Consider the following 72,089-nt stretch of genomic DNA (forward strand, 5'->3'; position numbering starts at 1 on the left):
ATCCGAACCCGGAAGTGCGCACCTGCACACCCGCACCTGAGGAGAGACGCGCCAGGAGGTAAGAACCGAGGAGAATCTCCCGGGGCGTCTTACAGTGTGTACATAGATTCTCCTAAAGCCCTAAGCATGTGATTTCAAATTTTTCCAATGGAGACGCATTTTCTGGAGATTTGTCGCTCACAGTCGTGCATAAATAATTGCGGGTGACAAATCTCCCCGTCAGCCACTGCCCTCATGGTGAACCCCTAAACAGAAGTTGCAGGGGGTGCTCCAATGGCTTGTAAATTCACACCCACTTTTTAATGGCTGGCTCAGCTTCATAGAAAAGCAGAAGATTAATATTGGGTGTCTATCCCTTTAAATAGGGAATAAAAAAGATATCATATATTTCTAGAGAAGACTTATGAGTGTCCCTCAACCTGGCACTCTGTGAATCAGAAGTTAAATGTGACAGTGAAGTTGTTGTGTCACATGATCATGTCAGTTGGGGCTGAAGTTTCCATTCTTTGTTTTATGAGACCTACTCTGACTTTCCTTAGACGATGAGTGTTGTCCAGCTGAAGACTGGACGTTACCCCACAAAGTATTTTTAAAGGGCTATTGTCATAGGAAAACATGTTTTTTTCAAAACGCATCAGTTAATAGTGCTACTCCAGCAGAATTCTGCACTGAAATTCATTTCTCAAAAGAGCAAACAGATTTTTTTATATTCAATTTTGAAATCTGACATGGGTCTAGACATTTTGTCAATTTCCCAGCTGCCCCTGGTCATGTGACTTGTGCCTGCACTTTAGGAGAGAAATGCTTTCTGGAAGGCTGCTGTTTTTCCTTCTCAATGTAACTGAATGTGTCTCAGTGGGACATGGGTTTTTACTATTGAGTGTTGTTCTTAGATCTACCAGGCAGCTGTTATCTTGTGTTAGGGAGCTGCTATCTGGTTACCTTCCCATTGTTCTTTTGTTTGGCTGCTGGGGGGGAAAAGGGAGGGGGGTGATATCCAGAGCCGGGCCCAGCCAGCCGCCCAAGGCAACCTGGCTGCCCGCAGCGCCGAATTGGTGCGCGCATGCGTGAACTGACGTGTGCACGCGTGAACGGATGCAGGCATGCATGTGCAAATGGACGCTAGCGTGTATGCACTAACGGATGCTGTCGCGCAGCCGCAAATGGACGCGCAAGCCGACTCTGCTGAAGAGAGGGGACCGGATTAGGGGTAGGCTGGCAGCATGGAAGGTACGTGCCTGGCACCCCCCCAGCTTTGCGCCCTAGGCATGTGCCTACTCTGCCTACCCCTAGTTCCAGCCCTGGTAATATCACTCCAACTTGCAGTACAGCAGTAAAGAGTGATTGAAGTTTATCAGAGCACAAGTCACATGACTTGGGGCAGCTGGGAAATTGACAATATGTCTAGCCCCATGTCAGTTTTCAAAATTGAATATAAAAAAATCTGTTTGCTCTTTTGAGAAATGGATTTCAGTGCAGAATTCTACTGGAGCAGCACTATTAACTGGTTCATTTCCCATGACAGTATCCCTTTAAGGCCCCCTCCCTGCCAATGGGCTGCACAGACTGACATTATTGTATAGGTTAAACAGTGTTGGACTCATATAAGCCAATTGCCAGCAATAATTTACTTGAATCTCAGTACCAAGTGGGACCTTGAATGTATGATAAGAAAATATCTGCAATATAAGCCCTGAAAATCATTGTGTTTTTGAGCAAACCGCTGACTTTATTTTTTCTCGATGGGATGTGAGCTTAACCTCTACCCCTATAATAATTGCTATAAATGTACCTACAACCTGTCTTTGCTGTGAGTAGCAATATTTTAATTACTGTAAATGTTTTTCTCCACATTTCTTGTGAAATATAATTTGGTTGCATTGTTTGTCTATCAGAAACAAAGGCTTCATTTAATCCCCCGTTTGATACCAATTAAATTTTGATTTACTTCCAGCGTTGATTTAAGGGGTCTATTTTAGACCTGTGCTCTGAAAAGAGTTTTTACTGCTACAGGCGATTATTTTGAATCTGTTACCAATTAACATATACCATCTGGACTGTAATGCTTTTTCCAAGAAAAGAGCAGTTATTTTGTATTCATGCTGTATATATTAGCTGGGCTTGTTTATTGCTAGTGGGCCTGCCTTTCGCAGAATCTCTGATTTTGCACAAACATAGTGGGGCACAGTGTATTTTAACATGATATGCAGAAGCCAGATTTAACCCTAGCGCTAGTAGTAAAGGATTTAACTAAGCAATACAGCTCCAAAACTACTGTGCCTGTGTTTGATACAGTGTGTACATCTTTACAGGGTCCAAGTCATTGGCCCTGTGTGTGGTGGATCCTTACAGAACATTATTTACATTTGACCACATATTTGCCTTTTAAACTGCATAGAAATAACTTATAAGGGCATTTGGGATAGTAGCCTCTGGGAAGGGAGTGTGACTGTGGGATAGCAGGTATAGTAGGCAGAGATGGTGCCTATAGTAACAGTGGGGATAATAGTGCCTGGGAAGGGGCTGTGGGATAGCAGGTATAGTAGGGAGGGATGATGCCTATAGTAACAGTGGAATAATAGTCTCTGGGAAGGGAGTGTGGCTGTGGGATAGCAGGTATAGTAGGAGGGATGAGGCCTATAGTAACAGTGGGATAATAGTCTCTGGGAAGGGAGTGTGACTGTGGGATAGCAGGTATAGTAGGGAGAGATGGTGCCTATAGTAACAGTGGGATAATAGTCTCTGGGAAGGGAGTGTGACTGTGGGATAGCAGGTATAGTAGGGAGAGATGGTGTCTATAGTAACAGTGGGATAATAGTCTCTGGGAAGGGAGTGTGACTGTGGGATAGCAGGTATAGTAGGGAGAGATGGTGCCTAAAGTAACAGTGAGATAATAGTCTCTGGGAAGGGAGTGTGACTGTGGGATAGCAGGTATAGTAGGGAGAGATGGTGCCTATAGTAACAGTGGGGATAATAGTGCCTGGGAAGGGGCTGTGGGATAGCAGGTATAGTAGGGAGGGATGATGCCTATAGTAACAGTGGAATAATAGTCTCTGGGAAGGGAGTGTGGCTGTGGGAGAGCAGGTATAGTAGGGAGAGATGGTGCCTATAGTAACAGTGGGATAATAGTCTCTGGGAAGGGAGTGTGACTGTGGGATAGCAGGTATAGTAGGGAGAGATGGTGTCTATAGTAACAGTGGATAATAGTCTCTGGGAAGGGAGTGTGACTGTGGGATAGCAGGTATAGTAGGGAGAGATGGTGCCTATAGTAACAGTGGGATAATAGTCTATGGGAAGGGAGTGTGACTGTGGGATAGCAGGTATAGTAGGGAGAGATGGTGCCTATAGTAACAGTGGGGATAATAGTCTCTAGGAAGGGACTGTGAATGTAGGATAACAGGTACAGTAGGGAAAGATGGTGCCTATAATAACAGTGGGGATAATAGTCTCTGGGAAGGGAGTGTGACTGTGGGATAGCAGGTATAATAGTTAGAGATGGTGCCTATAGTAACAGTGGGGATAATAGTCTCTGGGAAGGGAGGGTGACTGTGGGATAGCAGGTATAGTAGGGAGAGATGGTGCCTATAGTAACAGTGGGATAATAGTCTCTGGGAAGGGAGTGTGACTGTGGGATAGCAGGTATAGTAGGGAGGGATGGTGCCTAAAGTAGCAGTGGGATAATAGTCTCTGGGAAGGGAGTGTGACTGTGGGATAGCAGGTATAGTAGGGAGAGATGGTGCCTATAGTAACAGTGGGATAATCGTCTCTGGGAAGGGACTGTGACTGTGGGATAGCAGGTATAGTAGGGAGAGATGGTGTCTATAGTAACAGTGGGGATAATAGTCTCTAGGAAGGGACTGTGAATGTGGGATAACAGGTACAGTAGGGAAAGATGGTGCCTATAGTAACAGTGGGGATAATAGTCTCTGGGAAGGGAGTGTGACTGTGGGATAGCAGGTATAATAGTTAGAGATGGTGCCTATAGTAACAGTGGGGATAATAGTCTCTGGGAAGGGAGGGTGACTGGGATAGCAGGTATAGTAGGGAGAGATGGTGCCTAAAGTAACAGTGGGATAATAGTCTCTGGGAAGGGAGTGTGACTGTGGGATAGCAGGTATAGTAGGGAGGGATGGTGCCTAAAGTAGCAGTGGGATAATAGTCTCTGGGAAGGGAGTGTGACTGTGGGATAGCAGGTATAGTAGGGAGAGATGGTGCCTATAGTAACAGTGGGATAATCGTCTCTGGGAAGGGACTGTGACTGTGGGATAGCAGGTATAGTAGGGAGAGATGGTGCCTATAGTAACAGTGGGGATAATAGTCTCTAGGAAGGGACTGTGAATGTGGGATAACAGGTACAGTAGGGAAAGATGGTGCCTATAGTAACAGTGGGATAATAGTCTCTGGGAAGGTGGTGTGACTGTGGGATAGCAGGTATAGTAGGGAGAGATGGTGTCTATAGTAGCAGTGGGGATAATAGTCTCTGGGAAGGGAGTGTGACTGTGGGATAGCAGGTAAAGTTGGGAGAGATGGTCCCTATAGTAACAGTGGGGATAATAGTCTCTGGGAAGGGACTGCGGCTGTGGGATAGCAGGTTTAGTACCTATAGTAACAGTGGGATTATAGTCTCTGGAAGGAGACTCATGTGCACTGGAAACAGCACTATGACTACATTTCAATCTGAAGGCTACCAAGGAGAACAGCTATGGGGAATCTTTATAAAATGTTTTCAGCGGTGTATTGCATGACCAAAAGTTTCCAGACATCTGGTTGTCTAATCTCATTTGCAAATCAAGGGTATTAATATAACTTCTCTGCCTCTACTCTTCTTGGATGTCTTTGAATGAGATATTGTTGGAACATTGTTGGAGGGATTTGGTTCCTTTGTCACATGACTGAAGGGGCTTATTTACTAAAACTTGAATTAATCACATTTTTTTTTATGAAAACAAATCCGTCCAAACTCAATTCAACAAATTTAACTAATTTATCAATAATTTTTCTCAACAAAAATCTGAGCGACAAAACATCAAGACAAAATCAAGTGTCAAAAACTAATTTTTAGCAAGTTTAAAACTAAACTAAACTTTTTTCCGAAACTTTTTTCAGATTATCCAGAGCAGATCACGATGTCAAGAAACAACCTCAGGGACATCTGCCATTAACATGACCTCGACGGGTTTAAGATGACATATTTTCGGATTTGGATTTTTAGCAGCTTTGGGGTAAAATAAATCTCTAAAAATGTGAGTCTTTATTTTTCCACAAAAAAAATTGTTTTAACCCTAAAAACCTCTACAGACAATAATAAAGTTTTTATAAATGGACCCCTAAATGTTGGGCATGAACTGCAATAGGCATTCAATACCCCAAACAGTTACCACAAAGCAGGAAGCATTGAATTAACCTTAAAGGGGAAATATACCCCCCTTTTGACAAACCGATTGAAAAGAATGCATTCTAGTCTGTCTACATGCTCCCTGTGAGCAGTTCCCTGTCCCTTAGGCTCACACTGTAATACTACCCTTCCTTACCTTGTTCCATTGAGAAGTGCTGGACTCTGGTATTTGAAGCCCCTCTTCTATCTACAAAACGTGTTCCACAGAGTCTCTGAAAAAAGAGAGACTTAGGGGGTTATTCAGTTAAGTCCGGATTTATCTTGATATTTTCTGCTACAAACTCCGATCAAATTCACTCAGGTTTTTTGCACTTATTTATTATTACATTTTCCCTGAAAATTTGCTTTGCGGGAAAAAAATCAGATTTTCAAGATTTTTTTCAGATTTCTCATCTGATTTTCACTATTTTTTTGGGATTTTTCACCCGAAAACTCAGATTTTTACCCGAAAACTTTGGGGTATTGCATGAAACCCAGCGCAAAATTATTGGGACTTTTCCCATTGACTTATATGCAACCTCATCAGGTCTGAGATGCCAGATTTTCTGATTCGGACTTTTCCATCCTCTGGGTTTAATTAATTCAGAATTTTTTTTTTTTTAAAAGTCCGATTTTATAAAAAAAAAAAAATCACAAATTTTTCATGATTTTTGCATTCAGAGTTTAGTAAATAACCCCCTTAAAGTCCCCAAAGTCATAACTTTACAATGGAATAAAGTGAGGATGGGGTTGCATTACACTATCAGCCAAAAGGATGCTGAGAAATGATTTGTTAGAGTTATATGGTTACTTTTCAATCTGGAATCATATATTGTTTCTTTTACTGTGTAAAAAGAAAAACACATACATTTTTGGAAGTGTGTTTATGCACCTTTTTACATAAACCCAACTGAATGAGCTTGTGTGAAAACAGAAAAAGTTTTTTTTGCCGCACACCACTTACTTTCTTGCTGGGTGCATCCGTATCCCTGGCTGCTTCCACGCCAATTGTTACAGCAAATGTATATCCAAAGTGGGAAGGAGCACACCAGAATAAGCAGGCAATGCCTTAGGTCATTTGCAGATTTATTGAGTACACAAGCTTTCGGGGACACAACCCCTTCCTCAGGTGCAATACAGAAACAATGAACATAGTGCAATTTAAACATTCAACCCCCAGACGGAAACGAGCAATTAATCCATCATGTGACTTATTAACCCTTTCAGTATTTATCCAAATCAAAAAGTCCCAAAAGATAGTGGTCAATCTGTGTGTAAATTATACGGATCAAATATCACAGTCTGTTTTCTTATCTGAAAAAGTATAACGTTACAAAACATATTAAAAACAATGTTACAGAAGTCATATACAATATATATAAAAAGATCTATAAAAAGCATCTAAGGCCAAAACTTTCATTAAGTCCCCTAGGGGAAAGCGAATCTATTTTGTTAATCCAAAAGGCCTCCCTCTGAAGTAGTTGTTTATTAACATTGCCCCCTCTTGGCAACTTGATCTGTTCTAATATAGTCCATCTTATTTGGGCAACAGTATGCTTAGCATAATAAAAATGTTTGGCCACGGATAACTCTGTTGCAAATTTACTTGAGTCTCCATTTTTTGATTTTTCTTTTTCGGGATTATAATTTCTTATATTGCTTTTGTGCTCATTCAGGCAAGTTTTTATACACCTTGACGTTTGCCCGACATAGGGAAGCCCACATGGGCATTTAATTAGGTATATTACATTAGAACTATTACAAGTGAAGTGGCCTTTAATCTTAATCGGGGTTCCTTTGGTGGGATGTGCTATACTATCACCCTTGATAATGCCCGTGCAATGTGCACATTTAATGCACTCAAAGGTGCCCATTCTCAAGGGTGCTAGCAGGCCAGTTGTTTTTGGTTTTTCTAAAAATTTTTTGGAGACAGTTTGGCCTATTGATTTCCCTCGCCTGTAGGAAAATTGTGGCGTATCTCTAAAGATTTTCCCTACTTCCTTGTCATTCCTCAAGATTTTCCAATTTTTTAGTATACTTCTCTTCACGTATGGGGTTAGAGTACCAAAACTCGTCACAAATGTCACTCTATTATTTGTGGGTTTTTTTGTTTGTTTTCCTTTTCTGGTAAGTAGATCTTCACGTTTGATTTTTTTAATTTCCTGACTGATTGTTTGTATGTTACCTCCACTATAGCCCCGTTGTACAAACTTTCTAACCATTTTTTCCGATTCCAGATCGTACAGCTTATCATTAGAGGTAATTCTTCTAACCCTCTTAAATTGACCATAGGGTAAACTTTTGAATACCCCTGGAGGGTGGCAACTGCTAGGCAGTAAAGTGGTATTACAATCAGTTGGTTTGTAATGCATAGTGGTGGTTAAACTGTTATCCACAATTGAAACATTGACATCTAAGAAGGCTAGCGTTTGTTCTGAATATTCAGATGTAAACTTAATTGTCTGATGTGCCTTGTTTAATTCTTTTGTCATTGTTTCAAATTGTTCCACATTACCATCCCACACTTAAAAGATGTCATCCACATAGCGCCAATAGTGCAGAATACGTTCTTTCCACTTTGGATTATTTAATATATGTTTAGTTTCAAATTCGTACATGAACGTATTCGCATATATTGGCGCCATGTTAGCCCCCATTGCACAGCCCATTCCTTGGACAAAGAATTGTTCTAGGAAAACAAAATAGTTTCGTGTTAAAACTAAATCCAAAGCATCACATGCAAAATTGATTTCATATGTCTTTAGGGGCAAAAGTGACAGAAATTTTCGTATGCATTCGATGCCTTCTGTGTGTGGGATGGTTGAGTAAAGGTCACATACATCCAGTGAACACAACAAGACCTTTCTGTTAGGTAATTGTATCTCTAATAATTTATTCAGAAAGTCGGTTGTGTCCAACAAACACGTATGTAACAATTCAAACAATGGCTGACAGATTACATCAAGATATATTGCCAGAGGCTGTAGTACAGAACCGCATCCAGACACAATCGGTCTGCCACGAATACGTTCATGTACGAATTTGAAACTAAACATATATTAAATAATCCAAAGTGGAAAGAACGTATTCTGCACTATTGGCGCTATGTGGATGACATCTTTTAAGTGTGGGATGGTAATGTGGAACAATTTGAAACAATGACAAAAGAATTAAACAAGGCACATCAGACAATTAAGTTTACATCTGAATATTCAGAACAAACGCTAGCCTTCTTAGATGTCAATGTTTCAATTGTGGATAACAGTTTAACCACCACTATGCATTACAAACCAACTGATTGTAATACCACTTTACTGCCTAGCAGTTGCCACCCTCCAGGGGTATTCAAAAGTTTACCCTATGGTCAATTTAAGAGGGTTAGAAGAAGAAGGCTATAGTGGAGGTAACATACAAACAATCAGTCAGGAAATTAAAAAAATCAAACGTGAAGATCTACTTACCAGAAAAGGAAAACAAACAAAAAAACCCACAAATAATAGAGTGACATTTGTGACGAGTTTTGGTACTCTAACCCCATACGTGAAGAGAAGTATACTAAAAAATTGGAAAATCTTGAGGAATGACAAGGAAGTAGGGAAAATCTTTAGAGATACGCCACAATTTTCCTACATGCGAGGGAAATCAATAGGCCAAACTGTCTCCAAAAAATTTTTAGAAAAACCAAAAACAACTGGCCTGCTAGCACCCTTGAGAATGGGCACCTTTGAGTGCATTAAATGTGCACATTGCACGGGCATTATCAAGGGTGATAGTATAGCACATCCCACCAAAGGAACCCCGATTAAGATTAAAGGCCACTTCACTTGTAATAGTTCTAATGTAATATACCTAATTAAATGCCCATGTGGGCTTCCCTATGTCGGGCAAACGTCAAGGTGTATAAAAACTCGCCTGAATGAGCACAAAAGCAATATAAAAAATTATAATCCCGAAAAAGAAAAATCAAAAAATGGAGACTCAAGTAAATTTGCAACAGAGTTATCCGTGGCCAAACATTTTTATTATGCTAAGCATACTGTTGCCCAAATAAGATTGACTATATTAGAACAGATCAAGTTGCCAAGAGGGGGCAATGTTAATAAACAACTACTTCAGAGGGAGGCCTTTTGGATTAACAAAATAGATTCGCTTTCCCCTAGGGGACTTAATGAAAGTTTTGGCCTTAGATGCTTTTTATAGATCTTTTTATATATATTGTATATGACTTCTGTAACATTGTTTTTAATATGTTTTGTAATGTTATACTTTTTCAGATAAGAAAACAGACTGTGATATTTGATCCGTATAATTTACACACAGATTGACCACTATCTTTTGGGACTTTTTGATTTGGATAAATACTGAAAGGGTTAATAAGTCACATGATGGATTAATTGCTCGTTTCCGTCTGGGGGTTGAATGTTTAAATTGCACTATGTTCATTGTTTCTGTATTGCACCTGAGGAAGGGGTTGTGTCCCCGAAAGCTTGTGTACTCAATAAATCTGCAAATGACCTAAGGCATTGCCTGCTTATTCTGGTGTGCTCCTTCCCACTTTGGATATACACTTGTGTGAAAACAGCAGGGGCCCTAGCCCAAACCATGAAAGAAAGCTCCATACCATTATTCTTTACTATTATGCATCCAGGCAGACAACTTGCTCCTATGATCTGCTAAACTCAGACTTTCCATCAGATTCCACATGGTGCAATGCCATTTAATGTTTCAGTTGCTCATGGTGCACATGGTGATGTGAGATTTGTTTGTCTCTGATCACCCATAAAAACCCAATGCTCCCCATGCTTAGTTTTTGTGCTGACATTGCACCCCAAGACAGATTGGAGCTCAGGACATGTCATTGTAGACAGAGCTTCCTTGCACTTTAGGCTAGAAATGTTTTTGCCCATGGAGTGTATAAGCAATATGAACCTGTATCCTGACTTATTGGTGTTATAGGTGTGCGTCTGGCAGCATCAGCCTCCTTAGCAACACTCAGTAAATATTATGCTTTATTGTAGGACATGCACAGGCTTTGTGGAAATCAAAGTTTATGAGTCACTGTTTTAATGCATAGAAATAAATGTACCACTCTGCTTAATTATCCGGAGATCCATTGAGTGTCATGTGATCTTTTACAGTTTATTATTGCAGTTTGTTAGAGTAAAGCGTTACTGAGTTCCGAGTGTTCTTAATGGTGACTTATCTGAATCCCACAGTAACTAATACATATTGGCCTTTGGCCACCGTTCCTTTGCTAGTTCTTTTTTCATGCGTGTCTCCTTTGGTGACCTCATTTCTGCACCTGCACAAACCAGTGATGTCACTCAGGAGAGCTGCAGTACATCGCATTTCAGGCTCCCTAGACAACATACATTACATAAACAAGCTTTTGAATTTGTTTCATATAGAGGAATGCTTCCTATATATCTTGCTGCTGGCTTTGTTAGAGTTTAAAGTAAGAATGTTCGAGTGTTCAGATTGGCCACAGGTGGATTCGAGCAGTGTCGGTATGGGGCGACGGGACGCCAGGAAAAAAACCCAGTGGACCCCCAGGTCAGACCCACTCCCAACTGGAAACTGCAGGCGCTCCCTCTGATCTCTCGCCAATTGAAATCCATAGGTGACAACTTTTTTTTCTCACTCCAAATGCATTAAAGTCAATGGGCGTTTTTACTTGCAGTGACTTTTTGTCTCGGCGACTGTTTTGTCTCAGCGACTGTTTTGTCTCTGCTACGTTTTTGTCTCGTCTACTTTTTGACCAAAAGTCAATGGGTGGTTTTTATTTGCGGCAAATTTTTTGTCTTGGCAACTTTTTTTGTTGTGGCAAATTTTTGCCACAGATTCACAAAACAATTCGCAGATGACTAAATGTGGAATTTCACTGCAAATCCATTCCTGGCGAAACAATTCACTTATCACTAATGATGATATTTGGTTTTTATTATTTGTGATTTTTGAGTCCGTTAGCTTTTTATTCAGCAGCTCTCCAGTTTACAATTTCAGCAGTCTGTTTGCGAGGGTCCAAATGACCTTAGCAACCAGGCATTGATTTGAATAAGAGTCTAGAGGACAGAATAGAAAGATGAGTACGGTAATAAAAAGTAGTAATAATAAATTTGTAGCTTTAAATGGCATTTGTTTTTTAGATGGAGTCAGTGACCCCCATGTGAAAGATGGAGAGAGTCAGAAGAAAAAGGCAAATAATTACAAAACGATTAAAAAAAGAAATAATGAAGACCGTTAGAAAAGTGGCTTAGAATTGGCCATTGTATAACATATTAAAGGGGAACTACCGCGAAAATGAAAATTTAATATAAGCTTCGTCATACTGAAATAAGAAACTTTCTAAATACAATCAATTAAATATTCTGTACAGTCTCTGAAATAATCAAGTTTATCTTCACTATTCCTCTCTCTGCATCTGTATCTCTTCATTCAGGCATTGGGTGTCAGAAGAAAGATCAGGACCGGAGCAATGGGTATTTGTGCACAGGAAATTAAAAAAATTATTGTATTTCCTGCACATCCCCAGTGTTTTTTAACCAATGTGGGTGTGATTGGTCAGCATGCCGCCCCCTGAAATCTTGCCACCCTAGGCCCGGGCCTTAGTGGCCTTTCCACAAATCTGGGCCTGCTCTTACCTAGAAGATGTATTAGATCTCTTTATTAAAATCATCAGAAAATCCCGTCTCTCTACATGCAGAATTTGTGCAGTTATTTTGTTAGATTTTGTTTGTACTCAAATCAGTTAATACATCTGCTAGGAAAGGAAGCCCCCTATGAGAAAAATTGGAGGATTCATCTGACACCCAACTGCTGCTGAAGACAGAATGAGGAGAATCAGATGCTGAGAGAGGAATAGTGAAGATAAACTTAATTATTTCAGAAACCATGCGGAATTTTTAATTGATTGTATTTAGAAAGTTTCTTACTTCGGTGTGAGGAAGCTTATATTACATTTCCATTTTCTCGATAGTTTCCCTTTAAATTTAATTTATAAGTAAACCACCCATTTAAGCCCATGCTCCTTACGGGGTTATTTAATAAAACTTGCATTCTTTATTAAAAAGGTTAGTTGATCTAACTCCCATCTTGAATTGAACTCATATATCAATAATTCTTCAAAAAAAAACAAAACAACACAACAAATTGGTGCATCAGTTTAACGATTGTATGATTGCTGCTCCGCAAACTCGGCTTTATTCAGTTGTCCCCGCAAAAACTCCTATTTATCGGATTATCCGACGAAAACTAGCTGGGATCACAATGTCAAGAAACATCTTCAGGGACATCTGCCCTTGACTTCTACATGACCTTGACAGGTTTGAGATGGACTATATTCGGATTTTTAGCAGCTTTAAAAATATTAAATCTCTAAAAATTTGAGTTCTTTTTTTTTCCTCTAAAAATTTGAGTTTTCCCCTTTAAAAACTCAACCAGAAAAATTTGTGGTTTAATAAATGAGCCCCATAAACTTGGACTGGCCGTGGCAGCTAGTTCAGCATAATCATACAGAGAGAATATTTGAGATATCTGGAGCAACTCTTTAAGGAAATGTTCACCCCTTTTTACTTTGTTATAGATAACCTTCCAGATGTTCCCATTGTGCCAGGGAACACGTATTGATCCTTTGCATGGAATGGATTTCTTTTCTAGCACAAGGAAGACATCCAGATAGGATTTTAAATAGTGACCTCACTTTCAAGAGCTCCCGGGTCTCAACTTGATTTCTTGTGTGTGACAAAGAGTCCTATTTAAAGCTACTTTTTGCACAATGGCTTTGTCACAAACTCACTGAGGTCTTAGCGATGACCTATACAAAATTATACCCCATCCGTTCTTTCAGACCCTATTCCCAGGTCCTATTTTTTTTGCACGCTGAAGTCTATAAAAAACACTTTGTATTGCCCATCAGTTTGCTAATCTCGTGTTGTTCTTGTGATGAATGTCATTTACATAAACCCTTCAATTTTAAATTCATTTTCTTTTTTTGCAGCAGGTGTCTGGAGAAGGGCACTTGTTATTCTTAAAACTATGTTAACAGTAAAGCGACAAAGCCACTAATTTGACTGAAAATGTACTGACTGACCTTTATTTGATCAGTGAAACCAAAGACTCACAAACCAACATTCAATGTTATTTGGATTCACAAAAAAAGAGGTTTAGACTTCCCTTAAGCCCAATCATAATTGGGGGTTCCAGGTATATTTTACTGGAATGTTTATTTTGTTCACATGATATATATATATATATATATATATATATATATATATACTTGGATTTGTTTTCTCTGTGATTTTTATATTGAGTGAAATATATTTAAATATTTTAAATATTAAGCCGCATGCATATCCTGTCTTAGGGCAGAGACATGCGCCAAGATTCGGGGAGAGAAAACTTTGGAAAACGAAGCGCTCTCTGTGCCATCCCGCCGGCGATTTAGATAGTAGCCGGCGGGAAGGCTTTTCGAGGAGATTAGTCCCGCGATGAAGAGGCGATTTGTCGCGACTAAATCTCCCCGAATCTTCGCATGTGTCTCTGCCCTTAGGGCTTTTTGTAAATAATGAATTCCAGTTAGTTATTATGGCCATCACTTACAGCATAAGGTTGTGCTTCTGACTGGTTTAGCAAGTGATAGCGGTTGCGCACCTTCCAAATACTTTTTTTTTTTCCGGTTGTTTCACCATTTTTCCAGAATTGAAGTTTAAAGTTTAGGGGGATATTTCCTAAAACTCGGTTTTTTCCCACTTCCAAGCCTGAATCCCCTTAATTTACCAATAATTCTTCTCAAAAAAAGTGCGAAAAAACGTTGCAACAAAATAGTGCGACTCACCGAAACGCATAGATGTGGGAGATTTTGTGAAATTTCAATAAATTCACTTATTGTTATATCCGTGAGTCCTCCTAATATCTTCTAATACCTACATTTAATGAGGAGCACCCAGGATCCGATTCAAAGTTTGGTGAGTGTTGGCAGGGCCACCATCAGGGGGGGGGACAGGGCGTACAAGTGTCCCAGGCCCGGGCCTGAAGGGGGGCCCGGCAGTGCTGCACTTTCGAAAGAGCCCTTGACAGTGCCGAAGATGTGTGGCCATTTCCAAAGTCCCGAACAGCCGAAGTGCCGAAGTCCCGAAGTGGCGAAAAGACATGAAGCCACGAAAGCAGACAATGTTTTTTTAAAAAAATATTCTCTTGGGCCCCAATTTTTTTTAACTTGTAAGTGGGGCCCTGGCGCCAATGTTTTTTTTTAAAAAAATATTCTTTGGGGCCCCAATATAAAATTCGCAAACGGTCTTTCACTGTCGGAAGTGGTCGCTAAACAGTTTCCGGGCTCGCAAAAAAGCTATACTAAATTCGCACAAAGCAAAATTTGTTTGCGCAAAGGCATAACTTTTCGCATTGCTAATAGTTTTTCCGTTAGCGATATTTATTACATTCCCCCGTACTTCCTTTAATGTACACTGGTGAGAAATATGAAAAGGGAGCTGTACCTCTTCCATATCTAAATGTCCCCATACACGGGTCGATAAAAGCTGCTGACAAACCAAGTCGGGACACCCCCAAAGGTCAGGGCCACCTTGGGGGGGGGGGGGGGTAATGTTGTTCTGGGCCTGTTCACATTTTGATCTAAAGGGGGCAGCAGCACAGCTCCAAGTTACAGAAATGGTGTAACTTACATATAAACTTATGCAATTTAGTTAACTATCTTAAAAACTGCAACTTATCATGTGTTGCGAAGCACTGTATTTGTTCTTTGTTCTAGGGGCACTGGTATTTATCATATCATGGATTATTGGGGTAATATACATGCTATATATACATACATTAACTCTGTATTTATCCCACCACGGGTTCATGGAACATTACACTGTACATTGAATTAGCACTGTATTTATCCTACCATATATTATTGGGGCATTATATTAGAAATGTATCCTATTGCTTTTATTTTTAATTACATATACAAGTTACTTTACAATCAATGAGAAAGGCGGCAAAGGGGCCAGGATTGCCCCTGTCTAGGTCACATGATTATGGGGAACAAACTTTTCCCCTCTTCTACCTAATTCTTATATGTAAGTTAGGATTCGGATTTAATTTAGGATTTGCCGAATCTTTCCTAAAAAATTTGGGATTTGACTGAATCACAAAAAGAGGATTAAGGATTCATCCTTAAAACGTACTGGTAACCATCAGCTTCTTTTTAGTTTACTGGATGCAAAGACTAATACGTTTTTTTGGTACCGCCATCAAATGTTTCTAGCTCTATGTACTGTGGGGAGACTGGGCATATTGATTGTCCACAAACCACATTATTTTTAAGAAAAGGTTTATTAACTTGATGTATTCTCTGTGTACATTGTTGAAACCAATTCTGTCTTAATATAGATTGTGACCTTAGGGGACAGATTTACTAAGGGTGGGAATGAAAATTCGAATTTTATTTTTGGTCATAACTCTCAAATTTGAATTGTGAATTATCCAAACTCAATTCAAATTTTAATTCGAATTTGAAATTTATCATACTCTGGCCCTTTGAGAACTCGAAATCGACTATTTGCCACCTAAAACCTGCCAAATTACTGTATAAGTCAATGGGAGAGGTCCAGGGATCCATCGAGTTTTTAAAATTTGAATCGAGTTTTTCTAATTCTAATCGAATTCGAGTTTTTAGGTCGATTCAATTCGTCCTAGCTGAGAAAATTTGATTTTATTAATACAATTGGTCAAATTTCGAGTTTATGGGCGTTTTAAAAAAAACATGAATTCGAAATTCGACCTTTAATAAATGTGCCTCTAGGATATGAATGAGTTCAGTGTCGGACTGGCCCACCGGGATACCAGGAAAACTCCCGGTGGGCCCTCCTACTTCTAAACATTTGGCCTATTTCATGGTTATTATCAATTTCTATGAGAACAAAGAAGCTAAATATATGGTTTAATATATTATAGTATGTAAAGAAAAGAGACTAGGGGGCCTATTTACTTAGTTCGAGTGAAGGAATAAAGGAAAAATAGTTCTAATTTTGAATGTTTTTTTTGGCTACTTCGACCATCGAATGGGCTACTTTGACCTTCGACTACAACCTTCGGCTTTGATTCAAACTAAAAATCGCTCGACTATTCGACCATTCGATAGTCGAAGTACTGTCTCTTTAAAAAATTCTTCGACCCCCTAGTTCGCCACCTAAAACCTACCAAGGCTAATGTTAGCCTATGGGGAAGGTCCCCATAGGCTTCCTAACAATTTTCTGATCGAAGGACTATCCTTCGATTCGAAGGATTTAATAGTTCGATTGAACGATTATTCCTTCGATCGTTCGATTGTAGGAATAGCGCTAAATCCTTCAACTTCGATATTCGAAGTCGAAGGATTTCAATTCGGCAGTCGAATATCGAGGGTAAATTAACCCTCGATATTCGACCATGAGTAAATTTGCCCCTAGGAGAATAGAGGTTGAGTGAGGAGAGAAAGAATAATAGAACTGAGAGTGGGCCCCTGGTATAAGGTCATTGGGTGGGCCCCTGGTGTCCCAGTCTGACACTGTGTGGGGGCCCCTGAGGTAGCAGTCCCAGTGGGCCCAGGACCCCCAGTCTGACACTGAATGAGCCATTGTAGCCACCAGTGTTGCTAAACTATCACTCCCAGCAATCCTCTCCTAGGCAGCAAGCCATATAGTATAGTTATCCCTGGATTAATGTAATGGATCTAGCAATGCTGCCATGGTTTACATTTGTCTGAGACAGAATAGCTCTGTGATACGGATATCCTTACATAAGGTATATGATGTCATGTCGTCTGGCACAAGTCTCCCCAAAGCACCTGGTAGATGTATAGGAAATAATACAGATCTTTGGAAAGGACATCACTTTGTTGCCTATTTTTTCATTTCTCCCACTAGTGTTGACAAAACATCTGCCTGGTGTTACAGGCCATGGCAGGAAACCTGCAATATAGGAAGCAACTTCACTTCATACTTCTTCTTTTTTTTTTTTTTTTTTTTAATGCTGTGAAAATATTAACCTTTTACTGGAATACACAGAAAAACCTGGAGTAGATTACAGCTTTGTGTTATTTTTGCTATTAGAACTGATTTATGTCAACATAACTAATAAACCATTTCAAAATAAGAATTATGTTTATTTCTAAGAGCCTGGTATATAATGTATAAGTATGTGAAAGTATTCATCCCTTGCCAGAATTGGGTGCTTCTACTGCACTCCTACAGTTCCTTGACAAAGCACTTGGTTGCTATGAAAAGATGAGCAGTTTTTTTACTGGGATACTGTCATGGGAAAACATGTTTTTTTTTTCAAAACACATCAGTTAATAGAGCTGCTCCAGCAGAATTCTGCACTGAAATCCATTTCTCAAAAGAGCAAACAGATTTTTTTATATTCAATTTTGAAATGTGACATGGGGCTAGACATATTGTCAGTTTCCCAGCTACCCCAGTCATGTGACTTGTGATATCACTCCAACATGCAATACAGCAGTAAAAAGTGACTGAAGTTTATCAGAGCACAAGTCACATGACTGGGGCAGCTGGAAAACTTACAATATGTCTAGCCCAATGTCAGATTTCAAAATTAAATATAAAAAAAAAAGCTGTTTGCTCTTTTGAAGAATGGATTTCAGTGCAGAAATCTGCTGGAGCAGCATTACTAACTGATGCATTTTGAAAAAAACATGTTTTACCATGACAGTATCTTATTTACTTGTACAGATGTGGGACCTGTTATCCAGAATGCTTGGGACCTGGGGTTTTCCAGATAATGGATATTTCTGTAATTTGGATCTTCATACCGAGAAAATCATGTAAACATTAAATGAACTCAATAGGCTGGTTTTGCTTCCAATAAGGATTAATTATATCTTAGTTTGGACCAAGTACATGTTACTGTTTTATTATTACAGAGAAACCTTTGCCTTTGTGTAATTCAGAGCTTTCCAGATAATTAGTTTCCGGATAACAGATCCCATACCTGTATATAAAATGTTTGCTTTCCTTGAGAAAGGTCAAGTAGTGACCAAAACCGTTGGCATTTAAATACATTTTTTGATTTTGTTTAAAAGACCTGTGGAGTGCTATACTTTTTCGTAATATATCTTTTTATCAGCATCCCTTTGAATAAAGTTCCCCCCACCCCCATTGTAAAATATAAGGATAGCATAAGTCTCAGAGGAGTTCCACGACCATATAAAAGCACGAGGCAGACGGCAAATGCTTTTATAGAGGTCATGGAACTCTGAGGTTAATTCTAATATCCTTATATTTTTCAACAGGGGGTACTTTATTATAATTCACAAATGCAAGTGACATAACAGAAATGACAGAGCTAAGCTCCGGTTATAAAGTGAATAAAGTACCCCCTATTGTAAAATATGAGGATATTATAAGTCACAAGGAGTTCCATGACCATATAAAAACATGAGGCCGAAGGCAGAGTGCTTTTATACAGGTCACAGAACTCCAAGGTTACTTCTAGGGGCAGATTTATCAAGGGTTGAAGTGAACATTGTAATTTTTAAATTCAAATTCTGAGGTAATTTTAATGTACTTCGACTTGTGAATAATCCAAATTCGAATCTAATTTGAAAATTAGGATATTGAAAATGTATCATGTACTGTCTCTTTAAAAAATTTAAACTATTCGCCATCTAAAACCTGCCGAATTGCTGTTTTAGCCTATGGGGGACCTCCTAGAACTGATTTGGAGTCATTTGGTGGACTATGAAAAATCAAAGTTTTTTTTGGAACATACTTTGATTCGAATTCGACCGAATAAGATCCGAATTCGAATCGAACGATCACCCGAAGGTAAAAAAAATTGATTTTTTTTAATAAATTCTGGTTGGTCTATTTTTATTCGAATTTCTAGGTGATGGGAGTTTAAAAAAACTCCCATCACTTCAAAATTCGACCCTTTGCCCTCTAATATCCTCATATTTTCCAACAAGGGGTACTTTATTTATTATTTCAGTGAGTCATGTGACAACAATGACATCAGCATTGTTGCAGCATTGTAACAGCTGAAGTACAGGTATGGGATCTGTTATCTAGGAACCTATTATCCAGAAAGCTTCGAATGACGGAAAGACCGTCTCCCAAAGACACAATTTTAATCAAATAATTCAAATTTCCTTTTTCACTGTAATAAAAAAAGCAGTAGCTTGCACTGGATACAAAAGAAGATATAATTAATCCTTATAGCAGGCAGAACAATGCTATTGGGTATAATACATTTTTAAATTATTTTTTAGTAGATGTAAAGCACTGAGATCCAAATGATGGAAATACCCCTTATCTGGAAAACCCCTGGTCCCAAGTATTCTGGATAAAAGGACCCATACCTGTACCAAAATAAGCCTTATTTGCAAACTCTTACAAAGTGTTACAAATCCTGACACACCAAGTACTTTGTGAGCTTTAGACAAACCACAAACATTAGAGGTTCTGACAAATGCTTGATGTATTGTCCTGTACATCCTGGTACTGTCTCCTCTGCACCTGGAACTCCCCAAGAGCTTCACAAGAAGAAGCATCAGCACATGCAGACATGGAGAATTACATTGCATCTGCTCAATAACACACTTTGCTTTTGATAAATCTGCTCTGCAATTTCCATCCATTTGTCTTCCAATGCTCTTTCCCTTCACAATCTGAAAATTTATTATTACATACGAGGTGAGATTCTATGTACGACATATCACCTGTGTCTGACATCCAATAGCTGCAATCTTTTTCAGGCTGTTTTTTTTTTTTTTATAAATAAACGTTCTTGCTCTAGATCTGATATTTCTTATTTCTCATCAATTTCATTTTTTTTAGTAGCCCTTTGATATATGAAAGAAAAAGTGTAAAGAAGGCCAAATAAAGTTGATTACATTTTATTAATAAACATTTTGTATTGTGTACAGTTCTTTGCAGTTGGGCTAGTTGGAGTTTTGGAATTCAATGCCAAGCGGTGGGAACAAATTTACGAACATAAGTGCAAAAGTGCAGCTGGCAACCATTCGGCAATTAGTTTTGAACAGTCCACCAGATGAAAAATAAATTCAAAGACCTGATTGGTTGCTAATGACAAGTGCGCAACTTCACACCTATGTGTGCAAATCCTCCCTGTGGTATTTTTGAAGATTTAAAATTTTCGAGAATTGGGTATTTTGTGATTTTATTTTTCCTTTTAATCGTAATGGTGTCAATATGCTGCCCTTAACATTTTGTATTTCAGATGCAAGGTACCCATCTGAGGGTGAAACCACTTTTGTAGGTGACTTGAATGGGTGGTTCACCTTTAAGTTAGTTAGTTTGCTATAGAATGGCTGATTACAAGCGACTTTTCAATTGGCCATCATTTTTTTCATTTTTATCGTTTTTGAATGATTTACTTTTTTCTGACTCTTTCAAGCTTTCAAATGGGGGTCATTGGGGCTCATTTATCAACACTGGGCAAATTTGCCCATGTGCAGTTACCTATAGCAACCAATCAGTGATTAGCTTTTTGAAGCCAGCTGCAAGTAGAACAATGAATGCAGTGTTGATAAATGACTCCCATTGATCCCATCTAAAAAACAAATGCTCTGTAAGGCTACACATGTATTGTTATTGGTACTTTTTAATGCTCATCTTTCTATTCAGGCCTCTCCTATTCATATTCCAGCCTCTTATTCAAATCAATGCATGGTTGCTAGGGTAATTTGTACCCTAGCAACCAGAATGCTGAAATTGCAATCTGGATTGCTGCTTAATAAAATTTAGGGATGCACCAAATGCACTATTTTGGATTCCGAATCCTTTGCGAAAGATTCGGATGAATACTGAACTGAATCGCAAATAAGGGGTGGGAAGGGAAATTTTTTTTACTTCCTTGTTTTGTGACAAAAAGTCACTTGATTTCCCTCCCCACCCCTGCATATTCAAGTTAGGATTCAGATTCGGTTTGGCCGGGCAGAAGGATTCGGCCGAATCCGAATCCTGCCAAAAAAGGCTGAATCCTGGCCGAATTCCAAATCGAACCCTGGATTCGGTGCATCCCTAATAAAATGCAAAATAACTCAAATACAACAAACAAAATAAAAATCAAATAGAAATTGTCTCGGAATATCACTCTCTGCTCTCTGAAAGTAGATTCAAAGATGAACAACCCCTTTAAGTGTTGATTTATCATAAACCAAGTTCTATTTTTCCTTCTCAATTAATCTCAATTAAATGTGGTAAAATCTCAGGCAGCTTTTCTCAAAATGTTCTGCTTTCTTTGAACATTTGGTGGCCCATTTATCAAAGGTCAAATTCACGTGAATGTTTTTAAATTCGAATATACTCAGAATTCGACTGGGAGGTTATTTTAAGAAAAATTTGAGTGTCTAATATTCGGTCGAATGGTTCCGACCCGAAAATTTTAATCATATTCGATTCATACAAATCTTCCGAAAAAAGACCTTGAATGTCAGGAAGGCTATTAACATCTCCAAATGGCTCAACTGACCCTTGTTGTTATTGGCGACAATTTTTTGGTCATAAAAAGAGTCAAGAAAACTGTTCAGTTCCAATAAGAGTTTTCCATAGGCATCCATGGCAAGAACTTTTCATAAACAAGTTACTGCAGTTCCGCAAATATTTTTTTCCCTATTTGCAACAATTTTGCCATCTTGCAACTCTTGCAATTGTTTAAAAAAAGTTTAAATGTGAAAAATGTTTGTGTTAAATGGGCAAAAATATTCAATTTGAAAAAACACAATTTGTATTCTAAAAGGGAAAAAGCTGTGTTTTTTTGATATATCTGTACTTTGTTTTTGGTAAAATAACGTTACAAAGAATTCCAAGAAAGGGTTTAAACATTAGCAGCACCGTGTTTCTCTCATCAAGACTCACAATCGAGGCATCGCCCTTGACGCTGTCCTTAGCCATCCAGACTGTGGCAAGTGAAGATTCAGCCCTAAAATGATCTTGTAATAAAGCTTAAAAAGGCATAAATCAGTGCTTGTTCCTATTCACTCCATTCCACAGGACGTGTACCTAGTAGATTTCTGTGAGTATATTGGGTATCGATACTTCCCAACCAGTGTAGGACTCTGGAAGACGGCAACTCTCCAAACTATTTTTCCTTTTGTCTTCACTCATTTTTTTTAAATTTTATTAATCACTGCTATCTATCCAACCCTTCCTACTATTATCATATAGACATTAGAATAAGGAATGGCCATAGTACAAGCATACAAGGCAAATGGTAGAGTGAGAAGGAGACACCTGGGAGTTTTCATGGTAACCCAGTAGGGTCAGTCCAACACTGATCTGAACCCTAACAAATATGACTACATATGACTCAGTGTAAGGCCTGTTAATCAGAGATCAGCCATAAGAGCTTTGTATTATATACAAAATACAGATGAGGGCTATATTTCCTTTATTATATGAGATATGCAGAATTAATTTTAAAACGGGAACTACTGTCAATGTTGACTTACTTTTAAACAAACTCTGCTTTGCAGACCTGGCAAACTATGTCAACCTGTGAATGGCAATATTTATACAAAGGGTTCCGTAGGGTCTTGCAGTGTGTTCAGGTTATGTTTTGGCCACTATAGTCCTCTCAAATGAATAGGAAGTGACTACACGCAAGTAATGGTGCTTAGAAACCCATGGGCCTTTACTTCTCTGCGGAGTACTGCAGCCGAACAAGATATCTCACCTATTATAAGGTAATTCTTCCCCTCAATTTTATTGAAAGAGGCGCAAAGTAGGTAGGATTACTTACAAATAGCCCTGAAAAAAAAACCTTGCTTGCCAATGGGTTTCCCATTTAAGTTAATGTAGTGTTAATATGGAGAGTAATGAAGCGCCATGTCTGCAACCTTTGCACCTCCTTTAGTTACCAACATTGAATTTTTTAAATCATATTTATTACACACACAATGCATATAATATTCCCAGGGCTTCTGGAAATAGTGTGCTTCTCCTGTAGCTATTTGTAAGCTGTGCACTGTGTATGAGATGCAGGAGCTGTCATAAGGTGCACATTACTGTTTAATCAGATGTAGGGATGCACCAAATCCAGGATTCGGCAAATTCCTCTGCCAGGCCGAACCGAATCCGAGGGAAATCGTGTGACTTTTTGTCACAAAACAAGGAAGTAAAAAATGTTTTCCCCTTCCCACCCCTAATTTGCATATGCAAATTAGGATTTGGATTCAGTTCGGTATTCGGCAGAATCTTTTTCGCAAAGGATTCAGCCAAATCCAAAATAGTGGATTTGGTGCATCCCTAATCAGATTATTTCATTAGAAGACAGGTTGGAAGACTAGGTAAGACAATAAAAATTGTACATATTTTGCCTTACCTTTGCTGTTACAAGCAGAGAAATATGTGGTGGGTGGTCTGTACTCAGGGAGGCGCCCTCTTGCTGCTTGGAGTCTCTTACTACAACTGGGGGGTGGTGGAAGATTGAGGGGGGAGTAAGAGTGAGGGTGGTGGCTTAAAGCCTGTAATAGCCTAGTCCTTCATTACTCACTTGAGTGCCCTTCTTTAGTTCCCTTTCAACCTTCCACTTTATATTGGCTTCATTACACCACTGCTCCATTTGTAATGTAAATGCCTAAACTCAGGGAAGTTTTTCTTTTGGCCTTGTCTGCGGAAGAATACGGAGAGGTATTCAAAACGTATTAACACAAATCAATGGCACCAATAAAAGCAAAATCTCCTTAGCAACAAAATCTTGATTGCAAAAGGAGAACTGAGAGCATTTAGCAGAACACTAGCCTGCACGGAATAAGCATTTGCCTGGAAGAATTGTACACAATGTGAAGGAAAAAAAAAGATATTTGTCGGGGGGAAAAAAAAAACATAAAACGAGCTCACAATGAACAGTTACTTTTTTTTCGCCCTACAAAAGTGCACAATTGGCTACATTAAATCTCCCGTGAGCTTCATTGCAAGCAGTCGAGATACAATGTAGCTTAGCAAAATGACATGAGTGCATTATCCTTCCCTGCACAGAAAAGCAACTTAATCGCTTCATGCTGGATAATTAGCCGTGCTTTAAATATTATATTATTAGGGAAATGCCTACAATTGAAAGCCAAGATGAATTTGATTTGATTTTTTTAATTAGAGAACTTTTTTTTTTCTTAAAAAGTGTATATTTTTGCCGAGAGACTCATTAGAAAAACTATGGGGGTCTAAAGAATAATGCTAACCCAATTGAATAAATTGCAATAAACATGTACTTTCCTGTTTTTAACATAAAACATAACATACTCAAAAAACACCTGAGGTACAAAATACATCAGCTAAAACAGACAGAAGGGTTTAAAGGGGCGGTTCACCTTTACATTAACTCTTAGGAGGTTAAAGTCTAAGTGCCAAAAACTAGAAAAAACCCCCCTAATTTTTAGGGATTTATTATATGCACAAGGATGGAAAAAGTTTGAATCACAAAATCTGGAATCTCAGACCTGCCAATGGGAGAAGTCCTGAAGATATCCCGATCTGCTCTGGGTTTCGTGCAATAATCTGAAGATTTTGTGGCTTTTGGGAGGAAAATCTGAAAAATTTGTACGATTCGAATTTTTGTACGATGTTCATGATTTTTTCCCGCACTGGAATTGTTCGGGAAGATGTATTGATAAATAAGGGGAAATAACCAGTGCACATTTCGTCAGAATATATTTCAGAAAATAATTCGATATTTTAGGATTTTTATAACCCCCTTCGGATGTTATAGAATGGTTAATTCCAAGAGACTTTTCAACTGCTCTTCATTTATTTATTTTTATATAATTTTTTCTTCTTCCGACTCTTTCCAGCTTTCACTGACCCCATCTAAAAGACAAATTCTCTGTAAGGCTACAAATGTATTATTATTGTTACTTTTTACAACTAATCTTTCTATTTAGACCCTGTCCTATTCACATTCCATTCTCTTATTCAAATCAATACATGGTTGCTAGGGTTATTTGGACCCAGCAACCATATTGCTGAAATTGCAAACTGTAGAGCTGCTGAATAAAAAGCTAAATAACTTTAAATCCACAAAATATGAAAAACATTTGCAAATGGTCTCAGATCATTCTGTGCATCATACTAAAAGGTGAACAACCCCTTGAACCCCTTTAGATAATGAATCATTGCCTAAATCCAAAGGCTTGTATTCGGCCCAAATCCAATATTCAATGAAGCTCGGATTACATAAAAATTATAATGTATAAAGAACTACATGGACCCCTATGAGAAAGTTGGGTACACCAAGTGGACAGAAATGCTTCAATATTTATGCTATAAATGTTGCCTACAGTGCAACTAAGTGATAAGACACTCCACTTCACCCTGCTTCATCTTGGATATGCAAACACTTTTAAGGAGAACTGAACTGTAAAAATGAATATGGCTAAAAATGCCATATTTTATATAATGAATTTATAGCACCAGTCTAAAGTTTCAACTGTTCAATGATCCATGACTTCAAAATTGTGACAGGGGTCGTCACTAATTATCAAGGAGAAAATGAGGTTTGTCTGTAATATAAGCTGATGCTACAGGGCTGATTATTAAATTCTGATGCTAATTGCACTGGTTTCTGTGCTGCCATGTAGTAATTCTCTGTATTAATTACTAATCAGCCTTATATAGTGACATTTCTATGCTATGTGTACTGTATATTGTGAGTCGGTCGCTAAGCTCAGTAAAGGTGGCCATAGACGCAATGATCCGCTCGTTTGAAGACATCGGCAAACGAGCGGATCTTTCCCCGATATGCCATTAATGAGCATGGCTATATCGGGGGTAATCTGAACGTTCGGCCATATGGCCGAACGATCAGATTACGATGCGCAATGGGCTCCGGCGGGATTGGTCGGGTCAAAACAAAACCTGTCTGATCGACCAAACGACCGATCTCCGCCGGGCGAAAGATGACGGCACTCTCCACACACGATCCGAAAATCGTACGAATCCTGGAATTGTACGATAAGATCTGTGCATCTATGGCCAGCTTAAGTGACAGCAGGACAGAGCATGTGCAGTGAATCAGCAGAAAAGAGGATGCGGAGCTACGGGGGCATCTTTGGAGACACAGATCTTCCCTGCTAAAGGGCTGTGGTTGCCTTGGGCTGGTAGGGAAGCTCAAAAAAAATATTGTACAACATTTCTTGCTACTTCTTTGGTTAAGCGTTACTTCTCCTTTAATACAGATTTAGAACATTTGACCTTCTCTTATTTTACTAAATAACAAGGGAAGAGTCTAACAGGGAGATCATGAGATACAACTCAGTGAAATCCATACTTTTTGCAATGGCAATCTCATTCTGATTATGGAAAAAAAAACAATATGCAAACAGGTGAGGAGCAAACACCAACTGTTTAGTGCCAATTCATGTCCTTTAGCCCTTATCCCAAGCAGTATATATGTCTATTTTCATTGAGATCAAGGACTAGTTTCAGAACCACCTAATTCCTTTATTGCATGCCTGCTGTGTTTCCCCATTAGAACATGACCTGAACTAGGGAAAATTGTTATCCAGTGTGTATGTTTCATGGAACCCTGACTTCTGCTTTCCTAAATGATACTACATAAACATACTGTTGTAGCAAGCTGAATTAAAGTCCCATACCTGTAATAGTTTTAGTCCAAAAATAAGGCCCAACAAGTTATGAATGATGTATATATAATTGCCAATAGCATAATTCATAGTAAATAAAACAGCACCAGTACATACCTGTGTATTTAGGTTTATCCATTTTAATGGGATATAAACAAAATGACAAATCATATCGAAGCCAAGCATCATACAAATACATACATGGACATCTGTGTTTATGTAGAATTTCATTTTCCTTAGCTTAAAGCAAAAGTGCAAACCATTGCCAGCATTGGTAAAACACCAAAAAAAAATAAAAAAATTATATATATATATATTGGAGCAACAGAGTTAGAACTACTATTATGAAAGAAAGATAAGGAGGCAAACAAATTCTACTGTATACAATTCAGTTTCACCCACAGTGTGTTAATATGGTCTATTATCTCCTCTCATATATATATATATATATATATATATATATATATATATATATATATATATATATATATATATATAAAAAAAAGCTTAGTTGGAATTTATACAGAATTACAGATTTATGTATAGGAGACAAAATAAAAATTTTCATCTACCACCCACTCATGTATACAATGTCGGCTATAGGTGGTTAATAGCTATAATGAATATACATATTAATAAGAATATTAAGAGCAGAGTGAACTCTTATTCTATAGTGGTAATCAACATTTACTTTACCATTCTGAACAGAGCAATGGCATTTAAATGCAACAGGTTACATACCACAATAGTTGTTGAAAATATAGAAACAATTGGTGAATAAACTTGTGTTAAGGCCCAAAATGACAAGGGCCTTCTATGAAGCGCTATTTCATTTAATCTGTACATAAAACCTAATGTAAACATAAAACCAGTGTGTACATTTGTGTGTGTTTGTGTTTCAACGCAACAACCCTGTGTTGGATTTATTGTTGCGCAGCACTCCATACATTCTTATTTTCGCCTCTAGTATAAAGGACTATACTTTTACATGGTCATTAAACAATATTAGGGAACAGAACAACAACAGTTTTAAATTGCATCAAAACTCCATGACCCTCAAAGCACACAAGTTCTCTTGACAGAACCACATCATCCTGAGCGCCAGCAAAATAAAAACATGCACACAATGTATTCCCATGGATAATCTACCTAATGGAGGGAAAAAAAAGCAATATTTTCCAACTCTTAATTTCAGGAGGTCTTCTGCAGAACCAGCTGACAGGACATCTTGTAGGGAGATTGAGATTTCTAATGGTGCAGTGACATCTTGGTTCCCAAAATGTGACCAAAGAAAAATCTGTACTGCAGTTTAGCGTAAAAAAAAATAATAATAATAATAATAATAAAAAAAAAAAAAAAGCATGGGGGAAAAATACCTGTAGACAGACCTCAAATATTCTGTACAGGCAGGCTTATGCCACGTGCAAATGTGTTGTGAAAATAGATCTGCTTAGGTGCAGATTATAATACAGATTTTTGGCAAAACTCAATAAAGAACCATTAGGCTGGACAAAAAAAATTAAAAACATACAGAGAAAAATAATATAAAGGAGGGAATGGGGGGCGGGACAAGAGATTTAGAAGAACCATTGTAATGTCAACACTGGGAAAGCACCAAGCAAGGCACCATTGGAAATACAAGATACTCGGTTTAGTCCTTACAAACAAACAGACAATGCTAATCTGGCCGAAAAATCTGTGTCTTTGGTAAAAACTCTATCGAGATGACCTGTTGAAAAGGAGAAACGACAATTAATCAGAAACTGCGTCGGATCAATCATATTAGCTATACACATTTGTGACATTTATTACCTACTTAAACTTTAAAGATATTCCAGGAAAAAAAAGAAAGAGTAATAAAAAGGTCAAATCAAACAAACACCGAGTTAGATAAAGCTCCTTTTAACTTGGGGCCCATTAGATGCTGCTCAGTGGGTGTCACAGAGCAATAAACAACAACACACACAAAGTATGAAAAGAGGGGTACAAACATATGGTTGAGAGGTCATTAAATCTGTTAAAGTAAGCACCGGCTAATTATTAACGGACAACCTCGGCTATACAGTTCATCACAGTTGCATGCCAAAACAAAAGGACAATTCCTTTGATAGCACCCTCACAATAAAACTATGTCTCGCAGCTAATCAGAGCCCTTAAAAACGAATTAATGAGAGTGTCAAGGGTCTATTGTAGGGCTTCCTCTTGAGGTCATGGAAGAAAGTAGAAGTGGATGATGTTAGGTCCATCGTGCAATGACAAGTTTTAATAAATGATATGGCTACTATCAGCCTGAAATAAAAGGCTACCCATATCACTATTATGATATAGGTCCGCGTATGTGAAAAGGGTCAACTGAAATAGTGAAAAGCAAGGGTATTCCAGCTTCATTATCTTAGCAAATGCCATCACTACTGCTTCTCAAACTGAAAGGTTATAATAAGCTCAGTAGGTCAGACATTCAATAAAGCTAATATACAGAGCGGTTATTAACATAATGCATCAGTTACATACTAGCTAAAAATACTAGTCGAAGGGGCAGATTTATCAAGGGTCGAATTGAAAATCTGAATTTGAATTTTTTTATGGGAAAAACTGTCAAATTCATTCAAGTTTTAAAAATTTTGTTTTAGAGATTTATCATACTCTGGCCCTTTAAGAACTCGAATTAAGACTATTCGCCACCTAAAAACTACTGTTTTAGTCAATGGGAGAAGTACAGGGATCAATTGAGTTGTTTGCAGCCTGACATTTTTTTTTTTTTTTTATAAACTCGAATCGAATTTGATTTGAGTTTTTGAGTTGATTCCATTTATCAGTTTTAAAAAATTTGATATCTTTAAAAAATTTCAATTGATCGAATTTCAGATTTATGGGAGTTTTAAAAAACTCACATAAATTCGGAATTTGATAAATGTGCCTTGAAGAGTCCTGAAACATGGCACTTGTGATGGCGATTACAACTGCGCCCTAACATGGAGGTCAGCATGTATCTTAAAAACATTGCTTTTTATATTCAGGGCCACCCAAAAAGGTCCAAATAAATACACAAGTTTATTGTGGTTGTAACTGTACATTTACCTTGTACAATCAATTATTTATCACACTCACAGAGTTCACAAGCAGATTATTCATGCATTACAGTGCTGCGAAATATGTTGGCTCTATAAAAAATACACGTTAATATTAATAATTGTGTATAAGGTGTTAAATATTTTTCACAGAAGCGGGGGAAGTCACGTCTGGATAGAGCCTAAGTTAAAATATTATGTATTAATTATTCTGTGACAGAGAGAAAAAGTTCACCCATTATCTGTTCCAAATACAGCAATTTTTTTTATAAAAGTTAGTTTTAATGTTGACTCTAAGGGGGTTATTTATTAAAGCGCAAATTTTTAGAGATTTTTTTTATACCCTGAAGCTGCTACAAGTTTGAACCCAAAAATACTCCATCTCAAACCTGTCAGGGTTCTGGACAAATCAATTTGAAGATATCGTCATCTGCGCTGGGTTTTGTACGATAATCTGAAAAAAATCAGGGTTTTCTGGCGATAACTCGAAAAAAATCAAGTGATTTGGGGAGTCAAATCTGAAAAATTTGAACGATTCAAATTTTTTTCACAGTTTTATCAAGACTTTTCCCAAACTGAATTTTTCACATTATTATATTAATAAATAAGGTAAAATCGTGGATGGGAGTTTGGTCGAGTTTGTTTAATTGAAATTATGAGAACAATTTGAGTTTTAGTAGATAACCCATTAAGGGAATAAAGTGTTTTGATGAACATGCTGAGGAAAAGCAGATATTGTAAGAATACATTCCTAGCAGTAAAAAAACTGTGCTAGGTTCTCGGTTAACAGTCTAGAACAGTTTACATACCAGATTGAAAAGATTCATTTTCACAGTCCACAAAAATAAAACACATTAAGAAAAAAAATGTACAGACTTAAACAAATATTAAGGGTAACTTTGTCCAAATTTAAACAATATAGTTTTAATTTTTTTATCTGGAGGTATTTTAGGACTTAAAAAAAAAAATCTACACTTCCTTTTCCCCCCTAAATGGCTAAGATAAATATTTTCCGCTTTATTCTCTGTTGCATAATGGCCAGAACACGAAGCATAAGATTTATTTCCATACTTGGGTATGGCCACTTAATGTAATGCTAATGAACTTTCATACTTGCTGTGCAGCCAAAAGTTGGAATTATTCTTCATACAGAAGCCAAAATTTCACACCCCATCACTGAACGCCTGGGCTATTTTATCTTTGCAATTAATTTATTTTTTTTCTTTTACAGCTCAGCAAAGCTCAGTCTTCAAGCCCTTCATATCTTTATAAATCAGTCGGGCACATGAGGCTATGCATCTGTGAACCGTAGAAAATCCTTCCGCTCGGGTGATTAAGCTCTTGACACCTCTTGCTGATTAATAATCATGGAAAGAATAAGATCAGAAGCAAAATAAATGATCATTTAATAGAGAGATTCACAAAACAGCCCTTTAACTTACATATTCCATCATGTTATTCGTTTCACATTTCCTTTTGCTCAGCCTCCAGTGCAAGCACAGCTGGAAAAGAGGGACGGGAATAGAAGAAAAATGAGCTCTGTTTTATTGCAGTGCACACACTAGCCCCATTTATCCACCTTTCATATTTTAAGCCTAACAAAAGCATCTGTTTCCATACTGTGCAATTCAGACTTCTTCACTGCGAAGCTGCTCCCCGCGGCACTCACCTTGTGGTATAATCTATTGTTTTCCCATTCCAATAACTTCTCAATCGATCTTCGTGTCTGTAAGACAAATGGGGGGAGGGTTTTTACTCTTGACTGGGTGAAAAGAGGGGAAAACACTGTGCAGCTGGTTTATTTATATATGAGAAAAGGCAAACTACAGGACAGTCCATGAGTTCAGGGTGGTCAGTGATATGAAAGCTTTGGCGTTAAATAGTAACTGAAAAGGCCATAGACTTTCCCCTGGGAGAAAATATATTGAAAAGCTTGAGTTCGCTTTAAACAACTTAATATAATTGCATGCAAATTATCCTATAATGACTTGTAAATGTGGGATTAACAATAACTTGCAGCACTATTACATTAACATTGATATCATTCTTGACTGGATAGAAATTTATCAAGAATCACAACTGCTACCTCTGACCCCAGGTTGGTTTTTTGCAAGTGAATTTGTGCTAGAATTTTGGTATGCATTTTGTTTCGCTGGGGGAGAAAAAAAATCAGGTTTTCTCACCCAGAAAATCTCCCCATTGCCTCCAATGCAATTGGCGTAAATAGAAAAAAGCGAAGAAAATCATGCAATGGTGTTCTGTTTTTCCTCTCTCTCAGGTATTCCTTGGCGTGGCTTTTGATAGGAAAAGTTGGGCAGCTGTGCTTGCCAATGACGTAGCACAGGGTGGTCTCATAACTTCAAAACTGTTGCAAATGTTTAATTTATGTGTATTTGAAAGTTGCTTAGAGTGATATCTCAGTTTAGGCAAATTATTTGTTTCTGAGTGGAGCAAAGGCAATACTGGCATGGTCAAAAATCATATTAGCCTACATAGAGACACACACTTTTCCAGATAACTGAAGTCTACTAGAAACTCATGTAAACTTTAAACCAGATAGGATTGTTTTGCTCCCAATAAGGATTAATTATATCTTAGTTGGGATCAAGTACAAGGTACTGTTTTATTATTACAGAGAAAATGGAAATCACTTTAAAAATTTGGATTATGGGAGATGGCATTCTGGCCTTTCTGTATTTCGGATCTTTCTGGATAAGGGGTTTCCGGGTAATGGATATGTATTTTTTCAAGGGGAAGTTCATATTTAGATTAACGTAAGTATTTTAAAGTAAGATTTATTCCATGCTATTTGGAAACTGGGTTTAATGGAGAATTCCATTCCATTCCCCTCCGCTGACCCCTCTCTGCTAAGTGTTACTCCAGAATTGTGTCCCCTGTAGGATTTCTGACCTCACATGCAGAGTGAGTGCAGCAGAGCTCACGGGCGCCATCTTCTTCTCTTTGGTAATCTTTGTAAAGTGAGCGCTGTATTGTCGTATGTGCAGTCGGAGCAATCTTCTGGTTTGCGACAACTGCGCATGTGCCAGAAATTGTCGAAGGGAAGAAGACACAAAGATTACCGAAGCGCCGGAAGGTGTCTCCCATAAGCTCTGATGCACTCACTCTGCATGTGTGGTCAGTAATCCTACAGGGGACACAATTCTGGGGTAACACTTAGCAGGGGGAGGCAGGGAGGGGGGCCAGCAGGGATTTATCACCGTGGGAGGTTTAGTTCTCCTTTAAGGTAACTCTCTCCAATTCAGATACTGAAAAGTAAATAGGAAAGTAGCAAATAGAGAGGATCACAGCACAGCAGCTTTGAAATGAATCACATAAGGACCTGACAGGGCCTAATTTAAAATAAATAAATTAAAAACAAAATAAATGGTGTTTGGGCTTTCATAAATAAGAAGTGCAAGTCTACAACTACTCTTATTAGAGCTGGCCATACATACGAGCGGATCTCTCCTTGATATGCCCACCTTCAAGTGGGTGATATCGTGCTGATCTGATCGTGAGCCCTAGCGCTTTCTTACTCAATCTTACAAATAGCTTTAATGGCTGAGAAATCCAGATCAGAATATAGCAGTGGTGAGCAAATAATTTAGGGCAAGTCATGGTAACATTTGCTTCTTAGCCCAAGCAATTCTTTATCTCAAGTGAAATGGGGGAGGGGGAATGCAGCTTTCGGGCAAAAGTCTAATCGTTCATGCGGAATGAGTGTAAGCACCGAGAATCAATCATGGCGCCAGGTGTAAAAGATGAGACGCGGCTGCAGGTGCACGGGAACAACACCAGGCTTCTACTAACAGCAGCAGCTGCAGATCAGGGCACAAAAAACGCTCACGCTACTGCCCCAAATGTACGAAAGTACTACAAGTAACTGGAAAAAGCTTACTTGCACTTTCAGCAGAAACAAATTGCTGCTAAGAATACATCATCAACAGTGAGCACTATTATCGAATAACTCATACCACTAAGTATGACTGCCGATTCAAGGACAGTTTTTGGGAAAAAGTTTTGACTTTTTTATTTAAAATAATTTTCATGGGTCCTTACAGTTATTACATTTTCGCAACTCAGCCCTTTTCGGGTTTATCTTTTGTAAAGTATTTTTTTTTTGTCAGCGTCGTCGCTCACAAAGATCAGCAGCCCTTGCTTGTTTTTTTGTTTTTTTTCTCTTTCTCAAAAAGATAGTCTTTTAGAACTGCTCTCCTTTTAAAAGAAAATAGGGCAGCAGTTATAGTCACACTTTGTGTTAATTTAGTTGCCAGTCAGCCCCAAATCAAAAGAAAATAAGGCTGGGGAGTGTAATTAACATTCAGTTCAGTCGTTTTGTCCCTTGTCTAGCCCTGGGCTTTGTTCAAATTGCCATCTGAATGCTGAAGGCTGGAGGGAAATCGATTTGATTCTAATCGCACCATGAAAAGAACATGATCTAACTGCTTTCAGCCCTCCGTAAATCTGTACAGGGTCTCTGGCACAATGCGACTTCCAATTTAGAAAGCGGAGTGTCTCGTCAATGACTTTGTGGAAGGGGAGGGGGGTAGGGAAAAAAAAAAAAAGCGAACAAGGAGCAGACATAAAAATTCCAATAGTTGTTTAAGCATTATAGTTCATTTGCATCACAGCAAACCTGAAAAGGGCTGACCTCTCAAACCGCCTCACGAGTCTATGAAGTTGTAGCCTTGACAAGCGCATATTGACAGAGCTCATTGACTCTGAAAGGCTACTCTATCAATGGAGAAAAATGGCAATAGGTTCTACTCCAAGCAGGCATCTGCCTGCCCACCCGCTGCTAAACCAACGCTACGAGGATTCACAAAAAAAAAAGAAGAAAAAACGACTCTGCATGCTGCTATGCGCTACCTGTTTATATTGGGGTACAGCTCCCGCACAATTATTTTACTTTAAAATTCAAGAATTGTCCCAAGTGCCATTGCCCTAAGTCTTCAAGCAAATGGGCAGATTTGGGGAGATTTAGTTGCCAGGCGACTAATCGCCTCTTCTTCGTGGTGCCAACGCCAATGCACTCTCGACGCTTTGACTTCCGAAGTCAGCCAAAGTTTCCTCTTGAGGCAACTTCGGAAATGGAAGCGCAGCGTATGCATTGGCGCTAGCGTTTTGTCATTATAGCAGGCGGCAGGCACAGCGAAGTCAGTTCGGAGAGATTGTCGCCCCCCAGAAGAGACGATTAGTCGCTAGGCGACTAAATCTTCCCAAATCTGCCCGTGTGCTAGCTCCCTAAAGGTGGGAAAGCTTCCACCCTCTTAATCCCATGATTACTTTAGCTAAAACTGTTTTTGCACATTGTAAAAAATTTAATTGTGATCATGTGATGTAGTTGTATAATCACATTTACTTTACAGTGCTACGCAATATGTTGGAGCTATATAAATACATAATAATAATAATAATAAAATAATAACACTCCAAAAAACATATGAAGGACCTGTTATACAGTATGCTCGGATTCTTCCATAATTCAAACCTTAAACGACATGTCAACCCCAAAAAAAAAGTTTTGTCTAATTAAAGGAAACACCATTCTAAGCAACTTTCCAATACACTGATTAAAATTGTTCAGTGCTTTTCAAACTATGTATAAAAACAATTGCAATTGAAAGCAGCATTTGCTTAACTCCTGCTTGTTACTTTTTAAACAATGTTGCAAAAGTCTTGGTTCCCCAGCAAAGACAGGTCTGTTTATCAGCTGCCTTGTCTTACATTGGATCAACAGTCTGAGCCATCAGTACAGAGAATAGAAAGGGACAAACACTGCTTTCAGTAGGAATACACATACCAATAAAAAAAGAAAGAAAAGAACTGCAATAAATGTTTGATTACAATTAGGTTCTTTTATTAGGCAAAAATTTACTTTTTGAGTGTATATTACTTACAAAATCTTGTAAACATTAAGGGGCAGATTTATTAAGGTTCGAGTTGTGTTTTCCACAAACATTTTAGTTTTTTTGGTCAAAAATCAAATTTTCTGGTAAAAAAAAAAATAGAAACTTTCAAGTTTTTTTTTTCTAGAGTTTATTATACCCAGACCCGGGTAATAGCTCAAATACAAAAATACACCATCTAAAACCTTGTGAGGTCATGTAGGAGTCAATGGGAGAGGTCCCTTGAACCATTTGAAGATGTTAATAGCCCTAAAAACGTCATCAATTCGAGCAGTTCGAGTTTTCAGGTTATGCAACTCAAACTCGGTGAGTCAAGTTTGTTCCATTCAAGTTTTTTTTTTAATTAAATAAGAATAATGATTTAACCTAGGTATAAAAGATCTAAAATTTCGACCTTTGATAAATAACCCCTAAATAAACCCAACAGGCTGGTTGATAACTTAGTTTTTATCAAGTATCAGCTACGGTTTTATTATTACAGACTAAAGGGGAATCGTTTAAAAAAAGAATTTGGATATTTGGATAAAGTGGAGTCTATGGGAGATGGTCTTTTCCATAGTTTAGAGCTTTCTGGATAATGGGCTACTGGATAACGGATCCCATACCTGTATTTGCACTGTTTAGGGGTGTTAATGTTATTTATAACTAACTTCTGTTTAAAGCAGTATCTGTCCAAATGTTAACATTGTCATAACAATGTTGCAAGCCAGGAAGTTAAAGGACCAGTAACATCAAAAAAAAATTTTTTAAAAAAAATTCGATGCTATACATCGAAAAATAAACACCAACACAAAGGAAACTTTTAAATTGCAACGCCGCCTTTTTTAAAAAATAAAACTTGCTGAAACTCCACTTCTCTTCTTGAGAAAAGGCGATAGGATGACCATCCATTCTGTAGCAGTTGATTTCTCCTCCCTGGCTATCTCTCCTGGCCGCTCTGCCTGCAGCTTATTGGCCCGTGTATGGGGCCCTCCGACGGGCTTCCCCGATCAATATCTGGCCGAAAGTCAGCCAGATATTGATCGAATGGGACTAAAAATCCCGTCGGATCGCAGCCGCATCTGTTCGTTGATGCGGTCCCGCGATCCAATCGCCCGTTACCCATCGTTAGGATCTGATCGTTGCGCCCTAGGGCCCACGATCGGATTAGCCCGATATTGGCCACCGATATTGCCCGCCTAACGAGCGGATCTGTCCGTGTATGGCCACCTTAAGGCTACAAATCTATTGTTATTGCTACTTTTTATTTGTCATCTTTCTTTTCAAGCCCTCTTCTATTCATATTCCAGTCCCTTATTCAAATCACTACATAGTTGCTAGGGTGATTTGGACCTTGGCAACCAGATTGCTGAAACTGCAAACTGGAGAGATTCCATAATCTAAATAACTCAAAAACCACAAATAATAAAAAGTGAAACCCAGTTGCAAATTGTCTCAGAATATCACATCATACCAAAAGTTAATTCAAAGGTGAACAATCCATTTAAGTACAGTTAAACATGGGATCTGTACAATGGTTCCTTTACTTTTTTTGCCAACCAGGTTTCTCTGCGGAAATTTAACTTTAGATGTTAAGCACACAGATGGCAAGTTCTGTAGATCAACTATAACCACATTTAATGGGTATGAAAGAAGACAAACTGAATATTCTTAATAAAAAAAAAAACAACATAGCACAAATGAACTGTTAATGAGAACCATCGAAGTTAAATCCTTCGACTTCGAATATCAAAGTCGAAGGATTTAGCGCAAATAGTTAGATCGAACTATTTTAATCCATCGATCAAACGATTTTTCTTCAACCTAAAAAACATTAAAAAGCCTACGGGGACCTTCCCCATAGGCTAATATTGCACTTCGGTAGGTTTTAGGTGGCGAAGTAGGGGGTCGAAGTTTTTTTAAAGAGACGGTACTTCGACTATCGAATGGTCGAATAGTCGAACGATTTTTAGTTGAACGATCTAAAAATCGTTCAATTCAAAGTCGTAGTCGAAGGTGGAAGTAGCCAATTCGATGGTCGAAGTAGCCAAAAAAACATATGAAATTCAAAGTATTTTTTATTCTATTCCTTCACTCGAGCTAAGTAAATGGGCCGCTACATGAAAAAGCAAAAAATTGTTCAACTTACTCTTTTACTGAGACAAACAACTGGCCACATGCTACAGCCCAATGTACAGCAACAGCAAAGGCATCCACAAAGTAGCCATCGGACATTGATTGGAAGATTCTTCTTAAGACAACTGTTGACTCTGTTAATGCTAGATTTAAATTCTTCAGGTGCTACCTGGGGAGTTTGGGAAATGTGTGTTAGTCGATACAACAACATGTTTAGTATTAAAGACAGCGATTTTTTTTTTTTTTTTAATTGTGTTTTTGACACATACCTTGCCCGTTAAGGAAGAAGGGAATTCTGCTTCAAATTTGTTGCTAAGACCAAAACTAAAGAAAAATGAAAAACGTTAGATATCATCCTTCTGCAATTAGACTGCACAATGTATGAACATTTACTTTTGGCACAGAATGTTAACAATTTCCTGATGAAAATCATTATTTGTCTTCTAACTGCTAGTTGATCCAGAGGAAGGCAAAACCCCCATTTGAGCCCCAAGTCATGTGACTTGTGCTCTTATAAACTTCACTCTTTACGGCTGCACTGCAAGTTGGAGTGATATCACCCCCCTCCCTTTACCCCCAGCAGCCAAACAAAAGAACAATGGGAAGGTAACCAGATAGCAGCTCCCTAACACAAGATAACAGCTGCCTGGTAGATCTAAGAACAACACTCAATAGTAAAAACCCATGTCTCACTGAGACAAATTCAGTTACATTGAGAAGGAAAAACAGCAGCCTGCCAGAAAGCATTTCTCTCCTAAAGTGCAGGCACAAGTCACATGACCAGGGGCAGCTGGGAAATTGACAAAATGTCTAGCTCCATGTCCGATTTCAAAATTGAATATAAAAAAATCTGTTTGCTCTTTTGAGAAATGGGTTTCAGTGCAGAATTCTGCTGGAGTAGCATTATTAACTGATGTGTTTTGAAAAAAAAAAACATGTTTTCCCATGACAGTATCCCTTTAAGATTTCTATAGTCGGACCCTATGGTAGTTTGTTTTTTGTACAGTATAGACAATTTAGCACACTGAAGTATAAGCAGGTTAACACATGTAAAAGGGTAAATTTAACAAAGATTAAAACACTGCAACTATATGCTCAACACAAAACCAATTTATGCATCCTGAAATGAAACTGTGTTCTGACAATTTTTTTTATTAAAATAATTACAGTTTGAATTATTGAATAGGACACAGACTGAACTATCCAGGCAGCTGGACAAGTTATCTTTATTTTTGTGGTTCCTAAATGATTTGCCTTTTTGTACAGTCACACTCCAACAACAAAAGTATGTTATCTGGGTGCAACAGCCTGTGAGGCAATCACCAAGAAATCAGAATAATTATGTTAAAGGGATACTGTCATGGGAAAACCTGTTTTTTTCAAAACATATCCGTTAATAGTGCTGCTCCAGCACCGTCTGCACTGAAAATGTATTCTCAAAAGAGCAAACATTTTTTTTTTATATTCAATTTTGAAATCTGACATGGGGCTAGACATATTGTCAGTTTCCCAGCTGCCCCAGTCATTTGACCCTTGATAAATATGCCCCTAAGTGTTGCACAATAAAAGCAAGTGGATAATGATTTCAGAATCAGTTAATGTGGTATCTATGGGCACAGGTAAGTCTTATCTGTTATACTTAAAAAGTGAAAGTGACAACTTCAATGAAACTTGTATCAAGTATTTTTAAGACATTGGAAAATCCTTCTTTCACACAAACTCAAGGTCCAAAATTAACATAAAAATTGTGTTTTTGTTGCACAGTAATCTATTTGCTTGGCTCATACAGTTCTTTTAATAGAAATATTCAACGGCATTATTCTAATACACTTTCCTTGAAAACTTGAAGTCATATGCCACCCCCATATATACGTTCCTGGCCTATTAAAGTTGTTATTCTACCCCGCACAATTTGACACTCTCAAAGGCTCTTACCCACAATCAATATCTAAATTGGAACACATCTTTCCTCTACTCTAGTTTCCATCTTACCATAATGCAGTTCCTTGTAAACAGTAAAGTCTGCAGAATTTGTAAAAGATTATGGTTGCAGTTTGCCCTGTAACTGTGTCATGCTATCCTTTATCGTCCATTTAATAAAACTGCCTATTCTACACAAATTTAGCCTGACTTTCCACTATACACATTACTGCTCATAGCCTCATACTGTTTTCTCAAGCGCCCGTTACACTGTACAAAGATGCGTATACTAATTACTATTTAGCTATTATCTTCCTTTTATTTTTAGTTGAAAAGAAAGAGAAACATAAAAGCATAGTGCAATGCGACCAGAGAGTATCTGTATTTATAAGTTTGAGCTGCCATACTGCTTTATTCAACAACAGACACGCTTCAGTATGACTGACTCACCGTGAGGGGAATAGCTGGGTTAGATTCATCCATAAGATGGGTTTAATAGTACATTACTGTACCAAATGGAGATTAATTAGTTTACTAAATGGGGCATTGGCCATTATCATAATCTTACAAATGCAATATTTTGTGTGAATGAACTCTGCTTAGTGGAAAGAATGGATGTTTTCCTTTTTACCTTCTTGTAAATACAAACGTTTCCCATCATAACATTTATTTCTCCTTTACTTACAGACACATAGCTAAAAAGATATTTAACCTGGCAGCACCAGCATTCATTCTTCCTCTCCTTTAAATAACATAGTGATATGTGACAGTTACTGGAATTGTAAACATAAAGGACAAGAGACCCCCATCTGTAGAAATCCACTCCCCAGAGCTTCAGCTAAGGGGAGTAATCACACAATTATGTATAAGAAAGGCTGCCACAAACCGGACCTCAGTAGAAAAAATGCCAATAAAAAAGTTTTAACAAAAAGGTATTACAGGTATGGGAGCCGTTATCTAGAAACCGGTTATCCAGAAAGTTCTGAATTATGGAATGACTGTCTCCCGTAGGCTCCATTTTATAGAAACAATCCACACTTTTAAAATGATTTCCTTTTTCTCTGTCATAATAAAACAGTACCTTGTAGTTGATCCAAACTAAGATATAATTAATCTTTTTTGGAAACAAAAGTGGTTTGTTGGGTTTAATCTTTACATGATTTTCTAGTAGACTTAAGGTATGAAGATACAAATTACAGAAAGATCTGTTATCCGGAAAACCCCAGGTCCCGAGCATTCTGGATAACGGGTCCCATGTAAATCGTATTGTAAAAGCCAGACGCGTTTCATTCCCCTCCTGGGCACTTAATCATAAGCGATCATCTTAAAACTTTTCAAGCAGCATTTTTTCGACTGATGTTTGCGCCAGCCTTTGTTCTACGATTGTGTCGTCACTGGGATTGCAGTGACTACACAATCTCGTGTAAACTAGTACAGGTATGGGACCTGTTATCCAGAATGCTCGGGATATGGGGTTTTCCAGATAATGGATCTTTCCATAATCTGGATCTCCATACCTTAAGTCTACTAGAAAATAATGTGAACATTAAATAAACCCAACAAACCGGTTTTGTTTCCAATAAGGATTAATTATATCTTAGTTGGGATCAAGTACAATGTACTGTTTTATTATTAAAGAGAAAAATGAAATCATTTTTAAAAATTTGGATTATTTGGTTATAATGGAGTCCATGGGAGAAGGCCTTTCCGTAATTCTGAGCTTTCTGGATACCGGGTTACCATATAATGGATCCTTTACTTGTACGTTACTGCCACAAACAATAAAGAAAATTAATATAGAAGACAAATAACAGGATATAGGTAGGGTAGCATTTTTTTCCCTCAGAGATGGATGCAGCCCTAATTGACAACTAAAGATATACACACTGTTTGTCTTCCGTTTGACAGACACTGGCCTGTAGTGTTTCACAAAGCTTTCTATATTTGGGTAAATGAAGAACTATGTACTGTAATGATTGCTGCTACTTGTTTTAAGATGCTTAGCATGTTATAGCCCTTAAATGAAAAGGTCTTTTGCATATTTGTGCCTTTACAAATAAAATATAGCAATACTCTCACTAAAAGCCACTGTATATAAATGTTACTTAATCAAAAGAGCAACTTTTCATCAATGTTTACATTTCCCACAAATGCACACGGTTCAAAATGTAGAAAAAGCCATTCTATGCACATGGGGCCCATTTGCGGACATGAGCTCCGTGATTGTATACATGTACCAAAAGTCATATATTCTATGTATCTTTAAGTTCTGGCTCACCAGCTCTTGTAAGATCTAATGTTCAGCTTCCAGGTGATCCATACTCTTTAACAACTTCCAGAGGGGATACTCAGTGGATATTATAGGTCAGTAAGAGATGGTGCATGGACTACAAGTTCCTATCTACAGCAGGGCTAGAAGCTAAAGTAACCCTTGTAACCTAAGTTATCAATAAGTGGTGATACACTTAAAGCAGTCATTTAAATAGGGGTGCTTTAGGGATATACTTAAAAGGGTAGTTTACTGCTCAATTAAATTGTAATATGATGCTGTGCTATTCTGCAGCTTTTTTTTTTTTAATTATTCAGCTTTCTGATCAGCCGTTATCTGGTAACTCGGGCTTACTTTACCCTAGCAACCAGGCAGCGGTCTGAATGAGACTGGTAAACGGATAGGGCTGAACAGAAAGAAAACAACAATAACCAAAATAAAATTGGTGCCTCACAGGGCAATAATTTGTATGTTGGATGGAGTCTGTGACCAGACCAGACATTATTATAAAACGCAAGATGAATCAGGCAAATAACTGGAACACTATTAAAAAATACCAACTGAAACATTGCTAAGAATAGGACATGCTATAATAGATGAATACAACTTTAAGGTGAAAGACAGCTGAACTCTGCCAATTGTAAATCAGTTTTCAGAGGCAATTTTTGTTTTATTGGTCTGTCGCTCTCTCTTTCTCTCTCTCATTTAGGAGGAAGCAAAGCTGATGTGTGTAATATGCACAGCATGACTACAACTCCCAGCATTCTTCAGCAGCTACTTTATTGTGCCGTAAAATAAGAACTTGAGCAGAACGCTTGGGCAACTGGGATCATAGGAACAGGCAGGGCTATAAAAGGCAATCTAGCCGTCCGGCACATATTACTCCCCTAACCGCACCCCCTTTCCCACAGAGATCGTCATGTTTTGTATCTCCCGTTTAACACAATTGCTCCCCATTGGCCTTACACTGTGACGTGCCCGCATCCTCGCACCACCACCGGGTCCGGAGAATACTTAAGCAGCTGTTCCTCCAGCGCCCGCTCTTCGTCTTCTTCCTCTTCCTCGTAAATTTCATCAAAATCCGCCATTACAAGATTTCCGGCCACTACCGCAGACGTTTCGTTCTCCTGTCCCTCCCCGGTCCCGTTACCAGGAAGAGGAGGCCGCCATACCCAGCCGTGGCGTCATGACGCACTGCCGTAACTTGACGTCACTGTGGTCATGTGATGTCTCCAACGCGATTGCAGGGCTTTTTTTTCAAGGTTGGGAAACTTTATTGCTCAACATAATGAGGATTAAAAACAAGAGAAGAGGGATTTCTGTCTTATGTATTTTATTCATTATTTTAACTTAAATACACACAGCTACACTTATACACATGGCTGCTTATTTGAAGTCACTTTATGGGATTGTAATAAAAGACAATTTTTGTGCAATAACCCATAGTAACCAGGAATAAATGCTTCCCTCAGACTGGTGACTAGACTTGTGCATGTTGCCTATTTCTCACTAAGGGCACGTACAGTAGAACCCCCATTTTACATTTTTCAAGGGACCAGAGTAAAATCAGGGAAAATGTCAAATCAGGTGGTCCCATCTATGTATTACGCATAATATACACAGTGTTGGACTGGGCCGACGGGACACCTGGAAAAAACCCAGTGGGCTCCACTGGCCCAGATCCGCTTCTTGGTGTTGTAAAATACCTGCCAAGGCCGGGGCCAGTATTACAAATTCTGGCAATGTAGCTGCCGGTAAATTTGTAATATGATTAAAAGGAGCCCTCGGCCTGCCCCCAATCCCCTGGAACTTACCTTTTTGTTTACTTCTTCTAGCGTCTGTGACGCGGCCCCGCCCATTTTGACATCACGGTCCGCCTATTTTGACGTCACGGCCCGCCCTTTTGTGTCCCTGCCCCCCACCAGCCGGTAAAGCATTTTAAAAAAGGTAGTTGCCGGTAATTTGTAATACCCTTTAAAAAATGCCCTCGGCATGCCCACAATTCGCACAGAACTTAAATTTTTTGCAGTTTCTTGACATTGCCGCGATGTTGCTCCGCCCCCTTTTGCAGCACGCTGTATAGTCCCGCCCATTTCGGCATCTTCTGGTGCATGCGCAGTAGGAACAGTTATCGGTATGGATCTAGTGCGCATGCGCCGAATGTCACGAAGTTTTCCGATTTCACTTTGTGACATTCGGCGCATGAGCAGTAGATCCGTACCGGTAACTGTTCCTACTGCGCATGCGCCAGAAGACACCGGTCAAAGCAGGAAGAAGACGAGCATGGGAGAAGATGGCGACTGTGAACTCCGTGGACAGGACCTGCGCAGAGGTGTGAGTAACAAGTTAGGGGCATTTGCCCAGGGGGACAGGTAGGCCAGGGGGGAGGAGGGAGGAGGGAGGGGGGCAACACGGCGGAGGGGGAGGGGTTTTGCGCCAAGGAGGTTTCCTTCTCCTTTAAATATCCTGGTGTGGTAGCTTTGTGTTGTGGGTTGGGTTGCTATTTTCCCAACTGGGTCCCAAGTAAAGGCAATGGCACCACCTCCTTAACTAACTATACAGCATCTTACCAGGTAATATTTGCATTCTAGCCTTCAGTTGAGTGCCGTTAAGGTGGACGAAACAAGTACATTTTCAGAAAATGTGACTGTTCTGTCCAGTTTTGTAGGATTAACAAGTATAACTGTAAAAGCTGCATTAGAAGCAATTATCAGCTATGTACCGAATGGTCTATTGGTGCAGTTAAAGTCAACAATGAGGATAGTTAATATATTTCACTTATGATATAAAAGTTCAAGTTCACTTCTTAATACACTTGGGAACAGGACTGGGCTGGGATTCGAAATAGGCCCTGGCATTGCTAGTACATAGAGGCCCAAACAGCCCACTTAATAATCACTTTCTATGGCATCTTGCAGCAGCCCTCTGGCATTTGCCAGAACTCACAGATTGCCAGTCCGGGCCTGCTTGGGAACCAGTATTATAAGTCGCTTCAGTTAATTTGTCATTTCAGTGAAATCAGTGGTGTAACTATAGAGTGGCAGACCCTGCAACTGCTTGGAGACCCAGGGGAAAAGAGGGTGGGTGACCAGTGAGTGAGCACACATTAGGCTTGGGGGGGCCTGATGATGGACCTGACCCCAGGGTAGCCAATGATATTATGAAAGCCATCCCTTTTGTTTTGCACTGCAAATGTAGCATCCCAAATGGCTGGGGGAAACAAGCATAGCTTTAAGAAAACCTTGGTCAGGATAGGCAGGCAACACATAGGATCTAGAAGCAGCAGCGGGTTAGGGCATCAGAAGGCAAGTTTATAGGAACAGCCAAACACAAGAGAAAACACCAGATATTTCCTCACATGGGATAATATTTCCCAAAATGTCAAACTGCCTGCCACAGTTCACCATAAGACACCTCCATGGCTTTATTTGCTTGAATAGAAGTTTTAGCATTCTAATCTGGCCAACTGTCTGTCCATCGTTTGATAAGTAGTGTGAATATTCCCAAAAGAATATGAGCTAAAGTTGTCAAAGGTGGTACAGCAGAAACATGCAAGGATTTATATTTTCACATTCTTATCAGGTTCATGTCACATTTAACATCAACTTATATTCATTTTAATAAATAAGTACTTATTGATGATTAGATGGAAGCAAATACCTTTTTGGATCACTTATCCGATGTGCATAAGCCTTTAAAGCTGCGGAAAAGTAAACGCAGCCTGTAAACACTCAGTGCAACCACCCTTTTTTTTACTGGGTCATGTTCATCTTAAAAACTGATTGAAATTATATGATTTGTAGAAGGTGTTGCTGTTGTAATAGCTGCTTAGAAGGGATTTCTTACAACCCGCACATGATGTTAAGCTGAAACTGACCTGAAATGCTTTGGCAAACACTTATTCACAGAGAAATATGAAACACTTACATAAAGAATAAAATCAGCCAGCAAACAAACCTTCCTTTCAATGAAGGTAATTGTGCCTCGTTCACAGAAAGCAAAGACCTTTACGAAAGAGGATAATGCTCTTAAACTGTAACTTGGTGCTGAAATACACCTAATTTTCAAGTCATTTGCAGCATTCATGGATCTTTCCCTTCTCATATTATCACCCTAGAAACTCTTTTCCTTGTTTTAACTTAAATGATATCATTGACTTTGCCATGGCAGGCCAGATTACATGTTTATTAATAGGGATGTAGTGAACTGCCGATTTGGTGTTCGCGAACGCCATTCGCGAACACCGGCAAAAAATGCGAACGTTCGCGGACAATTCGCGAACTTCGAACACCCGCTAAAATCGTTCGATTCGAATGATCGAAGGATTTTAATCATTCGATCGAAGGATTTTCATTCGAATCGAACGATCGAAGCCATTCGATCGAATGCTTTTCATTGAATCGAATGCTTACAATCGTTCGAACGAATGGAAATCGTTCGATTTTAGCGGTCGAAGGAATTAGAATGGTCGAATGGTCGAACGACTTGTATTCGAATCGAACGCGAACTCAAAATGCGAACGTTCCCAAACGTTCGGCGGACGCGAACGGTCGAAGTTCGCGCGAACTAGTTCGCAGCAGAACAGTTCGCTACATCCCTATTTATTAATACAATACAATTAAGACAACTCCATTTATTTACAAATAAATGTATAAGCAGTAACTGTTTATATCCTGTTTCTCTATGGGAGCTCTGAATTTCATGAATCCATGAATAACCAGTAAAATATATACTTATAAATGGTGTTTACTGACATAAGCAGCCATGTTCATGATATAACTCAGTCGAGAGCTCAGTAATATTACTTGGACTCATTGAAATGTGAGAAATAATGTACCATCACTGAAATATATATTTATTAGCCTAGAGTTCCTTGACCCATAAAGCAATGAAAAAATTAGGAGATTAGTCCCCCACAATTAATCTACTCTAGCGTGGGTGATTAATATTCTCCAAACGCTTCCCCAGTGGCTAACGTGAATTGCGGCTGAGGAAATATATAATACACAAAAGACATGAATATCCTGTAAATTATATCCTTATAAACGGTGAGTAGTGATGTCATCAGTTATAAACGGTGAGTAGTGATGTCATTTCTGTCACATGACTCACTAAAATTTGTGTATTATAATAAATAAAGTACCCCCAGTTGTAAAATATGAGGATATTAGAAGTTACCTCGGAGTTCCATGACCTGTATAAAAACACTCGGCCTTCGGCCTCGTGTTTTTATATGGTCATGAAACTCCTCGGTAACTTATAATATCCTCATATTTTACAAGAGGGGGTACTTTATTCACTATATACAGCACCACTACTTTCCTAAGTAAACCAATGTTACCTTGTGAGGAAACTTCAGGCAACATCAAGCCGCATACGTTTCCCCAGAGGTTCGCATGTTACCCACTGGGGAAGCATTTGGAGGAGATTAGTCGGCTGCGCTAGAGGAGATTAATTATGGGGCGACTAATCTCTTCATTTGTCATTGCCCTAACAGTGTCTAAAAAAAGTATTCAGACCCTTGACTTAAAAAGTCAGTTAATATACTCAAAGATTCCTGAGGTTTCCCTTTTTTTTTGCCGGCTCCCAATAGACTTGCTCTCCTCCGAGTGTAAAGGTGGCCATAGACACACAGATCCTATCGTACGAATCGAGGATTCGTACGATTTTCGGATCGTGCGTGGCATGTGCCGACATTTTTCATCTGGCGGAGATCGGTCGTTTGGTCGATCAGTCAAGGTTGATTTTGACCCGACCGATCCCGCCAGAGCCCATTGTGCATCGTAATCGGATCGTTCGGCCATACAGCCGAACAATCAGATTACCCCCGATATAGCCATGCTCGTTAATGGCATATTGGGGAAAGATCCGCTTGTTTGGCCGATGTTGCCAAATGAGCGGATCTTTGCGTCTATGGTCACCTTTACACCAAGCTTCCTTCAATTTGTAAGGAGTCAGCGCTGCAAATGGTGTTCAACTCCTCAAAACAACTAAACACATTCTGATGAACTGACCCATCTATCAGTTTATAAATAATAAATATTACAATTTATTAACACTTTCCTGACAGTCAGGAACATTAGCAGGAATTAGAAAATAGAAATTTTGATCAAATAATTTTTTTGAAATTTGCCCTTTAACCTTTTAATTGCCACCATAATTTATTTGCACTTAGTGCCAGAGTTTTTTTTGAACATTTTGTGCAAATCGCAAAATTGAACCCCAGCACTCCAACATATAGCCCCCTGGGAAAACCTATTTTTGCACAACTGAACTGTAACTCTAGTAAAAAAGACACTTTTAGTTACAAAGTTTGTACAAAGTATGCAGAAGCTGACATAAAGTATGCATAAGCAGTGTCCATGTGTCAGTCCTAACTAAGTGAAAAAAGAGAAAGTATATATAGGTATGGGATCTGTTATCCGGAAACCCATAATCCAGAAAGCCCCTAATTACAGTAAGGCTATACAGTATATAGACTCCATTTTTCATAAATTCCTTTTTCTCTGTAATAATGAAACAGTACCTTGTATTTGATACCAACTAAGATAAAATTAATCCTTATTGGAGGCAAAACGATCCCATTGGGTGTAACTAATATTAAAATGATTTTCACGCAGACTTAAGGTATAGAAAGATTCCTTATCCAGAAAACCTCAGGTCCCAAACACTCTGGATAACAGGTCCCATATGTGTATTTATTTTTGAAGGCAGGTATGTATAGATTTACTGAACTATGTGTGTAGAGACCCCAAATCAAATTGTGCATATTCATGTTCACAATGGACACTCAGGCTGATGCAAAATAAGACCCTGGTATGTGTATTGTGTGCTTTAAAGGACCAGTAACATCAAAAAATGAAATTGTTTTAAAGTAATAAAAATATAATGTAGTGTTGCCCTGCACTAGTAAAACTGCTGTGTTTGCTTCAGAATCATTACTATTGTTTATATAAGCTGCTGCTGTGTAGCCATGGGGGCAGCTATTCAAAGGAGAAAAGGCTCAAGTTACACAGCAGATAGCAGATAAGCTCTGTAGAACATAATGTTATCTGTTATCCATTATTTATCCTGTGCCATATAGCCGTTTTTCAATTTCCGCCATTGCTACTCAGCAGCTTGTTTATATGAACTATAGTAGTGTTTCTGAAGTAAACACATCAGTTTTACCAGCGCAGGGCAACACTACATGATATTTTCATTACTTTAAAACACTTTCAGTTTTTGGTGTTACTGTTCCTTTAAGACCCCTTTACAGTACAAAGACCCTAGATATGGATGTAAAATAGGTAAATATGTCTTTCTACTCCAGACTCCTTTGTGGTGTGTAGAGCCACCCAAATCAAATTATAGCACACCAAATTTTAATTGGCAAAAACAAGTATTAAAGAACAATGCAGAATGCAATTGTGTAAGTAAGTGTGTATAAGTGTAAAAAGTGTGTGTTTGTGTGTGACACTAACCTGGGGAAGGCAGGCTGCAGATCCATCAGAAGGAAGAAGGGGCATAGGGACCAGGGGAGGCTGTCATCATGCCAGGATCCGGTGGGCCAGTGCTGCTGGGGGAGCAGGCATGGGCGTCCACAAATAGGGGTAAGAGAGGCACTTGCCCCTCCCTGGACTTGTACTTCATAATTAAGGATATTCTCTTGCCATATGTATATCTATTGTTTTGTTCTGTTTTTTATATGAACACATTTCTTAAAATTACCATTAAGAACCTGCAATAAGCTTATAAAAGTTTTACATCTTGCGGTCAGCACCCCTTTAAATAATGGACCGTCTCAATGCCTATTGTACTGCTCAGAGCAGCAGTTTTGTTTAGCTCTGCCTCTTCCCTCTGTGAGACGCTTCCTGCTCCTCAACTGTGTGAGGAATGAGAGCATCAGAATAGTACATCTCCTCCTGATGAAGCAGCTTCTTTCCCAGGGTTGATGAGTGTGAATCTATTGAGTTAAACTTAGTGTGAATGCCTGTGTATGTGTGTGTGTCAATGCCAGTGTATGTGTGCGTTTGTGTGTGAATCTATGTATGTGTGCAAATTAACTGTTAGGGGCCGATTCACCAAGGGTTAATTAACCCTCGATATTCGACTGGGAATTAAAATCCTTCGACTTCGAATTACTGCAAATAATTAGATCGTTCGATCGAAGGAATAATCCTTCGATCGAACGATAAAATCCTTCGAATCGAACGATTCAAAGGATTTTAATCCAACGATCGAAGGATTATCCTTCGACCAAAAAAACTTCCCCATAGGCTAACATTGAGTTCGGTAGGTTTTAGATGGCGAACTAGGGGGTCGAAGTTTTTTCTTAAAGAGACAGTACTTCGACTATCGAATGGTCGAATAGTCGAACGATTTTTAGTTCGAATCCTTCGATTCGAAGTCGTAGTCGAAGGTCGAAGTAGCCCATTCGATGGTCGAAGTAGCCCAAAAAACACTTCGAAATTCGAAGTTTTTTTACTTCGAATCCTTCACTCGAAGTTAGTGAATCGGCCCCCAAGTGTTAATGTGTGTAAGGGCAACTGTTAAGAAGGTCTGACAAACCACGTGTGAGTTATAGAGACTATAAATAAACCTGTGTATAGCTGTGTAACTACATTCATTATTGAATCTTATAGGTACAGGTTGACTGTGGATTTTGCCTATAACCATTCTCTCAGTGCATTTGCCACAAAGCACATTAACCCCTACAGTCCCTTGCCCCACTGCTCCATTGTATTCCCCACCTATCCATGGCCGTACTCTATTCACTGTCTTCTTTTACCCTTTCTCTTCTCATTCTGCTGAGTTACCCACACACTCACCTCTCTGTTGCTAATAACCCTCTGCCTCAATCTATATATCTGTATAGATAGAAATATCTATAATATTATAATATATTTTTGCAACTCACCCCTCTCTCCCACTCCTGTCCTGTATCCACCTCATTGTTTCTTTTGACTCTTATCTTTTAACCCTTTTGCCACTTTGGGAACAAAGCAGCATTCTCCTAGGTTGAAATAGAATGTATTAACATAGATTCTATGCTAGTGACATTTGTCACTAGCATAGACATTTAGGGGCCCATTTACTTAGCTCGAGTGAAGGAATAGAGGAAAAATAGTTCGAATTTCGAATGTTTTTTTTGGCTACTTCAATCATCGAATGGGCTACTTCAACCTTCGACTTTGACCTTCGACTTCGAATCGAACGATTCGAACTATAAATCGTTCGACTATTCGACCATTTGATAGTCGAAGTACTGTCTCTTTAAGAAAAAACTTCAACCCCCTAGTTCGCCACCTAAAAGCTACCGAAGTCAATGTTAGCCTATGGGGAAGGTCCCCATAGGCTTGTGGTAGCTTTTTTATGTCGAAGAAAAATCGTTCGATCAATGGATTCAAATCCTTCAATCGAACGAATAGCGCTAAATCCTTCGATATTCGAAATCGAAGGATTTAACTTCGACAGTCGAATATCGAGGGTTAATTAACCTTTGATATTCGACCCTAAGTAAATTTGCCCCTAAGTGACATTTGTTGTGCACAACCTCTTCCTGCTGTTGTTACTCTACTTTATGTACAGTAGAACCCCCATTTTTCAGGGGGCCAGAAAGAATAGTGTAAAGTCAGGAAAATATATTATGCATTATATATGGGTGGGACCACAAAACATAGTATAACATATCGAAGAACTTTAAATGAGGGTATGTAAAATGGAGGCTTCACTTGTGATGGGCAAATTTATTCGCCAGGTGCGAATTCACAGCGAATTTGCACATTTCACCACCAGTGAATACATTAGCGAATTTGCAACGCCGGCGTCAACGTTTTTTCTATGCTGGCGTCAGTTCCCATTGTTGCCCCGCAGAAGAGGCAATTAGTCACCAGGGCACTCTCCCCGGATCTGCCCGTGTGCCCCTGCCCTATATGTGCAACAGTTACTACTTTATATATTTATAGAAAAGCTGTGTCTATGTACAAGTAATTTGTGTAATATGTTTTCTTCCTTGCCTCTCCCTGGAAAATTTTCTGTAGATGCCCATGGGAGCAGGAAATATAGGCAGTAACATACATGTAGTTTCCACATGTCTACTGCCACCACCTAGGACAATAAAAAGCTGTTCCTCTTCTCCCCTGCTTAGACATGTTCCAGAACATAGAATCTACGTTCTTTGGCACTTAAACTTTAGGGTTAAGCATGTTCCAACTTTGTATATGACTGATTTGGTTTATTTAGCCCTTTGCTCCAGGTCATTCACGTTAGTTGGATTATGTAGTCAGGGACACTTTTTCCCATGAGGAAAGAGACCTTGCTTCAGGCTGTACTTTAACAGGAGTAGAAAAAAGCCTCCCCTGGTAACTACAACCAAATTTGTTGTTTGTTTTTTTAAATAGAAATGTGTCTCTTTTTGCACAGAGAGTGCAATTGTTGCCCCCACAACTGTCTCTTAGTTAAATGTGTTGAAATAAAATAAGTTCCAATCAGTAATAGCAAAAACTTGCTTATTTTGACAAAACTGGGTCCAGGAATAAAGGGCATGACATCTTATCAGCAGTGTCGGACTGGGACACCAGGGGCTCACACAAAAAACGTAGTCTAGGGGCCCGCCAAAGAACCATAGACCAGGGGCCCACTCTAAGTACTATTATTATTCTTCTACTCACTCAACCTCTATGCTCCTAGTCTCTATTCTTTACTTACTATAATCTATTATTCCATTCTAAAGAAATAGGAAATGGACATGAAATAGGCCAAATCTTTAGCAGCACAAGGCCCCCTGACACCTGGGCCCACCGGGAGTTTTCCTGGTATCCCTGTAGGCCAGTCCGACACTGCTTATCAGTCAGTCTGTGTTCAGTTTCATTAGAGTGTTGTAAAAAAAGGAACAGATGCAGCTGTCTCACAGAAGAATGCTGGGTCATCCCAAATACGATCAGAAGAGCAAACCAGCTGAGGTAGAATTCTAGTATGGAAAGTTTAATGTACACATTTCCGCAGCAGCCCCTTTGATACAAACACTGAACAGGACCAATATAATGAAATGGTAGCCAGCGAGGTGATATGTCTGTTTTCCCTGGTTTTCTCTCATTTAGAATCATATTCTTAAATAGGACATTTGTACTCTTTGGGCAAAGTTCATTCATGTAGAGATACTCTGAATAATATGCCCCAGGGGGGTCTCACACATAAGATATTTAGGGGAGCTGTTTTAATTAACCTTTGCATTTCTGATATAATGCTTTAATAATCCAGGTGTGCACATAGCATACTGGAATGAGCAATGAGTTATTTCCTTAGAAAAGTTTATTGGTATTAAAACTAAGCAATACAATAGACATCCATTCCTTTCTGGGACAGAACTGCTACAAATTGACTATTCTATAAAAAATTGCATTTAGAACACAAAACAAGTGGTCTGCTAAAAAAGCTAATATACTGTAGTATGACATAAGGTTATATGGTATAGAGGAATAAAAATGGATTTTGGAGTATCCAACTGTATATAATTGTGTCCTGTGTCCGGTTTATGCAGATGAAACAAGTTTGACAACTGACAAAATGCCAGGAGAACCCTAACTGCAGGAATGTATAATGACAACTGAAAGTTAGTTTTATGAATTATGGTCTTTTGCTGTTTTTCAAGATCCAGTCTATGGCTATGGCATACAGTAATGATCTTTCCTTTCCTTCCTCAAAAGGATAATAACCCCATGCACAATGCAAGATCTATACAAAATTGGTTCTCTGAAATGAAAAAACTTGACTGACCTGTACACACCCCTGACCAACGGAACACCTGGATTCTGAATTGGAAGATGATTGTAAACCAGGTCAGATTGCCCAAAATCTGTGTCCAACCTCACTAAAGCTCTTGTGATTGAATGGAGGCAAATCTCACAAACATAATCTAGTGGAATGCCATAGGTAAAAGTATGCCATTCAGCATAAGATGTGAGGTAGAAGCCAGGTACACTGTATGCCAGGAGGTTTATGGCATCCTCTAGGAAAGAAATTTTTTTTTATATACTGTACCCTTACTAAACAAGTGTATTTTTCTAGTATAGCCCATTGCAGTAACATTCAGCTGCAGTTAGGAGCATATAAATGTGTCATTTCAAAGGCCAATGAAAGTGATTTCCCAGAAAAGTCCCCTTTTCATGAGTACAATTGCTTTCTTCAAGCTGCTAGGCTCCTGTAATGAGATTCTTTTAAGCTCCACATGCCCCCTTCTAATATTGCATCCTCATCATTGGGAAACCCCTGCTTTTTAACCATTACTACATATCTGTTAGCATTCAAATCCTTGGCCCCTGAAAGGAGAACTCTTGCACTATTCTTGCTGAATGCACTTCTCAGTTCTGATCATTCTCTGGCCTTTTGATGTCACACAATGCACGTTACGCCCAAAGATTGTCTCTTTGGACAGATCTACAACGCTTGGCTTGATGTCTGAAGGTGAAATTGACAGCAAGGATGTCGGAGCTCCCACGCTTGGGACAGAGTACAGGGCTAGCACTAGCCTCTCTGTGCAAGGACTGGATATAGTGATGGTGATTTGGTGAGGCAAAATATACACTGCAAAGTCCTATTATTGATGAAGCTGGACTACAGCTTCACTATAACTATAACTCCAAGCACAGTGAGCACACCCTAGACAGTACTATGCTAAAGCCACACTTCTTTAGCAGAAGCTAAAATTGCTACTTTATCAAGCTTTTCTACACTCTGTCCACATATGAAGCAAATTCTGGGTGGCCCAGAAGTTAAAGTTGGCCCAATGGGGCAGTTTATGGGGGACCCTGAATTGCTGTTGGGTCCAGTATCTTCTAGTTAAGTCACTGGATCTGCCTACCAGAGCCAAGCCAAGAGATAGAGACACCAATGACTGCCCAGTGCCAAGCTCTCCCCCAGCCTTTGCTGTCCACCACCATAATCTGCATATGCCCCCCATCTGCTAAAATCCCCCCTCCTTGTTCACTGCCACCTGGCCGTTATCTGCTGTCCCCCCATGCACAACATGCCCCCATGCCCAATGTGCAGAGGACTCAGCATGGTGAAAGCAGATTGGAACAGGACTAATTTTTCCCCTCGTTGTGCTTAAAGGGATACTGTCATGGGAAAAAAAATATTTTTTCAAAATGAATCAGTTAATAGTGCTGCTCCAGCAGAATTCTGCATTAAAATCCATTTCTCAAAAGAGCAAACAGATTTCTTTTAATTCAATTTTGAAATCTGACATGGGGCTAGACATTTTGTCAATTTCCCAGCTGCCCCTGGTCATGTGACTTGTGCCTGCACATTAGGAGAGAAATGCTTTCTGGCAGGCTGCTGTTTTTCCTTCTCAATGTAACTGAATGTGTCTCAGTGGGACATGGGTTTTTACTATTGAGTGCTGTTCTTAGATCTACCAGGCAGCTGTTATCTTGTGTTAGGGAGCTGCTATCTGGTTACCTTCCCATTGTTCTTTTGTTAGGCTGCTGGGGGGGGGGAAAGGGAGGGGGTGATATCACTCCAACTTGCAGTACAGCAGTAAAGAGTGATTGAAGTTTATCAGAGCACAAGTCACATGACTGGGGGCAGCTGGGAAATTGACAAAATGTCTAGCCCCATGTCAGATTTCAAAATTGAATATAAAACAATCTGTTTGCTCTTTTGAGAAATGGATTTCAGTGCAGAATTCTTCTGGAGCAGCACTATTAACTGATTCATTTTGAAAAAAAAATTTTTTCCCATGACAGTATCCCTTTAAGTTATCCATGCCCTGTTTTCCCCTAGTGCTGCTGCCTTCTTATAAATGCTGCTCTTTAGGGCAGTACCACCTGGCTGAGAGCACAGGGCATATTGCTTGGATCCCCTTACAAACAGCTCTGCTCTGCAAATGTTTAGGGAAAGATTTAAATCTAGAAGTTGAAGGAATAAAGGGTAACCTCACTGACAAGTGTGACTACAAAGTGTATATTATCCTAAAGTCTTCCTCTGAGTTGCAGAACCCCCTCCCCCATACAAACAAGATAATTTAAAGGCCAAACATAAAGAAGAAAGTGAGAGAAATTAATATTGCAGCTGTTCCTCTGATTAATGAGAGATAATTGCTCATGAAAAGTCACCCCTGTGTCCTGGATCTTTGTTCTTTTCCACTATTATTGAAGACTTTCTTGAAGGGTTCTTTTCAGTTTTTTTGGCATTCAGAGTGTTGCCTGGTTACAGATAAAGGGGAAATTTTGGTCTGTATCGGGTAAGATGTGCCACAGACAGCAAAATCACAATGCCAGCCTCTTATACACAAGGATGGATACAAGTTAACTATGCACTTTCAAGAAAACATTAATAGGCCTGTTCACGCTTTCCATAATGACCCTATTAGTGGTCGCATGAGCTTGCGGTTTTCTAGAAATACTTTGGGAATGATCCAAATAGTGTGTGCGCACTTATAACATGAATACACATACAGGTATGGGATCTGTTATCCTGAATGCTGCAAATTGCAGAGTCCATTATAAGCAAACAATTACTTTTTTTTAATGATAAATAAAAGAAGAAAAAAAGATGAAAGTAACTTGATGGTAACCCAGCTGCATAAATCCCTATTGGTCGCAAAATAATCGTATTGGGGTATTAATGCTTTTTACGGTACAGTTATTCAAACCACAGAAGGAATCTTTATCCAGGAATCAAGCATTCATAGATGCCATACCTGTGCATAGTTGGTCTTTATTTGACTATATAAGCTCTGCAGAGTTTTAAATGTTTATGAATTATTCTAAACTGTTTTCCTTTTTTTACCAAAACCTCAAAAAGACAGATAGATGATGATAGACAGATAAATACAGAGATAACAGAGATATGTCAGTATGTATATGGATAAGTGGTTAAATAATAGATAGATAGATAGATAGATAGATAGATAGATAGATAGATAGATAGATAGATAGATAGATGATAGATAGATAGATAATAGATAGATAGATAGATAGATAGATAGATAGATAGATAGATAGATAGATAGATAGATAGATAGATAGATAGATAGATAGATGATAGATAGATAGATGATAGATAGATAGATAGATAGATAGATAGATAGATGATAGATAGATAGATAGATAGATAGATAGATAGATAGATCGATAGATCGATAGATCGATAGATAGATAGATAGATAGATGATAGAGTAGAGTAGAGTAGATAGATAGATAGATAGATAGATAGATAGATAGATAGATGATAGATAGATAGATAGATAGATAGATAGATAGATGATAGATAGATAGATAGATAGATAGATAATAGATAGATAGATAGATAGATAGATAGATAGATAGATAGATAGATAGATGATAGATAGATAGATAGATGATAGATAGATAGATAGATAGATAGATAGATAGATAGATAGATGATAGATAGATAGATAGATAGATAGATAGATATGGATCAATAAATAGATGATAAAGTAATAACAGTAGATAAATCACTATAGATCAAGAAATAAATGGTAAAGAAACGTGAATAGATGGTTAGATTTAAATATGGAAAACTAAATAGAAAGATAATTAAGAGATAGATAGATAGATAGATAGATAGATAGATAGATGATAGATAGATAGATAGATAGATAGATAGATAGATAGATAGATAGAAAGATAGATGATAGATAGATAATAGATTGATAGATAGATAGATAGATAGATAGATAGATAGATTTAGGGGCATGCTAGTAGGGCTAAATAAATAAATGATAAAGCCAGTAGATAGATAGCTATAGATCATTAAAGAGAGGATAAAGAAGTTTGATAAATATCTATAAAACTTCTTTAGCCTCTCTTTATTGATCTATTGATAAGAATAAATAGAAAGATAATAAATAGACCCATAATATTTGGATTAGGCATAAAGATAGAGGATGGCTGGATAGATGGATGGACGAATAGAAAATCAGATAGCCAGATGGAAAAGTTAGATTCCTGAATTCGCTAAATGGTTATGATTATTTAGGCCATTCTACAGAGTGGTTTGCAAAGCAAAGAAATCCAGTGGAAAGAGATTTGCAACAGGTGCTCAGTGGATATAAATACACACCCATAATATGTCCCTGTGCTAGACATCAGATGGTATATGCTTACAGCGTCCAACATGATAGATAACTCTTCTTTTCTAAGAGCCTACTCCTTATATAAAGAAGGCAATTTTGCTACATTGCCATTTGTTCCACAGCATTGGGCTAAGAGCAGACAAAGCTATACCCTGCTTCCCCCCCCCCCCACCCCAACTAGAACGAAGAGAATCAAAGGATTTTCCCTTAAAAGGACTCATTTTCTCCTTGAATTATGAAAGTAATGGCTAGGTAACAGCCTGTGCTCTGTACCCAACTGCTTAATACCTTCTAAATCCTTCCACGTGGCTCGACTAGTTGTGGCAATTAGAGCTCATTATAGGCTCATAAGAGCTCTCATTTTGCGGATTACTTCATGGCCAATGAAATTTTATCAGACAGAATTATTGAAAAATCAAATTGTAACGAGGTCCGTGATCTGGGGACACACGCCTTGCATCATTCCGCCTGGCTTGGAATAACTCTTCCTTAAAAAAAAATAATCACAGTTTTTTCATTCTATCATTGCTCAGACTTTATTATCCCAATTACTCGCTCGGATCCTGATGTGTGATTTCTTATCATTCTGACAGATATGTATAATATATCCATGCTTTGTATGAGATCAGAGCTGGGCTCCCAGCAGCACGAGTGCATGTTAGCTCACAGTACAATAACAGAGACAGGATAAACCTCATGTTATTGTGAATGAATCCCAGGCAGGCGGTGCTGTTTTGTCTCTGGAGCTGGATTTAAAGGAACAGTAACACCAAAAAATTAAAGTCTTTTAAAGCAGTGGCGTAACTACCGGGGGAGCAGGGAGTGTTATTGGGCCAGGGCCCGCACCCCCTCAGGGCCCCCCGTTGGCGGTGCACCCCTGGGGACAGCCATTGAAAGCTGAAAAAGGAGAAAAGGCACAGCATATTCAGCAGATAACAGATAAGCTTTGTTGTATACAATGGGATTTTTAAGAACTTATCTGTTATCTACTGTGTATCCTGTGCTTGAATGGCTGCCCCCATGGCTTCACAGCAGCTTTTTTATATAAACTATAGTTTTGTTTCTAAAGCAGACACACCAGTTTTACTAGTGCAGACCAACAGTACATTATATTGTCATTCCCTAAAGACACTTACCGGTTTTGGTGTTACTGTTCCTTTAAGTAACACCAGGAAATGTTTACTAAAGGTATAACACAAGTGCTGGAGTACTAAGGGGCAGAAATCCTTAGGCATGCCAAGGTATGATGAGAATTGTAGTTCAGCAAATGACAGAGAACCAGTGCTTTAAAAGCAGTAATTCAAGACAGCGGTTGTCATCAGGAAGTTCAGTGTTAAGGTCAATCATGAAAATTTTGGGGTGAACTGGATACTCAAGGTGAATGTAATTACAATATTTTCTGTTATTACATATGAGGGGGGTTATTTAAGCTGCACCATAGAGAAGGACTCTAGCCCCCAAAGTCCTAAAACACCCCCAGAGGCTTTAGGAGGATGTTGGGAGTTTAGTAGTATAAATTCATATACTGGATGAAAGTAAGATGATAGTAAATACGGAGATTGTATAATTGTCACTGACAATATAAAGAGACACAGATTCACACTCTGTACAGCTATATTAAGAAGCGCTAGCGCTACACACCTGTATTTAAAATGTAAATAAGGCTTTCTGCCTGTTGCTTTATTTAAGAAATAGCCATGTTTTTTGTAATCTCTTCCACCTACCAGTGAAAAAGTCATTAACAGTGAAAGTGTTTTTATTTTCCATTGTACAGGTGGTATGCAGTGTCGCTGATAAAGGAGGAGGAGTAAATTAGTCAATTTACCCTTCCCCGTTAAGCTCCTTGTATAATGAACTTCCCCTTATCTGTAACCCTGAAACACAGGCTGCTACTGGGGAAAGGGTGGATATTTTTTATACAGAGCTCATAGTTTCACTAAAGGTCATTATTTCCTTATTTTTAAGGCTGTATTTTTAAAATATCAACCAACTGAAGAATTTTCCACTGGCCATATTTTGAGTGCTAATGAGTGCTTATTTGCTATTTAAATCTGTACTATGCTTGAACATTTAACTCTTCAGCCACAGGTGTCTGCACTTTAGCCCATGACCCCAGCCCAGCCTGGCACTGACAAAGTTAAAGGGGTCCCTGGTGTGTGTATGTATAAATAGACTCCAGGAAGAACTGATCTTTTTGTTAAAGGGATGGTTCACCTTTCCGTTAACTTTCAGTAGTTGGCCGGCTGGACTCCTGGAAAAAACCCGGTTGGCCCTGCCGGCCCAGACCTGTTTCCTACACAATGACCCTACCACTGTTTCTGACCTCCCTACCTGGCCCCCTCCATGACCACAAGCAGAAAAGGGTACGTTGTGGCTCAGGAAGAGCTCCAAAGGGGAGCCCCCCCAGTCCGACACTGACTGTTAGTATGTTATAAATGCCCACTTCTAAGCAACTGGTCTTCATTATTTCTCTTTTATAGTTTTTTAATTATTTGTTTTTTTCTTTGACTGACCCCTTCTAGAAAGCAAATGTTCTATAAGGCTACACATGTATTGTTACTAATTTTTACTCATCTATATGTTTAGCTCCTCTCCAATTCATATTCCATTCCAGTCTCTTATTCAAGTCAGTGCGTGGTTACTAGGGTGATTTTTACCCTAGCAACCAGATTGCTGAAATAGCAACCTAGCGAGTAGTTGAATAAAAAGCTAAAAAACACAAATAATAAAAAAAAATTAAAACCAATTGCAAATTGTCCCAGAATATCACTCTCTACATCATACTAAAGGTTAGCTCAAAAGTGAACAACCATTAAATATGCAGAATGTAGGAGAAGGAATATGGTTAAAAAAAAAAAAAAGACTACTTATTTAATGTCCGTTTTGTCTATTTTCTCCCATTTTTAAGAAACATTAAAATTCTGCTTTAAAAATGCAGGAAAATAGACCTTTCCTCGTGAGGCAACTTCGGGCGACTTCGGAGAATGAATTGGCGCGTGTGCTTAGCGACGTCGATTTTTCATTTTAGCCAGCGCAAGAGTGAGGGAAGGCGTTCAGGGACTAAATCTCCCCAAAACGCCCAGTGTGATCTTACCCTTAGAATAGACCTTTAGAGACCACAGATCTTATCACTACAGGATTATGAGCCCTTAAAGGAGCAGATCACTGTAATTAGAAACCTTAGCAAGGCAAAGGAAATAACTCTGGCAGTGCCAGGCCATATATATATCCTAGGCAACCTGGGCAGCCAACTTGTGCCCCCATAAGGTCTCCTTTCTGATTTCAACTTAATCAAATTCTGCAATGAGAAGTTACAGAACAAAGTAAATAAACAAACAATAAATATTTATAAATACATATAAGGAAATGCATTTCATGGAACACAGAGGAGCAGGAGAGCACTATGGCTATTCTCCCCTCCCAGCTAATACTTTCCAAATCCTTTGAGAGCTGACACTGATCTGCCATGAGTTTAAAACGTGCTAATTGTTGTCACAAGATGTAGGATTAGCACATATCTGAAATAACTCTCTGTTTAAAATCCGCAGACCCTCCTTCCAATAAGTACTTTCTAATGGAATCTTAATCACATCCAAATAGCTCAATAACAGATTTCACAATCTAACTGCCTCCAATAAATCCTGTTCTGTTGGGGGGGGGGATCCTGATGAATCGCTATCACCCCACTTGTTTAATTGTCCTGAAGCAGAGATCGTCAATAAGTTTGCTGATAACACCAACAGGTGCTAATTGGCGCTCATACAAGAGAATGGACCAGATAGAAGTGGGATTTTGCGCACAAGAGACCCAGCAACTTTTCTAGCGCATTATGCGTCAATATCTGCTGCTGCCCATTGCGCTGCTCCGAATTTAAAGTGGAAGCAAACTTGGTCAATACTACTTTTTGTACTGGCTTTTAAACGTGCTTTATTATTATTATTAATTTCTTTGTTTCCTTTGATAATGTAGAAAACCAGAGGGCGTGACTGATATTAACCTGCCCACAGCCAACCGGTACTTCTATATTTTTTTTTCTTTACATTAGAAAAGCTTTGTGCCCCACCGTGATTTCATAATTAAACATTTTACAATCAAAAAGAACATTCCCCTGGCAATTTCCATACTTAGTAAAAAGCTACCAGATCTAAGATTCCCCCCTTCCAAAAACAGTTAACAGGTAATTAAATAATATATTAGTAAAATATAAAATAAGTGCAAATGCCGAAGGTCGTTTAGAATATAAGCTGTTTAGAGATCCCAACTGTTTGTTTTTTTTAGTGTATTTGTGAAGGAGCGACAGTTTGCCCCAAGTCTGAGCATTATCCCCCTGTATGACAGTATGGCAGCTCCTTGTATCAACAGCCAGTACATATACCTTCCTTTCTTCCTTCCTTCCTTTCTTTCTTGCTTTCTTTTCCTTTTTCTTTTCTTTCTTTCTTTTTCTTCCTTCCTCTTTCTTTCTTTCTTTCTTTCTTTCTTTCTTTCTTTATCTAGCTATCATCTATCTATTTATCATCTATCTATCTTTAATCGATTCTTTCTTTCTTTTTCTTCTTTCCTTCCTTCCTTCCTTCCTTCCTTCCTTCCTTATCTTCCTATCTTCCTTCCCGTCTTTCTTTCTTCCTTCCTTCCTTCCCTTCTTTCTTTCTTTCTCTTTCTCTTTCTTTCTTTCTTTCTTTCTTTCTTTCTTTCTTTCTTTCTTTCTTTCTTTCTTCCTTCCTATCTATTTCTTCCCTCCTTCCTTCCTATCTATTTCTTCCCTCCTTCCTTCCTATCTATTTCTTTCTTTCTTTCTTTCTTCCTTCCTTCCTTCCTTCCTTCCTTCCTTCCTTCCTTATCTTCCTATCTTCCTTCCCGTCTTTCTTTCTTCCTTCCTTCCTTCCCTTCTTTCTTTCTTTCTCTTTCTCTTTCTTTCTTTCTTTCTTTCTTTCTTTCTTTCTTTCTTTCTTTCTTTCTTTCTTCCTTCCTATCTATTTCTTCCCTCCTTCCTTCCTATCTATTTCTTCCCTCCTTCCTTCCTATCTATTTCTTTCTTTCTTTCTTTCTTTCTTTCTTTCTTTCTTTCTTTCTTTCTTTCTTTCTTTCTTTCTTTCTTTCTATATCTAGCTATCATTTATCTATTTATCTATCTATAATCTATTCTTTCCTTCCTTCCTTCCGTCCTTCCTTATCTTCCTATCTTCCTTCCTTCCCGTCTTTCTTTCTTTCTTCCTTCCCTTCTCTCTCTCTCTCTCTCTCTCTCTTTCTTTTTCTTTCTTTCCTCTATCCTAGATAGCATATACCTTCCCAACAGACAGAGGGACAGCTACGAGCTTCATTCTATTCTAAATTATCAAAAAGATTTCATTTCAACTGAGACGTTACCATAAAGGAGCGGCAGCTGCAATTAACCAAAAATCAAAATAAAACCTTAAACATTCTGCTGTTGTTGTATCATAGTTGTATGTAAAATATAATTTATCTTCTCCATGCTTATTTGTACCACATAAGGGATGAGGGTTACACTGCATCCACAGTGAACACGAAAAAAACCCTTTTGTAGCATTGTTTTTGTTACTTTAGACAAGTGGGCTCAATCAAGTGAATGAGATTTAGTTCTGCACTTCTTTCACTTGTCACGTGTTAAGGGGCTCTCAGAAATCCCAGTTGGGGAGGGGGGCACACGTGGGTGACGTTAGGACCTGCCCTCTCCAGGGACCCTTTTGTTAGCAACTCAACATAAGCACCTTGTGAGTCATGAGAGCTTCAGAGGAACCTTAGACTGTCACTGAGAAAGGAAAAGAAGGGACTGTCTGACTGCTACAATGTCTAGGTCTTTTTATGTTGACTCTCTAATTATCAAAGATTCCTCCTCAAGACCAACTCCAGCCTTGCCTGATCATTCCCATCACCACCACCACCACCATGGGCAGGATTTCCTTCTGCCCATCAGCATACCATCCCCAACTGTCATGTCAATATCTGCCCCTGTGTGCCCTTCTAGGAAAAGTGGCAGCTTTTGCGTCTGCCCCATCTGTGTGGCTTCTCACCTGCACTCCACCAGGAATGGCATCCCTCTGCTCAAAAGTCAGTTCTCTAATGGGGAGGCGCAGTACTGCCAGAGGATGAGTCAACAGCCCAGCCCAGCCATGGTCCACCCAGCGCATACACCTGTCTGCAGCCCAACCTACAATGTTGCCGACCCCAGGAGATTCCATTGCATGTCAATGGGTAAGTGACACCATACTCGATACTTCTGTAGGAGTTATATAACTTATGTAAGGAATCTGCAATCTCTAGCAACTTGAGTTATGTCAGTTTTCCTATATGTTATCCAAGTTTTTAGCATCAATGTGACATGCCCTTGGTTGCATACAATACAGTTGTCCATGCAGAATTACATTTTAAAACGGTGCACACAGTTGATTTAACTTCAAGTTGCTGGAGTATTTTCTTATTACGAATTTGATCCATTTTTGGAGAAATAATACATGGCTCTGATGGGCTGATGCAGAACAGAATGTAGCTTTAATCGTTTTGCGTTTATTGGTTTACAATGTTGCAATTGGTTGGGGATGAGGGGAAAATCGCCTAAAATGTTTTGTTTTTTTTCAGTTTGTAGACTTTCATGTTTAAGTTGGGAATCTACAGCAGTTGCTGAACCACAACTCTCTGCATTGGCTACTGTTGGATGGCAGAAGTTGTAGTTGGGTTCTGGGAGTTAAAGTTCAATCCAGTTTAAATAGCATTCATAAACTGAACTAGATTACTTTATATATGTCTCTATAATGTGGTATTGCTTTGATGTACAGGTGGAGCAGAGAACAGCCAGGCGCAGAATGGCAAGCGAATGCGGACTGCATTTAGCAGCACTCAGCTTCTGGAGCTGGAGAGGGAATTCTCCTCCAACATGTACCTGTCCAGGCTGAGGAGGATCGAGATTGCCACCTACCTGAGCCTGTCAGAGAAGCAGGTGAAGATCTGGTTTCAGAACAGGAGAGTAAAGCACAAGAAAGAGAACAAGGGCTCCCAAAGGAACACCCACGGGGGCTGTAAGTGCGCAGGGCCACAAGGGCATTACCCCAGATCAGAAGATGAAGATTCCTTGTCTACAGCTTCAGCAAGTGAGGACAAGGAGGTGTCACCTTTATAAATTGCTCTACCTGCAATAAATGTCTTTGTGACTCTATGGCACTTATGATCCACACCAGGAACGTTATACTGACTCATTCAAATACCCCCTTATTTCACAATAAGCCTTTGGACACATTTTTTTTTTTTTTGCTGAATTTGGGGACTGAATATATTTCCCTAGTATGAGAACAAAGTCAGGGGTTCGTTTTGTAAAAAAAATTGCTGTTTTTTTTTTGTTACTAGTCGCCTGTAGGTTTTTATGCAACAATCTGTAAATAGTCTCATGCCCTAACGTTTTGCAAATCCACCTGCGAGTGAATAGTTTTATACAAATTTATATTTATATTTATTTAAATAAACGAAAATATGGGTAATAAGTCTGCTGTTGTTTGTCATGTAATTCTATTGTGTGATCTGTCTAGCATTTCATATTCAATTTGCACTTAGATTAACATTAGAATTATATATTGTACAATGGTACTGAGCACCTCATCTATTAAATTCAATTTATTGTAATGATTGTGTATACATTTTGTACAGACCAACTTAGTGAACCAAAAGCAATGTGTGTAGTGTGGCATTGGCGTTGATACAATAGGTATTGCCTTACACATAAATGCAATACAGAAAAAGCCAGCAGGCCTTTCTATGATCTGTATTAAAATATATCAACTCAATCAAAACTGTCAGCTAGCTATCTAACTGGCAGTTTGCTAGCTAAATCCTATGTCACAGCAGGAAAAAAACTGTAACTACAGGTTTCTGTTTAAAGGGGTAGTTCACCTTTAAAGGAACTTTTAGTATGTTATAGAATTGACAATTCTAAGCAACTTTGCAATTGGTCTTCAGTATTTATTTTTGTTTTTTAGTTATTTGCCTTTTTCTTTGGATTCTTCTCAGCTTAAAAATGGGGGCCACTGACACCATCTAAAATCAAATGCTCTGTGAAGTTATACATTTATTGTTATTGCTACTTTGTATTACTCATCTTTCTGTTCAGGCCCCTCTCTCCTATTCATATTCCAGTCTCTGGATCAAATCAGCCCATGGTTGCTAGGGTCATTTGGACCCTAGCAGAGCTGCTGAATAAAAAAGCTAAATAACTCAGAAACCACAAATAATAAAAAATGAAAACCAATTGCACATTGTCTCAGAATATCCCTTTCTACATCATACTAAAGGTGAACACCCCCTTTAAATGTGCAATCAGGTTGTACAATTACTAATAATGTCACCCTCCTATAGTTCTGCAAATAAATTCGAAATTAAATAAGTATTTAACCCAAAAATCCAACACTAACTCGACTGTTGCACAGGGAAGGTCTCTACCCAGGAGTTGTGGATACACAGGTAAATGCTGCACCTTTGTGAAAACAGACAGATGTTACCTACTGTTGTTCCCCTATTCGCTATGGGATTTGATATAGAATATAACACTATACATCTCTCAGCTCCTGCCCTAAGCACAGTACAGATGCAGCTGCCAAGTCACCACTACTTGCTACTAGTCGTCTTCCCAATCACACAAATGGGTGCAGTGGCTGCTGATAACTGGTGCCAATCTCATTTAGAGAGTTTGGGTCACTTTAGAAGAGGCATTGAGTAGTATAAGTAGTAGGCATATTTTTCCCCAAACAGGCATCAAAAAAAAGGCGGTTATGAGAGCATCTAAATTAGAGATAGCAACAAGAAAGCCTCGAATAAGACGGTTTTCCTATGCACATCTGACTTCCTGTCTCAACATGCAAGTCCTGATTACTAGAATATTAGTATATAATGTTGAATGATTTCCCTGAACAATTAGTGATTCATGTAGGAACCATTTCCTGCATCATATTGTGCCTTAGGGTCAGTTTAGGCACATTTATAACTCTTGTGCTCTGTTATGTTTGGGGAGAGGCATTAAGTTTCCTTTACACAATACAGGGTTCTATATCTCTCAACGGAATGATCACTAGAGACACGGGGAGACACAGGGATCGTTCACAAATGTGAAGTAGCAGCCAACTCCAGGTTCATCCAATCCAAAATACATTTATAAAAACCCTGGAAGATTATTTGCAGCTAATAGTAATATCTAAAAAACGATTTCAATGTTTTACGGGGTTTCCCCCCTAGAACAAGGGGTTGTTATCACAGGGAAATGTCTGTATTTTAGGAATCCTGTGCTGATACACATATATTGTTATTTTATAGGGACCAGTCACTGACACCGCAATGCTACTGTTAGTTCCGTTAGTATTAGGTAGCCCCTAGATCAGGGAAAATAACCTTTTATAGGCCCACGCCAACGTCTCAATGTAGCCCACAATAATGCTGAATGTTAATTAACCACCGAACTATGTACAATTATTTTAGCAATTAGCTGCTAAAAGAACACAAAGAATTGTCCCAAATGTACAGTTAAATGTAACAATACTAATATCTACAGTATCTATAACAAATGGCAATGTAGCAAAATTGCCCCCTTTATATAAGGAGTAGGCTCTTAGAAAAGAAGAGTTATCTATCATGTTGGACCCTGTAAGCATATACCATGTAACGTCTAGCACAGGGACATATTATGGGTGTGTATCTATATCCACTGAGCACCTGCTGCAAATCTCTCTTTCTTTACCATTTATTTATTAATCTATAGTGATTTATCTACTGCTATTTCTTTATCATCTATTTATTGATCCATATTTATAATCTATCTATCTATCTATCTATCTATCTATCTATCTATCTATCTATCTATCTATCTATCTATCTATCTATCTATCTATCTGTCTGTCTGTCTGTCTATCTATCTACCTATCTATCTATCTCTTTATGCATATATCTTTCATCTATCTATCTACTCAGGATATCTGTCATTTATCTATCATCTATCTATTTATCAATCTATCTATCATCTATCTATCTATTATCTATCATCTATCTATCTATCATCTATCTATCTATCTATCTATCTATCTATCTATCTATCTATCTATCTATCTATCTATCTATCATCTGTCTATCTATCTATCTATCTATCTATCTATCTATCTATCTATCTATCTATCTATCTATCATCTATCTATCAATCTATCTATCATCTATCTGTCTATCATCTATCTATCTATCTATCTATCTATCTATCTATCTATCTATCTATCTATCTATCTATCATCTATCTATCTATCTATCTATCTATCTATCTATCTATCTATCATCTATCTATCTATCTATGTATTATTTATCAATCTCTTTATACATCTATCTGTGTATGTATCGCCTATCAATCTGTCTCACATCTATTCATTATTTAATCCTCTATAATCTACCTTTTTATCTACCGGCTTCTACGAGCTATTGATGTATCGTTTCTATTCTTTTTTTTTTAAATGATCTATTATCTATCAATCATTGTACGTGTCTATTCGTTTTCCAATTATCCTTCTAATTATCGTTTCTATATCTTTGGTAGTATGGCAGAACAGGCTTGTTACCCTCACATAACCTGCCCTTAGTTACTCATTAGCCCAGACAATAGGGGACACGACCCTGCCCTGCGCCTGATGCACCAGCGCACAATCAGCTCACAATCAGCGCACAATCAGCTCACTAGTGATCCCACCAATCGTCACAACAATAGATACTTTGTACGTCTGCTTGAGAATCCACACGTACGATCTTATATTAATTGTAATTTTATTGCAATAATGATTCCATTAATAACAGGGTTTCTGATGTGCCCAAGCAAGTAATAAAACCAGACTCAATACTGTCGCTATGTAGAAATCATGTAGAACTGGTGTAACAAGTTGTATCGAAATAAAACATATAATAGATATATAAAGACAGGTTAATGAAAGGTGTAGCAGCTCATGGCAGATACAAAACAACCCCCAACACAGAATAAAATAATTCCGGCTCATTTGTATCAAAGTACAAGCCCTGCTTCTTGTCCGGCCATTGTGCGACAGAGACGCAGCAAAGCTCCAGTTACACAAAAGTGTCTCCCTGGGCGCAAAGCTGCCACTGGCTCACTAATTAGCCGGCCACTTGCACCGAGCTCTGTCCCCTCAGCTCTTGTTTATTGAGACGAGTGCCAGTCAGACATTCCATGGCAGCAGCAGCTCAGGGTGGGAATGGCACTAATCCCCTTGCAGCTATACCTGGTGTGTGAATGGCCGTGTGACAGGGGCCGTCCCCTCGCTATAGTCACTTCCATACAATACATACAGGGCTAAAGTGTTCCATGAAATGAATACGGGCTCTGTGTATATCACAATTGTTTCTTTCCCCATTGTCCCTTTGCTCTGGGAATATTTCAGTCTCTGGGGCCCTTTGTAGCTCCTTGTACAGTTGGATTTCCTTTCCCAGAGGTGGGGATTAGAGAAGGGGTGTCAGGAAGGTGCATTTGTGTTGGGGGTGTACTAATGGTGCCCCATCCTCCTGAGCTCATGAGAACCAGGCTGTATCCGGGGTTAAAATAAGGGTAATTGTCCTGTAAGAAGTTTGGGAGGATAGCAGGTATTAAACAGCTAATATCACATAAGGCATTTTGACCACAACAGTGACTGTTCTCCTGTCCACTGTCACTGTGTTGTTAAAGGGCATCTAAACCTTTAACATGGTGTGCTTTTTAACAGGTGTCTAGTAAATCCTACCTGTTGATTGGTTGCTATGGGTTACTGCTCCTGGGCAAATTTAGTGAATTGTATAACATGACCCCAGTCTGTTAATACCAGGAGTTTGACTCAACAGCTGTCTTTGATGGTCAAAGTGTCAGTGACCTTATAGGAGAACTAAAATCACCTTAGTTTTCTAGTGGCCCCCCTCCACTAGCCCCCTCCCTGCCTACCCCCTGCACAGTCTTAAACCTGAATTTTGTCCCCTCTAGAAATACTGACCCACACCTGCAGAAGACCGGAGCGGAGCTCACAAGTGCCATCTTCCAGAATTATGCCTTTTTCTCTGTAATAATAAAACAGTAGTTTGTACTTGATCCCAAATAAGATACAATTAATCCTTATTGGAAGCAAAACCAGCCTATTAGGTTTACTTAATGTTTACAAGATTTTCTAGTAGACTTAAGGTATGAAGGTTCAAATTATGGAAAGATCTGTTATTCGGAATACCGAGAATTCTGGAAAACAGGTCCCATACCTGTACATTATTTCTTTACCATTTACTTCTAATGGTCTTTAACTTTAGCTTTAACTTAGCTTAACTTTCAGGTAGGGTACTGATAAAAATGGGAGACAGGTTTTACCCACGTGCTATTATTATTATATATCCAAAAATTACTACTTTACTTTATTGCTACATACTACTTTATTTGTAGTAATTTGTAGTGTGATCACTGTGATGATGAAATGAAAAATTAAATATCATAAATTTAAGCAATGTCACAAGTTTATTTGTTATCCTTTAGGGTACTTTCACATAGGGAGATTTGTCGCTGCATTTAAATCTGTACCGCTGGCATTTCGGGGAGATTTGTTGCCCACGGTAACCCAGGTTTAAACGTGGAGGACAAATCTCCTGCGTGACAGTACCCTAAGGGTTGGGGCAGACGGGCAGATTCGGGGAGATTTAGTCGCCTCTTCTGCGTGGTGACAATCTCCCCAAACTGCCTTCTGTCTGCCTTCCATCTGCTTGAATGAAGAATCGCCTGCGCTAATGCATTCGCGGCGTTTCAATTTCCGAAGTCGCCCGAAGTTTCCTCGTGAGGCAAATTGTGGTTTAAAGATTACTTTTCGGTTGCAGTACCATGTCTTGCCTGTTTCCAATGGCAAACCCCTTCCATAAGCAGCAACAGAACAGCGCCACCATTACAGCCTGCAGACAAACAGACAGACTCATGTTTTAATCTTTTTATTTTAAAGGTAATACCTTTTGAATGCTTAGAGCCCTTCTCCTGGAATTGCACTTTCAAGCACACAAACTATACAAATAAACTGTTGAAAAAAAAAATGATTAAAGGACTAAAAAGGTTAAACTGTCACACTTGTTATTACTACAGTCAGTTACATTTTGTGTAGATTCTGAAATCGGATTTTTAATAGGAGAAGAATTCTTTTAAAATACTGGTCAACTTGGTAAATATGCCCAATAAAGTTCTGTTCTTGTAAGGAAAGAAAAATCTCTGCTCCTGTATTCAGGCCGGTGATAGTTCTGATTTTCTCTGCCAAAAAGGGAGTTGCATTTTTAATTCTGGCCCCCCAACGGCTGCAGTGCAGGGTCTTTGAAGGCAGAGTTAAAGCTGCAAGGCTTGAGAAGAACCATTTAGCCACTGTTTCATTAGTCTCTGTTTGAACCTTGCAACATGTGGTAATTTCTGGGGCATGCTGAAAAGGGGGGATTATGTTGAAGGGACACAAGGAAATTAGCGAACGGTTAATTTAACTCGTTTTCTGGTAGAATTTTCGATACATTCCTAATTGACTGAGGAGGCAGGTGAAGTCTCACTCCCATGCAGACTCATTCACAGTGGGAATAAATGGCTCTTTTTAAAATCACACGGCTCACAATATATCATCAGGGAGAAGACATGCAATGAATATGTTGATTTTTTTTTATTAATGGAATTACTCCCTGCGTTGCAGGTGTGAGATTCAAAGGGGAGGGGGGGGAAGAAATAGTCTGCGACCAAACACAATGAACAAT

At 38.7% G+C, this 72,089-nt stretch overlaps 2 protein-coding genes across 2 annotated transcripts; one reads left to right on the forward strand and one right to left on the reverse strand.

Annotated features, from left to right (window-relative positions):
• Positions 1-27,096: 27,096 nt before the first annotated feature.
• LOC108698455 (cysteine-rich hydrophobic domain-containing protein 2) lies at positions 27,097-43,480 on the reverse strand. Its single transcript, XM_018229956.2, has 6 exons — positions 43,220-43,480; positions 38,334-38,388; positions 38,078-38,233; positions 31,710-31,766; positions 31,483-31,542; positions 27,097-28,701 (listed from the first exon to the last, which is right to left on the reverse strand). The coding sequence occupies exons 1-6, from the start codon at positions 43,339-43,341 to the stop codon at positions 28,651-28,653; spliced, it is 501 nt and encodes a 166-aa protein (XP_018085445.1). The 5' UTR covers positions 43,342-43,480; the 3' UTR covers positions 27,097-28,650.
• Positions 43,481-64,059: 20,579 nt separating this feature from the next.
• gsx2.L (GS homeobox 2 L homeolog) lies at positions 64,060-65,821 on the forward strand. The gene is made up of 2 exons (XM_018225730.2): positions 64,060-64,544; positions 65,126-65,821. Exons 1-2 carry the CDS (start codon positions 64,139-64,141, stop codon positions 65,464-65,466), a joined length of 747 nt encoding a protein of 248 aa, XP_018081219.1. The 5' UTR covers positions 64,060-64,138; the 3' UTR covers positions 65,467-65,821.
• The last annotated feature ends 6,268 nt before the right edge of the window (positions 65,822-72,089 follow it).

Source organism: Xenopus laevis, chromosome 1L, assembly GCF_017654675.1.
Source record: "Xenopus laevis strain J_2021 chromosome 1L, Xenopus_laevis_v10.1, whole genome shotgun sequence".
In the NCBI taxonomy this organism is placed as follows: domain Eukaryota; kingdom Metazoa; phylum Chordata; class Amphibia; order Anura; family Pipidae; genus Xenopus; species Xenopus laevis.

Bases quoted from the DNA above. Each gene is read 5' to 3' on its own strand.
- LOC108698455 (XM_018229956.2), bottom strand. From the start codon at position 43,341: ATGGCGGATTTTGATGAAATTTACGAGGAAGAGGAAGAAGACGAAGAG. The intron at 38,234-38,333 runs GTATGTGTCAAA...CAAACTCCCCAG, and splicing joins CTTCTTCCTTAACGGGCAAG to GTAGCACCTGAAGAATTTAA. The intron at 31,767-38,077 runs GTAAGTTGAACA...TTTGTCTTACAG, and splicing joins TTGTTTGTCTCAGTAAAAGA to ACACGAAGATCGATTGAGAA.
- gsx2.L (XM_018225730.2), top strand. From the start codon at position 64,139: ATGTCTAGGTCTTTTTATGTTGACTCTCTAATTATCAAAGATTCCTCC. The intron at 64,545-65,125 runs GTAAGTGACACC...TTTGATGTACAG, and splicing joins ATTCCATTGCATGTCAATGG to GTGGAGCAGAGAACAGCCAG.